Source organism: Mus caroli, chromosome 8, assembly GCF_900094665.2.
Source record: "Mus caroli chromosome 8, CAROLI_EIJ_v1.1, whole genome shotgun sequence".
Classification (NCBI taxonomy): Eukaryota; Metazoa; Chordata; class Mammalia; order Rodentia; family Muridae; genus Mus; species Mus caroli.
Genome location: NC_034577.1, coordinates 75,226,304 through 75,285,103, shown reverse-complemented (window position 1 = coordinate 75,285,103; position 58,800 = coordinate 75,226,304). Strand labels below are relative to the sequence as shown.

The following is a 58,800-nucleotide window of genomic DNA, read 5'->3' as shown; positions in this document are numbered from 1 at the left end:
AGGCAGAGGCAGGCAGATTTCTGAGTTCGAGGCCAGCCTGGTCTACAAAGTGAGTTCCAGGACAGCCAGGGCTATACAGAGAAACCCTGTCTCGAAATCCCCCCCCCCCAAAAAAAAAGCTTATAGGTACTTTAAAAAGGAGAACCTGGACTTTCATCCCAGGGGTTCTGAGTCTACAGACTGGCTCAAGACTGGAAGTTGGTTCACAGGACAAGATTCCTTCTTGCCACTACCCGATGGAGCCTTTCTATGTTTTGTTTGAGAAGGTCTAGAACAGAAAGAGAAAGCAACAACAAATCTTTCCCAGTGTGCTGGTTCCCCTCACCATTTTGAGTCTTATAGGATTAGTGAAGGTCATGTTTCCTGGACCTTCCTATTGTAGAGGATTAGGTCTTATACTGTGTACCCACTTTTGTTTGGTTTTCAAGACAAAGTTTCTCTATGTAGCCCTGGCTGCCCTGGAACTTTCTCCCTAGACCACCTGCTCTGCTTCCTGAGTGCTGGGATTAAAGGTGTGCACCTCTACTGCCTTGCTACACCATTTATTAATTTGTTTCTTTGTTAATACATGTGCAAGCTTCCATATTAAACCAAGACTGTCCACTTAGTGGGCCCATGTCAGTAAACTCAGCCTAATCCAGTTCTATGTTCCTTTCACTGTCATCCCTTACTCCCCCTGCCCCCATTGATTTTTCAAGATAAGGCTTCTCTGTTGTAGCTTTGGCTGTCTTGGAACTCCATGTGTAGACCAGGCTAGACTTGAACTCGCAGAGATCCAGCTGCCGTTGCCTCCTAAGGGCTGGGTGAAAGGCCTTTGCCACCATCTCCCAACCACACCCCATACCCTTAAAATCCATCCCCACAGATATTCCCCAGACTTCTGCCTGAATAAATTAGAGAACGCACTAAGCTCTTTAATGGTGTGGTGTGCCTCCTTGTGGCCTACACTTTCTATCTCCCCTCAAGGAGCCCTAAGTCTAGAGGTAACTGCTGCTGGGCCCTGAAGGATATCTGTATTGTCTTGGCATCTCCTTCAGGAAAAGCCACTGCTAGTTTAGTAGATAAGAGTCAAATTCCTTAGGTGAAGGCTGTCATCCCAGCAGTTGGGATGTATCTTCTAACAACAGTGGAGAGACCTCTTCCTCAGGAAAGGTATTCTTGAGAATATGAAGGTTCAAAATTTTCAGCCTCAATAGGGTCCTCCCATATATCTCCATCCCTCGATGCAGGATTCCATTCTTTATCAATTAATATTCTTTAACTACTGACAGTTGTGAACGGTCATGCTGGGAATTGAGCCTGGGTCCTCTGGAAGAACAGCAAATGCTCTTAACTGCTGACCCATCATCTCTCCACCCCAGGAAATGATGCAGCTAATTGTTTTTTTTTTTCAAGACAGGGTTTCTCTGCTTAGCCCACGCTGTCCTGGAACTCACTCTGTAGACCAGGCTGGCCTCGAACACAGAAATCCGCCTGCCTCTGCCTCCCAAGTGCTGGGATTAAAGGCATGCGCCACCACTGCCCAGTGAATTTCAGCTAATCTTATAATAAGGGTTTGATTTCCCCTAACTTGAGCTTTGTGGCTTTGACACTTAGGGACTTTTATGCTGTTTTTGCCCCCGGCTTTATCAGTTAGTTCATTGTTGTTGTTCATCACCATCTTCTCTGATGCTAGAAGCTGGGTCATTTTATCACAGAGCTCACTATTCTCCTTTGTCAATTTATCCAGAGATGCTAGGAATGGACCAACTAGCATCATTATTTTCCCTCAAATTGTCAAAAATGTTATATAGTCACTAAATTCATTGCTTCTTACAATAGTAAATCAGTATAATCAAATGTATTTCTCTCTACAAGTTTGTGAAATGGTCCACACCATGGATTTTTACTGTTCTTTAAGTTTCCAGAAGAGGCTTCAGTAACTAGGTGTCAGGAAATTGGAAACTGTATTCCAGATACTTAAAAAATTCGGGCTGGTGAGATGGCTCAGTGGGTAAGAGCACCCGACTGCTCTTCCGAAGGTCCAGAGTTCAAATCCCAGCAACCACATGGTGGCTCACAACCATCCGTAACGAGATACTTAAAAAATTCATCCTTATACTTCTGATGCTCTAGAACCACTCCTGGCACCAAAATATGCATTAGGGTTCTCTAGAGAAGCAGAAGTAATAGAATGAATATGAGTATATACTTACATATATGGGGATGAATATATGCATATTATATATACATATAATACCTGTGTGTGTGTAATTTATTGGCTTACAGGCTGTGGTCTGGCTAGTCCAACAATGGCTGTTTCCTAATGGACAAGAATCCTATAGTTGTTCAGTCTACAAGGCTGTCTGTCTCAGCTGGTCTTCAGAATACACTGGAATCCTGAAGAAGTCGGCTCTAATACCAGTGAGAGAATGAACTTACCAGTGATAGTGAGGACAGTGAGACAAAGAGCAAGAGCTTTCTCCATATCCTTTATAGGCTGCCACCAGAGGGTGTGGCTAGGATTTAAAATAGGTCTTCCCACTTCAGATGATCCCATCAGCCTACCCAGTAGTTTGGATTTTAGTTTATTCAGATGTAGTCAAGTTGACAGCCAAGAATATCCATGACAGACCTCATTCTGCATTAGAATCTAGACAAGTGACTGGAATCTGTGTCACATTTCCATACTTGGCTGTAGCTATGTGTTTAGGCTAAGAAGGGCGTGTGACCCAGTGGGCAGGCCAGAGACAGGTTTGTGTGTGTGTCTATGTATGTATGTATCTAGGTATGCATCTCCATCTGTAAAACGAACTATAACTGTAGCTGTGCACCCTGCATTATGGGTGCAGATCAGAGGAAACAGCCCAAGAAACAGCCAGACCAGGAGTGTAAAAGCATTCCACACAAGTTCCTCATGTCTGCTGAGGGTTCTGTCTGTTTCAGCTTTTATCTGAGTGTTCCTTGTATGTAAGGTAAGTTGGATGGGCTATAAGTATGCCTGTGGAGGTCGGAGAATTCAGATCCCTTAGAACTGGAGTCACAGGTGGTTGTGTGCCACTATAGGGGAACAAAAAGAAGCTGGGACTTGTGCAAGAGCAAGTGTTCCTTACCACAGAACCATCTCCCCATCCCCTTAATTTTGTTGAGACAGGGTTTCACTGTGTAGCCCAGGCTGACCTTGACTGATAATCTTGTCTCAGCTTCCCACAGGTTGAAATTATAGGCCTGTAATACCATGCTCATCCAACTTCAGAATGTTATATCTCCGGGACCGAGGGAATTATACTATGCATCTTTTTGTCCACCAATTGATCACACCACTCTATCACTTCAAGAAATCTTAATTTCTTTATTGTTTGACTTTTTTGACTCAACATTTTTTTTTTAAAACTTTTTGTTTTTTTCTGAAACGTTCTTATGAGCCTTTTGTTTTATTCTCGTTAAATGCACTCGACCCAAAATTGGTTTGGCATATCGAAAAGGAGACCAAGGAGGGGAGGGAGTAGGGTGTGGGAGCAGGGAGGAGGCCCAAATGGACTAAGAAATTGAGAATGAGAGGAACACAGAGACAGCAAAAAAGGACACAACGAAAAGTTGGATAGCTAGGAAAACTCAAAAGAAAAAAACCTAGAGAAAAAGAATGAGCAAGATTCAGGAGCAAATGAATTCAGGAGCCCAAGGAAGGGAGGAGGAGACCAAGACCCTTCTCTGTACCGTCCCCGCTGGGGTGGGGGCGCCAAGGCACCAGGTCTGGTTAGGGTAGGGGACACCTGGGCTCTCTGGGTGGCTTTACGCTGGATTGTAGTGGATCCAGCCCCACTTGGGGACCTGCCATGGAGCTCTGAGGCCTGGAAGCAAGTTGCTCCTGTGCTAGTGATTCCAGCTAGGCAGGAACCATGGGCCCTACTACACTACAGCCTGCCCTCCATAGCCCACATTTGGAGAAGGGCTGTATAGGAAGAGAGGACACAGGACTCCTGTGCCTGCCAGTCCCCGAGGAGCTCCTCACCCCACAGCTTCTTCCAGCTTTATTGGTGTCTGATGGCCTCGGGCCTGGGCCGAGTCAAGTCCTCTAGCTCCTAGGCCAGCCACTCCATTACAGCCACAGCAAAGTCCAGATCCAGTGAAGTCAGGCAAGGGCTATGAGCCATTTCATGCTCTCTTCACACCTGCCTGGCAACTGTCCCCATCCTGTCTCTTCTCCCCTATCTAGACTTCACTCTTGGTCTTCTGGCAAGACAAGCTAAAACATTACCAGAAGAAAACCAGAGATGGAATAAACCCTGCCTTTTCACATCTGTTCCCCTCCATGGGGCAAACCATTATCTTTGGTCTGGCCCCTTTCCCCCTCATTGATTGGGGACAAGCCAGTCCCAGCTCCTTAGAAGGGAGAGGGATTTCTAGCAGCAAAAAGGGTCCTTCCAGCCACCCATCCACCTCCTCCTCAGCTCCTACCTAGAGTCCCTCCCCCACAACGCATAGAAGCTCATGGCAGCAGCAAGCTGAGACCCAAGGATGCTTGAAAACTCATGGCACTTGTGAGGAAGGAGGCAGGGAAGAGACAGGATGAAGTCAGCAGAGGTGTGTTGCCACCTCTGGATGATGGCAGCAGGATTATGCTACCCCCCAAAAAAACTGGGGGGAGGGCAGGCTGGGCTGGAGGTGTTTAGAGGACACCCTAAGCCTGACAGAGGGCTTGGGGTAGGGACAGGGTAAGGAAAAGCGACCTCTCACCTTTGTCCCCCACCCCTGAAATGACATCACTACTGCCATCCCACCCTCAGCCCCAGGAACCACATTCTGACCTTGCTTCCCTTGCCCTTCTCAGGATGGGACACCAGCCTCCTCCTGCCTGCTGTGAGTCCTGAAGTGATATACAAGAAGCAGGAACTCAAAGGGGTAGTGCAGCCATCTTGGCAAAAGCATCTTTGGGTGTGAAGATATCTTGTCTCCTGGCCAGTGGGGCAGGGGAGACAGGCCTCTGGCCCTGGGGCAGGCAGTGAGGTACACGCCCCAGGAGGGCTGACTGATGCAGGGTGGACAGAGCAGAGGTGAAAGGACCGGTGCTGGGAAGGACAGGTTCTTTGTTTCGCTGTTGCTTCTAGATTTGTTTTGTCTCTGGAGTGTAAAAAGCTGCTCTGGCGGCTGCCCACCCCGGCTGGGATGTACACATACAGGAAGTCCTGGCTGCCAGGGCTGGCCGCTGCTCTGTTCCGGAGAAAGTCCGGGCTGGCCTGGGCTGCAGGTGCCCGGTGGCTTCAAGTGATGAGATTTTCTTACTTTTTTTTTTTTGTCTTTTTTTTTTTTTCCTTTTCCATTTTGTTGAAATATTTACAGCAATAGGGGAGGAAGAGAGAGGGGTAAGAGGACCCCCTAGAGAAAGATCCAAACCCAGGACCCACTCCTCAGGGAGCCCCAGACCCCAAATCTGCTCCCCAGATAGCCCAGCCCACAGGACTGGGAACGGCCCAAATATGGTCACTCCAGTGGGTTAGGGGCCCTGCGGGGAGTTGTGCTTCATCAGGAGTCACCCCAAGGGAGGGGGTCATTGGGTGCACTCTGGGGGCTGAGGGGCAGGCTTGCTTGGGAGACAGGGACCAATAGCAAAGGAGAAAGGAGCTTCAGAGAAAGTTCCACCATTAACCACCAGCCCCCCTACCTTCCCCCAGCCCCAGCCCCTGGGCCTGGGCTTTCTCGTGGTGTAAGGCCCAGTCTCCAGGAAGCAAGGAACTGTAGCATGGAGGGATCCCGTCCATCTGTCCCACTAACCCACTGTTCTTCTGGTGGATGGAGAAGAGTGAGCAGCAGATAGAGTGGATCCTGCAAGGCTTTGGCCAGCTCAGAAGCGGCAACCCCTACACACCTAGGGAAGCCGTGTCCCTTGCTGTCTCCTTCCACAGGCAGGGAGCTTCAGAAGTTGGTCACACCTACCAGCTTCTCTCTCACTCCCAGGGCCCTGGGGGCTTCTCCTCAATGCACTCACCTAGAGAGGCTGGGGCTTGTGGCTGGTGGAAACCCTGTCTACTAACCCTGGCACCTGGGGTCCAGGTCATAGTCCCCAAGGGGACTGTGGGGCCCACAGGCAGAGGGGCACCTGGAGAGAGTGGCCCACCAGCCACTGCCTCCGTCAGTCTCTGCTCCCACCAGAGCCCCTCCTGGATTCCCTCCCTGGCCAGGCCTCTGGTCCATGAGGCCCCTCAGAGACTAGTGACCAACTGCATTTGCCCGTCCCCATCGGGCCCTGGCCCCTCGAGGCTGGGGGCTGCCAGGTAGCCTTCATGGCTGGGCCGCCGCACCTGGTAGTAGCCCTGTAGGGGATTCCGAGCCACCAGGGCCGGCGGGCGAGAGGTGTAGTAGATTTCTGGGGGCCCAGGGGGAGCAGGTGGGGGCGGGGGCAGGGCCTCATTAGGCCCTTCCGGGCTGCTGTCCGGGTAGGAGGGCGAGTCCCGCAGGTTGGCCCCGCTGGCATAAAGGGAGTCCCGGCCGGGAGGGGAGGAGAGGGGCCGGCTGGTGGCCCCGTCCTCTGCCGTACAGCTCTCCGACTCATCCAGATCACTCTGGTACAGCACCGACTGGGCCCGGGGCAGCAGCAGCGGCTCCTCCAGGGCCTTGTAGAGAAGTTCAATCTCTGCCCGGTCAGCACCCCCCGGTCCACCGGCCTCGTCCTCACTGACCCCTGGCACAGGTGGCACAGGTGGCTCTGGTGGAGGCCCTTTGGCGCCCCCACTGGCCCCTCGCAGGTTGTTGTGCACCAGCTCTGAGATGATCATCTTCTCAAAGGCAGCAGCATCTGCCAGGTTCCGGCCTCGGGGTGGCTCGGGACCCCCATCCCCTGGAGGGAAATCACCGCTTCGCAAGGAGTAGCTGTTGTTGAAGTTGCCGTTAAGTGGCAGGGTGTCCATGCCACAGGCTTCCCGGCCTCCCAAGGGGTGCTCTGCAGGGCAGAGGGAGCAATAAGGATGGGCCTGGTTGGATAGGTAGGCAAAGGAGCTGAGGGGTCTGTCCCAGGGTCTCTGTTCTGTTCCCACTTTCTTCTTCCTCTGTTGCAGTGGCGTCTGCCAAAAGCAATAGGCTGACGGGGGTGTGCATTGGGACCAACACCTCGGGGTTTTTACTTGAGTTCTTAAGTTTCAGAACTTCAGCAAGTGGAGCCCTGTGTATGCAGGTACACTCCCTAGGCTTGAACCCCCCCCCCCCCACTTTCATTCTCTGAGGGTCTCACCTGGCTACTATGTCAGAGCCTGTGGCTAGGGGCACCCCAAATGTACATACAGTCCATATGAGAGGCTACAGAGGGTTACTGCCTTGTTCCAATCCCCCTTTGGAAGTGCTTCCAGGAGTCAGGGGTACTTACTGGGTTCCCTGTAGCTTCCTGTAGACGCCAGCCCACAGAAGAAGAGAAGACAAGACAAGAATGAGCCACGCAGAGGCCCCTTAGGACCTACCCTTGGGGCCTCCCAACCCGGGACTCTGCTCTTCCCTGGCATCCAGGTAGTCTAAGTGTCCTCACCTGGGGAGTTGAAGACTGGGGGCGAGGAGGGATTGAAGCCCACGGACTCTGCAATGAGTGTATTGTATGGGCTAGTGCCCCCACGAGGCTGTAGCACGGGGTTGGTCAGTAGGTGGTTCCCCATGGTACCTGCCCAAGGGAGGAGTAAAAGGTTACAAGGTGGCCCAGAGACCTGGGGCAGGGAGCTTCTGAGAGAGGACGCAGTGCCGGGGGGACCTCACCTCGGTTCAGGGTTGGGGTGCTGTTGATGTCACCTGCCATAAAGGAGGACTCTGTCTGCTTCCTCACGGTGTCATTCCACATCCTCCGGATTCGGCTCTGGGGACACAGCCCAAACATGAGGGGATCTCTAGGGCCACTCTGCCCTCCAGGATCTTTCTGAGATTCTGGCAGAGCACTCCTGCCTCTTGGCCCCAGAGAGACCTGGTGGATATGCCTTCCCTGCCCGGGTACCTGGGTCCCTGTGTAGTATCGGGTGTTACTTCGCATGGCTGAGGTCTTAAGGGAGCCGTGAGTGCCCCCAGGTGGGGAGCGGATGCAGCAGTAGGAGTGACGCAGGCACTTGCTGTACTCCTTGTGCACCTGTGTGAGAGGGGACAGTGTCACTCTCAGAACCTGCTACCTAGACTCATCCCTTATCTACTCCACCACCAACTTTCTTATTCATCCCTTCATCCTCCAACCTAACACATCTTTAAGGAACATATACTCTATGCCAGACACAGGGAACATATGCTTTCCTGCCCCTCCTTTCCCAGTGCTGGGATTCTAGGCATGCACCACTATGCTCAATTCCTGTGATGCTAAGGATGGAACCCAGGCTTCATGTAAGCCAGGCAGGCATTTTACCAACTCAGGCACACCCTCAACCTGTGGATGTTTTTGTCACTATCTTCAGACACACGAAGAGGGCATCAGATCCCATTCCAGATGGTTGTGAGCCACCATGTGGGAACTGAACTCTGGACCTCTGGAAGGGCAGTCTGTGTTCTTCACCACCGAGCCATCTCTCCAGCCTTTCACTTTCTTTTAATTCTCCTTCACATGTGGTTTTGTTTAGAGAGACAGGTTTCTTTCTCTGTGTAGACCTGGCTGTCCTAGAACTTGCTCTGTGGGCCAGGCTGGCTTCAAATTCATAGAGATCTGCCCGCCTCTGCCTCTCAAGTGCTGGGATTAAAGTGATGAGTCACCAGCACATGGCTCCTTGTGTGTATTTTTGAGAAAAGAATGTTCTGAGTATGCATGTTCTGCCTGCATGTATGCGTGTGCATCATCTGTGCAGTGTCCTCCAAGCCAGACGAGGGAGAAGCACTCTCACTGCTAAGGTAGGAATCATATGCTGTGGCTCCCAGTTGTCTGTCACCTAAGGCTGGGCCTCATGACTAACGGCCACAAGAACACCCATGGTGAAATCTGCTCTGTGCCACCACTCTTCAAGAGTCGTCTCTACTGACTGAATACCTGCACCCTGTCCACATTAGGGAGGTGATCAAGGGATACACTAAGGGTCCCAGGGAGCACCTGAGCCTCATCCTGGCCTCCCTCCACTAATAATCCAGAATGTCCCTGAGGAGAGCTCTTCTACCCTCACCTTTTTCTGTAAGGCGCAGTGAAAGACAAAGATGAAGACCCCCTGGAAGGCGTTGAAGGTAGTGAAGAGATAGGCCATGACTACTGACTCTTTGTTGATGAAGAGGAGGCCAAAAGCCCAGGTGAGGCCCAGCAGGAAGAGCAGTGCAATGGCACCCAGTGCCCAGGACCTGGTGGTCAGGGGGACAGGCAGTCACCGTACTCATCAAGGAAGATGGCCCAGCCGCAAGGCCTCCAGTGCCGTCTGAAAGACCTAGCCTAAGGCTGAGGAGGTCTTAGGAAGGCCTGTTGTTCTCTGCCAACTTAATCATTTTGGCTATATTTCCAGCCACCAAAACTCCCCTGTGGCCTGTTTTCCAGGTGTCCTCAAACAGACTCATACTGACTCCACAGGCCAGCAAGCACAGACTGGATGGACTGTGCCCTTCCTGGCTCTGGTGAGTACGGCCATCCCAGGTACAAACGCCCTTGCACTGAAAACCCCAGTGGGTGGTCCCAGTGGTACAGCGTCTCAGGGAAGTCTGTGAGGCTGGCTCCCCGGGTTAGTGACTCACTTGATGTTGTCAAGGCGACTGGAGTCAGGCTTGAGCACTGATGAGCTTCGGATCATCTTGTGCAGGGTCACCATGAGGAACACCAGGTTCACCTGGGCAGGAGCACAGGAAGTGGGCTCAGGCTGGGGTCCAACCCCTTCTCAGTGCTTTCTTAGCAAATAACTCTGCAGTCACTGCTGTGAGGTCAAACGTCATGACTTGGCATGAAACGGGCTTGGACCATAACTGCAGGTTCACTGCCTCGGTGCCAGGGACCACTGACTCAGTCAGGCGCTGTGTGTGTGTATGTTATTAGATAGAACTGAGGGCCCTTTGCATTGTGGGCAAGTATTCATCACTGAGCCATGCCCTGGCCCCTCTGCTTAGTTCTGACAGTTTTTACATGAGTGCCTTGTAAAGCTGGCAAGGGCCCTGGGGCTTAGGGGCAAGGCCAGCGTGAATGAAAGGAGCCCCAGCACTTGGAGTGCCACTCACCACGATGACAAACGAGACGGGCCCAATGAAGCTCCAGATGAAGTAATTATCCACCCTCAGCCAGCAGCTACAAAGAAACACAACCAGAGTGGGAAGATGCCTGAAAGCCCAGCCACCCTGCCCTGGCCCAAAGAAAGCCAGGCACTCAAGAACGAAGAAGATGGAGAGCACAGGGACAACAGGATGACTCACGCCTTTTCAGTGCCGTAGCTTCGGTAGTCAATGGCTGCTGCGATGCCGACCACCAGGGCTGGGAAGCAGTAGCCGCCCAGGTAATAGTACTTGGTGCGTGAATACTCGCTCTCGAACACCTCCACCAGCAGCAGGTAGAGGTGCACGCCCTCCAGGCACAGCCAGGAGAAGGCGGCCAGGAAGAAGTAGTGCAGCAGCCCCGCAAAGATAGGGCAGGCGACCTGCAAGGGCAGCTCAGTCAGCGGCTGCTCCTCGAGCTGCAGCCCTCCCCACTGCTGAGCCTTGGCCCCAAGTATGCCTTACCTCATACTGAGTTTTATCTATTCCAACCAGGAAGAGCAGCTCCGCAAGGAAGAGGTTGATGCACAGGTTCTTGTGGATGGTGTTGCGGTCAGTCTGCAAGCCCCGCAGGAAGCAGAAGGTGGAGATGCAGATAGCCAGACAGACCAGGGAGATGACAATACCAACCCAGGTGATGACTGACAGCAGCAGCTCATTAATACGGCCTTGGTACTGGGGACAGAAAGGGGTGCATTCAGGGCGTGGCCAGGTGCCAGCCAAAGGCAAGGAACAGGCAAGGCTGTGGGCCACAAGGCCCTCTAGTGCTGCCCAACCGGCCACCAAGCTGGCCCCCACCCATGCAGGCAGTGCAGGCTCACTTCCTCATGCTCTGGAAGGCTTGTGATACCAACTTGCTTCTCCAGAGTGCCTTGGGGCAAGAGGGAGCCAGATGCAAGGCCTCATGCCCCAGGTAAGACTGGTGGGCCCCCCATGCCCATGAGCTGGTCTCATAGGCATCGTCCATGCTATGTGTTCTCTAGAATGCCATGCAAAGCCAGGCCAGCAACAAGCAAGCCCGCCCGGACAGCAGAGCACTGGCCAGCTTACGATCTCTCGGTGAGCCATGAGCACTGCGAAGTTGGTGAGGTGGCTGCAGGCACATGTGGTATGGGTCTTATTGGACTCCACCAGTCGGCAGCCCTGGGTTGACCAGTAGCCCAGCATGGAGCGCTCTGAGTAGTTCCAGAAGGAGCAGTTTGCATTGAAGTGGTTCTTGGCCTGTTATATAGTGATGGATAGAGTGTCGAGATTGCAAGTTTTGTTCTTCCCCTCATACCAGCTACAGGGAACAGTGACAAGCTTGAAGGAAGTATCTGGGGGCTCTGAGGTGACCACCAGCTTTATGGTCCAAGCTGAAGCTTACTCTCAGGTGGGTGACACATGGTAAGGATATGTAGTCTAGGGACAGAGGATGCTGGGACTTCAGGTAGGTTGAGGTGTGCACCTGGGCTCACCTCCAAGTGGGCCACAGTAAAGATGACAGGGTCCATGAGGAAGACGCGGCTAGACTCCTTATTGATAGATGCTGCGATGACCTGCGAGTTGACCACCAGGGAGGCACCTCCAGGGCCACCGGTCCCTGCTTCACCTGCCAGCTTCACTGTGGCATTCTCCGTGGACAAGAAGAGGCCCAGGTTGTTGTAGAGAATGAAGACAACCTTCACCACACCTGAGGAAGATGGGCCCAGGGAGAGATACAGTGGCCATCCTTAGCCACAGCCCTCTATCCTGGCTCCATGACTCTCAGATACACTGAAACTGGGCTGTCAAATGCCAAGCGGCTCAGGAGCCACTTCCACAAGGCCATAATCCCTCGGTGGGCAGTTTAAATGACAGCACAGTGGCTGGTTCTCTGACCCACTTTTACGGTCTTTTTTTTTTTTTAATTTGTAAAAATTTATTTATTTACCCTGTCTTGAAAAGCCAAAAAAAGATTTATCCACTTAATGTATATGAGTACACTGTAGCTGTCTTCAGACACACACCAGAAGAGGTCATCAGATCTCATTACAGATGGTTAGGAGCCAGCATGTGGTTGTTGGGATTGAACTCAGGACCTCTGGAGGAGCAGTCAGTGTTCTTAACCACTGAGCCATCTCACCAGCCCCACTTTTACTTTTTGTACGCCCTTGGGCAGATCCCTAGCCTCTCTGTGTTTCCATGTCAAATGGAGCCAGAACCCGGACCTCTGCAGAGCATTGGAACATCCACACTAGTGGCAGATACACCCTGATTAAACACATGACTACTGTGTGTCCCATACAGAGCCGAGATCAAGATGCAAAGTGGCCCGCATGCACACAGAGGAGAGCCTGGGGGACACTGACCGTTGCGGCTGTTCTGCTTGATGGTGTTGGCGGATAGCTGAATGGAGTTCTCACTGGGGTACTCTTGGGGGAACACCAACTCCTGCACTTGGCCTTCCGTGTTCAGCACAGTTACCTCCAGGACTGTGTGGGCAGGGAAGACATGCTGTCAGTGTCTATCCTCAGGCAGGACTCATGCTAAACCCTGAGGCCCGTGGCAGAACCACAGGCCCAGGAACTGGGAACCAACACCCCTGCCAGAGTTTGAGACTGAGCCTGGGGTAGTTGCAGTACGCACCCACGTTCTGCTTGGCAGCCAAGAAGCGAGCAGGTTCTCTGACATTGTCAGCCAGCAGGAAAGCACCCTCCTCCAGGACATCTAGAAGCATGGTGGCTGTATGGACCTGTTCGGTGGCATTCATGTCTTTCCATGACTCAAGCGCCTCCGGCCGAAGCAGGTTGTCCACTGTCTCCACCACAGCCTGTGGGTAGCAAGGACAATAGAATGAGTCTCCCACATCCTCTAGTTCCTTGCGACAGTCTTGATGTCCCTTCCTCTCCCTTCCAGGGCCCCTCATTCCTGGGCTCACCTTGATGTAGTCCTTGCAGGTTCTCTCTCGCTTGTGCATCTAGAGAAAGAAATGGAAGGAGTAATAAATGGAGTCTGCAGGCGATGTTCTCCTCTAGCCTTAACAGACCACTCTTCCAGAGACCTTCCTCAGGAACCCTACCTCATAAGACTACTCGGGACAGTGCAGCAGCCCCTGAGGGCCCACATCCCTCACTGGTCATTGTGGGGTGGCAGCAGGTACTGAAGCACAAGCCAAGCCCTTCCCACAGGCCCACCTTATTGTAGTTCTTGCCGGCTGACTCTCGTTCAATGGGCCGTAGGGCCTGGAGCTGGGCATCCAGGATATCTAGCAGTTGTTCCATCAGCTTCACTGAGGAGGACACGTCCCCAGCATAGATGGAGCCTCGTGTGTGGCGGGCCAGCTCACTGGCAATGTTGGCCGCATTCTCTCCACTCTTGATCTGCATGAGATGGGGAGGAGGGGCCTTCAGGTCTGGTGGGTAGGGGCCTGCACACCTGCACATTCCCTCTTCACATGCCCCGCCCTCCTGCACAGGCCATCCTCTCCAGCTGGCCTTCCCCACACAAGGTCTAGATAGAAAGAGAACCCTTGCCCTGGCTTTCAACTTTTCCCACTCCTGCTAACCCTGGGTTCTGGTTGGCCTGTCTGCAAAGGGCAGCAGTTACTGGTACCTTCTGGGCTACTTGGTTGACCCAGGGAGAAGTGCAGTTGCTGAGGTCAGGGCCCCGAGGATTCCAGAGCCCTAGAGCTGGGAGGCACTGGAATGAGGCAATTCCTGTAGATAGACAAAAAGGCCAAAGAGAAGGAGATGAAGAGGAGCCAAGGAAGGAGGAGACAGAGCAGACACTTGGGAAAAGACACGATGCCCACCCTTGGTCTCCCAGAGTCAGTACCCCTAAGGCAAGATCTGCTATGGAAGGTTTTCTTCACTAAGCCAACCTTGTTGGGAACCCCTAGAACACCTGAGTCATTTATCTGTCCTATGTCTGTCCTGAAACTGGCTCTGCTTAGTGTGCGCTGGGAGCGAACCAAGTGCTAGGCTGCAGGCGGCACCAATGGCGCTAAGCTGTCTCCTAGCCCTTCCAGTTCAGCTGTTGCTCCAGCACTCACCTCGAGTTCCCTTGGGGCAAGGTCTCTCCACCAGCATACCCTGTTGGGTAGCTGGCCACTGGACCCGCCGGACCTCTCTGGGTTCACAGAAGAGCTCAGGGGACACATGCAGATTGGGGGCTGGAGGCCGTCGGGTACTGGGTGCTGGGGCTGTAGCTGGAGGCAGGTCAGGTCCCAGCTGGTTGATGGCACCCACTGGGTGTGTGGTAAGGGGTGCCCGGCGGAGTGGAGTAGTGGCTGCAGGAGAGGCTGTGCTGGTGAGGGGTGTGGGCCGGGCTGTGGTGGTGGTACTGAGAGGCGGGGAAGTGGCTGGGCCTGGAAGGTAGAGGAGACACAGGGCATGGTCACACCCATGCCTAAGGCACACCAATGTGCCCAAACACAGGGTCACGTGGCACCTTGATATCTACCTTACCCACTAAAGTAGAAAAGTGTTCTGCCCCACCCCCACCCCCCAACCTTTTTGTGCTGAGAAGTCCCCTACATTCATAGACACACTCAGAAGACAGTGAGTATGAACTAGTGTGCACTGAGGTGTCTCTCCCAGAGCTGGTACTGGAGATGTGTGCCAAAGCTGCTGGGTGAAATCACCTCTCATCTGTGACACAGCTGACCGGTCTGGTCCCTGCCTACACCTTCTCTCAGGGGTATCATGAGGCTCTTGGCAGCTCTGGGAAGGTGATGGGAAACTGGAGGCAAACGGGGACGTCTCCATCCCCAGCACTCTTACACTTATGTCCCAGGCAGCACAGACCCTGCTTAAAGCCTGGAATCCTGAGGTTCAGTTCTGAAGTAAAACCATTCCTCAGTCACTTAGTCAACAGTACAGTGACCCCACCAAGCCTTGAAGACAGTAGACACATGCAGTGTGAACTCGAAGAAGGGAGGATGTTTGCCACAACCTGTGATTTTCTTTACCTCCTAATCCCCCAGAAGTTACAGCAGCTCCCACATCCTGGTACTGGAGTAATGCATGCAAACAGGCCTACATCCCCTAAAGCCAGTCCTCACCAGCACTGGGATCTGGGGGTCCAAACTCTAGGCTGTAGCGCACCACAAAGTAGTTGTTCCATACATAGAGCTGGTTGTCCCGGGGGTTGTAGTCAACAGAAGATACGAACTGGTAGGGGTTGGGGAAGGCCAGACTGACAGGCTCCTCTCGGTTCGCATTGGTGTTGAAGGCATAGTCCACGCGGTTGCCTGCGGCCTCACTATCATCGTCCACATAGACAGAGCGCAGCACATAGAGGACGCCACACACCATGAAGGCATTGGAGGCTGAGCGCTTGTCGTAGCCTGTTTCCCAAGTGCCCTCAAAACGCAACGTGTAGGGGTTGAGCTGGCTTACCACCAGGCGCCCATTGTTGCCCTCAGTTGCATAGATAACCCACAGTCCATTCTCATCTACTGCCAGGTCAATGTCGGTTTTACCTCCCCAGCGGTAAGGTGAGGTATCGTGGTAGTTGGCTGTGTTTATGACAGTTTCCCCGCTCTTGATGCGGGTCCGCAGGTCATATTTGACAATGTTGCGAGTGCGCTCCTTGTTGTAGAAGACTGCGCCATCGTAGACCACAAAGCCAGTGCCATCTACACGATTGGGCAGTCTGTACGTGGTGGTGTGGCGTGCAGCCACATAGTCCTCCCACGAGGCATATTCAGTCAGTGTGTCCGTGCGGTAGGGGATCCAGGGCATAACGTAGATACGGTCACCTGCCTGCAGCGGGTCCTTGCACCATGCACCAGACTGATGCTCTGACTCGTGTGTGGAGGTGGGCTCCAGCACCTTCTGCAGGGTCCCTGGGCACACGAAGACTGGGCCGGGTGGGTGGGTGGGTAGGCAGGGAGGAGGTGGGGAGGAGCAGAGGCAAGGAGAGAGGGGAGAGAGAGGCAAGTTGGTCACACGGTGGGGGAGGAAACCATGCTGTCCCCTCCTGCTGCTGCAGTCATGGTTGCTTGGTCGGGCTGGTGATGGGAAGGGGGTTTGTGGGCTGGAACTCCCGCCCTGCCCAGCTGCCCCTCTCCCTGGAGCTGTGAACCCTGGAGACCATCAAGAGCAGGGTTAGTGTGGGAAGGTGGCACCTCTTCCCTTCCTTGGCTGCTAGAGACCCTACAGGCTGGGGATAAAGGATTTGGCCGGAGCTCTCCCAGATTGGGTATGAGGGGGTGGGGAGTGGGGTCCTCTGCTGCAATGCCACCTAGCCTTAAGGTTTAGGTATCAGCACCCTGGCCTCTCTTCTCTGCCTCTATGGAAAAACTAGGGGCTGGGATCCCATCCTTCACCAACCATGCAGGGGTAGACTTTCTTTCTTTTCTCTTAAAACAAAAACAAAAACTTCACTTTCTTCCTCCTCCAAAAGCTGCAAGGTAGAGTGATGTTTCCACACCCACTCTGGCAGGGAGGCTTAGGGCTGTCTATCCTTCTCCTCGGGTCCCTGATGCTGTCTGGGCGCCTCTCAGCTGGCAGCCGCCAAGTAGGTAGCTGAGGAAAGGACGGAGGGAAGCAGCTCCTAGGGAGGAGTCCAGTGCTGCCCCAGCCGGCAGGGTCTCTGGTGGCTCAGGGTGGAGTGGGGGCATGGAGAACAACAGGACTCCCGGGACATTTGGGGTGAGGGAGCTGTGCAGAGGGAAGAGAGACAAGGAGGGGTGTGTGTATATCCACAAAGTCCTGGCTCCAAGGGAGACGCTCTGGAGACCACCTGGGAAGAAAAGGTTAGCGCTGGCGAGGAGAGAGGGGGTGAGCAGAGAATTCACTCCAAGGCCCAGGCCCGACTGAGAGTCCCTTCCAGGGGCAGTCCCAGGTCCAGCTCGGAGGGGGCAAGGGAGGGAACCAGGTGCTAGGATAAAGCCCCAGACCACCCCAGCCAACCCCCCACCTCCCCTGCCCCGGACCCCGATTTACCTGTGACCATCCCCGGCTCGGGAGGAGGGACCAAGGCAGCGCTGATGTCAGAAAGGTGGGGGGCCCCGCCCCACCCCCCCATTCCCTGAAAAGAGGAAAACCTCGACTGCATCTCGTTGGCACCGCTGGCCTGCCCACCCTTGCCCCTCGGCCCAGCACCACCTGTTCCTAGCCTACCCTACTGATCCAGCAGGTCAGTGTGGCCAACCCCTCCTCTTCCCTGAGTACTGTGGGCCAGCCCCTTCCCTCAGGAGGGCTGGAACCTCCCCTTCTCTTCATGACAGAACCCACTGGCAGGCCAGGGCTGTAGGGTGTGTGTGTGTGGGTCTATGGTGAATTCTCTGCTCCTGCTTGGTCCATCACCAAACAGTTAGCCCCAGGGGCACAGGGAAGGCTGAGATGACTTGGTACCAGCATGGTGGGCAGCCTCATGTGAGGGACCCCTGGGTAGGAGTCAGGTTTAGTGCCTAGTTAATCAGCAGGCTAGCATGGTTGGGGAATGTGTAATCTGTGTCTCTCCCTTCACAGCACTGGAGTAGCTTGGCACCAGGTCACTAGGCGCAAGGCAGCCAGTAACACAGCCCCTTTAGCCAAGGTTAGCCTGGGTTCTAAGCCCTGGCACTCCTGTCAGCTTTATGTGTACCCTCTGACCAGACTACCTGGCCCCACCCTTTTTTTTCCTGTTCCCCAGGTCTTTCCTCTGTCCCACAGAAACCCCTGCCAGGGTGTGTGTTCATGAAGAGGGCCTGAGCTAGTCAGAGGGTACCAGTGGAGAAAAACACAGTTAGAGGTCATTCCAAGGAAGGGGGGAAGATGAGGAAGGGTCTGCCAGGGGCCTTGGGCAGCAAGGACCCCTCCTCAGCACCCAGCTCCCACACACCTCTTCCCTCCCTCAGCCCAACCGGAGAGGAGATCCAGTGGCGTAGTTCCAAGCCTGCAAGAAGAGTGGCTAGTGCAGGGCCGACTCGACTCAGGAGAGCAAGGGAGGGACGATGCCCAGGCCTCTGAGATGGGCAAGGTGGGAAGGAAGGGGAGGGGAGCAGCTCAGAGGGACCCCGCCCACCTCCCCGGCAGGGGAGCCTCCACAGACCACCTTAATTTCAAGGCTAGAGGGACCCTGAAGGGCATCTCACTGTTCATGGCTTCCTGCCCTACTACTAGCAGGCCACCCTCCACTCCCTGGCGTAATGGACAGCCTCATCCACCGCCGCCATGGGGCTCCCTGCAAGAAATTATGGGGCCTGTGGAAGTCCCCAGAGCAAGCCTGTGACCCCCCACCGCCCCTCCCTGGTCCTCTCAGCCCGGAAGAAACCCTGACTGCAGCTTTGCAAGTGTGCAGAGACAGAACCCACTCCCGCCCTCTCCAGGAGGCCCACCCCAACCCCCATCCCAGGGTTTTGGTAGGCTGCCCCCTCCCAGGGGACTGGGATAGCTGACCACCCTCCCCAGTACTAGACCCGACTGGTCAGGAGGGTAGAGTTTGAGGAGACTGGTTCTCTGTGCTCCACAACAGCTCTGGGCCTTGGAAACGCCAAACCAGAAGAACTTAAGCCACCAGGAGCCAGAGAGAGAGGAGAAATCTGGTCCCTCAAAGGAAAAAGGTCCCCTCCACCCCACCACCCTCTACCAGAAACAGTTTGCAAGAGGTATAAGGGGAGAGGAGAGAGAAGAGAGAGAGGTGGGGAGAGGAAGAGGAAGGGAAGGAAGAGACAGACTGAAGAAGAGAGACCTCTACCGGTGCCTGTGGAGGCTGGGGAGTCCCTCCCTCCCCACCCGCCTGGAAGCTTACACATTTCTCCTAAGGGAGGCAAAAGAAATGAGAGATGAGGTCAGGTACCCTGCAGGGACCAGGGACCAGAGAGGTACAGAGCGGGGTGAGAGGAGAGAGAGAAAGAGAGACGGGTGTAGGAGTGGGGTGAGAATCTTGCCCAGGCTCAGAGAGGAGCTTCCGTGAGTATCTGGAGGGTGGAGAAGCCCGTGGCCATGACCTTGGCCTTGGTGGTGCTGCAGCACCAGGGCCAGCCCAGCTGTGCTGGGAGGACACCCGGGGCAGGGAAATCACTGGACCAAGTAGGGTGGGGGAGAAGAAGGGGGGAGGGGTGGGCCACATGAGTATGGTACGGGTGGAACAAAGTGTGAGTTAGGGGTTAGCATTGGTAACAGTGCGTTTACCTTTCTGCTCCACTTCTACTTTAAGCATCGGAAGAGAGAGAGAAAACAAATTGAAAAAAAATGTGCAAGAAAAAAAAAAAAAGAGAAAAAAAGATTAAATTGCTTTCGTTTCTTTTCTGGCCACACGCCCCCTCTTCCTGTCTTTCCTCCTGCTTTCCCAACCCCTTCCGTAGCATCATTTCAGCCCCCACCCCCAAGTCCCTTCTTTTGGGGTAGGATGGGGTGAGAGGGTGCTGAGGAGAAAGTGAGAAGGGTCAGGGGGACACACAAGAGGGAAGAGACAAAGAGACTGGGTATGGTACAGACAGGCAGGTAGACAGAGCCCTCAGGCAGGAGGGGCCCCAGGTATAAAGAGGAGCCCCAAACAGGAGCTGAACTCTGGCTAGGGGGGCACACACCAGGCAGCAGGGAACCACAGGGCTCCTCTTCACCCTGTGTGCTAAATTATCCTGTTAGAACTAGGGGCGGAGAGAAGGGTGTCTCCGAGGCCTAGGTGCCCCACTCAGCCTCAAGAGCATAGGCTGAGCCCCTTCCCCTTCAAGTAGGCCCCACCTGAATCCAGCTGTGTTCCCCTAAACCCTCCAGACCCCTGAAACGCACAAAGAGAGGCTAGTATAGCCAGACACAGAACAACAGAGGCAGGCAGGCAGGTGCCCCGGCCTCAGACAGAGCCAGGGTAGGGGAGACAAGAGGCACAGAATTGGAGGGGACATAGACTGGGCTGGACAGCACGTGGCAGACAGGCTCCTACACTCCCGGGGGTGGGGGTTGGGGGGTGTCTCAAGGTTCAGCTGTTCTGCCCAGTCCACAAAGGCCCAGGAGCCCTAGCTGCACCCTACCCTGCCCACCGCCCTTGATGACGCACAGGTGGCACCTGGGGAGGAAGGGAGAGTTAGGCTGTGCTCAGCTGCAAAGCAAATCCAGTGTTAGTTCAATGTCTGGGGTTCCCACACTCCAGTGATCCACCTCCCCCAGCTGTGGGACCCCTGCCCCCCACCCCTGCCCCACCTTCACCAGCACTGGGGTCACCCCAGCCTCTGAAGCCCAAGGTCCTGGGGCTGAGCAGTTGGATCCCCTCTGGGCACTGGCTTGGGTTCTGCAGGGACTCTGTCTGGCTCCCCAGCGCCTCGCCCAGGGCCTAGCACTCAGGATATGCTCAGGGAAAGTCATGGAGGTGTGTGCCTGTCAGCTCCCTGGCTTTGGCTATTCCTGGACCCCAACCCCAACGACCGGGGGCGGGGGGACAGGAGCTAACTCATCTGCCTGCCCAGGAGCACTTGTGGTCAGCCCTATCCACGACACCCGCTCTGTCTGTGCACTGTCTTCGAAGGCTCATTTGCATTTTCCTCAGTCTAAACCTGCCATCTCTGCCCTGTGTCACTTTTAACCCCACAGCCCATCTTCCTGGGTTGTGCTCCTGAGACAAATGTGGGGGTGGGTATTGGCTTTAAGTCTCTAAGCTCCACTCAGGACCCATGGCCTCTTCTTTTATTCTTGTACCTTGGCTTGGACTCTGGACTGGACCAGGGACCTTTCCAGTCTTGGGACTGCCTGTCTGGAGAGCTGGGTTCACTAACTGTTGCTATTTTTATTTTGATTACCATGGCAATAACAGTAACTGGTTAGAAGTGAAGTGCAGTCACAGTGACGGCCAGTGCTCATGAGGATGCAGGGACAGTGCAGGCCCTCGAAGTCAGGCTTACTGGCACCCTGATTACAGCTAGGGAAACTGAGGTTCAGAGGAGTGAGGCCACGCAGCTGCCATTCCCTCACAACCTATGGTGGCCTGGGTGGACCACAAAGCAGCCTGGGCCCCGTGCTGTCTATTACCTCAAGTACTCTGGGCACACTTTGACCCCCTCCCCCATCATAGAAGAGTAAGAGGCTCAGGTGGCGGGAAAGAGTGTCCGTACCATCACTGAGCACATCTTGAACCAGGCTCGGGACTGGGCGCTGGGGGGGGAAGTCGCAGCCTCTGCCTTCGGGGCTTTGCTCCTGGGAGCAGACTCTGGCCGCAGGGCCAAGCGCTTGTCACTCCCGATCTCCAGGACTCATGCCTCCGTCTGCAGCACCCGAAGAAATTTTAAGTCATTTGCTGCAGGTCTCAGAGCCAGACAAATCAGGAGCCGCAGCCAAACCTCGCACCACCTACCCAACCCCCTGTCCTAGACTCCCTGCTTTGTCCCACCTCCCTCCCTGCTGCCCCAGCTGCAGGTGGGCAGTGTCCCCAGTGCTGTGGGGAGGCTTCGGGGAGCAGATGGGCATCCCCCTCAGGCGGTGGAGGAAGGCCTCAGGCACTGAAAGGAAAGGGCGAAGACTAAAAGAAGAAAGTTACACGAGCAGTAAGTGAGCCTGGTCACCCATCATCCCGGCTTCACCTGCAAGGAGAAATCAAAGGTTGGAGGGGTTGGGGTGGGAGAGCTGGGTGGGAGGGGAGAGGAGGGAGAGAGATGAGGTCTCCTGCTCCCCTGCCCTCACTGGGACACCCTGATGGTCTTGTCCCCCCTCTTTTGCCTAGAGGGCCTCCCTACCTCCAGGCTGGCTGTGTGAAGCCAGGTGAGAGGACAGAAGGGGCGGAGGGTGGAAGTGGGAGGACAGTGGGCGGGGACACTGGTGGTGCTGGGGCGCTGAGGATGCATGAGCTCTGTCTGCCCCCCTTGGTCAGATGCAGGATAGTTAGGCCCTGGCTCCCAAAGATTATCTTAGGGGGCAGCACTTCCTCTGTGGACAGGAAGTGTTCTCAGGGTAATACGTAAGGAGCGGTGAGTGGAGGAGACGGTGAAGGTGAGGGCCATTCGGGTGTGAACACTGTCAGGCAGAGCCGGTGGAAGGCTGGGCGATGCTAGCAGGTTGTAGGAGTGTGGCTCTGAAGGACTTTAGCAAGCAAAGGGCACGTGAGGAAGCAGGGGAGTGGGCAGGTGACTAGCACTGAAGATGCCCCTACAGGAAGGGGGACAGGGTCTGTGCAGTGCAAGAGCAGCCACCAAATATAGACAAGTGGTTTGTGAAAAGAATGTGTCCAAGTGGGAGCAAGCCTGCTGCCCTGTGCCCAGCCCTATGGATGTGTGCGCGTGTGCGCACAGGTGTACTGGATCAAGGTTCTCCGTCCCTGCTCCACTAGGGGAAGGGCCCAAAACAGCATGAGGAACAAGATGACTCACTGTAAGGGACACAGTCGTACTGCACCTCCAGGTATTTGTAGGTTCCAGGACAGGGGTCAGGAAAGGCGTCAGAGCCGGCCACCACCACACACTGGGTTCGGTTATTACACCTACAGATGGAGAAGGAAAAAGGAGCTGAGAATGGTGGACTCAGGAGGCTCAAGGGTCAGAGGGCAAACGCGGTCCAAAGGGAAGGTGCTACGGAGTGCGGAGACTGGAGTGCTCTTTTGCTTCCTGCCTGCCTTCTGTCCCACAGGTCTCTGCAGCCACGAGGCAGGTCTCCCCAAACCAGTACACTTCTGGCAGGTTTCTTTAACTTGAGTGTGAAGCCCCCGTGCCAGTTAGTAAAAGTACACATATTACCACATGTGATGGGTACCTTTGCAAACTACAGCATCCACAGAAGACTTAGTGACTGTTGTGACACCTTGGCCCTTCTCATGGTCACTGTCACGCTCTGGACAGTGTCTGAGAGGGTCTGCAGCCAGCACAGCCAGAAAAGTCATGAGTATCTACAGGGAGTTCACCAGCCCCAGTCCCTGTCGGACATGGAGGCATGGAAAAGGATGCCTTATTTTACAACTCGAAGATACCATCATAAACGCTTGTCCACATCTGGTGGCTGCTCACCACACAGACCCTGTCCCCTCCTGCAGGGGCGCCTCAAGTCCAGTCACTGCCCACTCCCTGCATCTTCACATTAGTCGTTACCACCATCAGTGCCCAGCTAAGGTTCACCCTTGTTGTTAGCTAGACTGGGTTTAGAACTGCCTACGACATTAGTCAGGTGTGCTTCTAGGCATGTCTGCGAGGGTCTTTCCAGAGAGAAGATTCACCCCAAATGTGGACAACTTGAGGGCCTGGACTGATGCAACAAAGGGGGGAAAGGAGAAAGGCAGAATGGCCACACATCCCCCTGTGTCCTGGAAGCCATGGTTGATGTGAGCAACCTTTGTCTGCCACACACCCCTACTGTGATGTACTGAACTCTGAAACCCAGAGCCAAAACGAGCCCTTCTTTAGGTTGTTTCTGTAAGGTCACAGAGACAAGAAATGCAGCCAGCACCATTCCTGTCCCTGGAGCACCCAGCCAAGGTGTGTGCTTGGGTAGTAAGTAACTTGAGCCAGGAGGTGGCACGCACGCCTTTAGTCCAGCACTTGGGAGGCAGAGGCAGGCGGAGTTTGAGGCCAGCCAGGTCTTCAGAGAGTCGCAAGGATACACAGAGAAACCTTGTCTTGAAATCCAAAAAACGAAAAAACAAAACAAACAAAAAAGTAACCTGAATCTGCCTCTAGTTCTTCCTGGCACCAGGAAGGACATAAGAGGAAATCGGCAGGAGGCTGGGGAGGAAATGAAGAACTAGGCATGGCGAAGTCTGGTGTTATCCACCCACCCAAATCCTTTCTTTAAAGCTCAGCCATGGCCTCAGAGAACACAGCAATCCTGGTCCTCAGCAGTGCGCTCTACAGAATTTATAACAAGTGTGTGAACAAATCCTCAACACGCATGTTCACAGCTGCACTGCCTACTTCCACCAACAGGGGGAGATAACACAAAAGTCTGTCCGTGGAGGAATGTTGAACAAAATGTAGCCTGTTAGAGATCTTGGTGGCATCAGTGGTGTAGTGCCTTGTAAAATGTAGCCTGCCCACATGACAGAACAGTATCTGGCCAGGAAATGGGCTATGGTGCTGACGCATACCAAGGATAATTTTCAACAGTGATTGTGAGGAAAACCTGCATGGGGCAGGATGGTGTGTTTGTGTGTGTGTGTGTGTATGTGTGTGTGTGTGTGTGCGCATGTATGTATGTATGTATGATGTATATAGAGCCAAGGCAAATACCTGGACAGAGAACACAGAGCTGAGGCAACAGAAGACTGGGAAGCAGCTGATAAAAGCTATGTGGTTTCTTTTTGAAGCCATGGAATGCTCTGGAACTAAGCTGAGCTGGTCAATGCACAAAATGTCGCCAAAAGCATTCACTTTAGAGTTTTTAATTTCAAGGGTAAGTGTAGCCCAGTGGCAGATGCTCATCAGGTGTGTACAAGGCCTGGCCCCGAGTCACACCCCAGCTCTGTACCTGAGACTCCCCTGAAGCTGGAGTGAACTACCATGGAGAGTGGGTGTGCATCTGTCATTAAGGGGTGGGACTCAGTCCAGCGGCATCTGTCCAGGCAGCATAGCCATGACCCTGACAGACACAAAGCTGAAGCACGCAGAGGAGAAGCAAGCTCCCAAGGCCCCATCATGCTCCCTGGGCCTTGTAACTCACCGCTCAGCCTCCAGTGTGCAGGAGGACACAGACATGACTCTGCTCTAGCTGTGCAGATATTGTGGAAATATCTTCCAGGGTGCTCAAGGGAGGGGGTAGGGCCTAAGTCATGGTTGGAGGCTGGATGAGGTATCAGGAGAATGGGGCAAAGGTGGCGAGGCAGCCCCAGCCTTGCACACTTTGAAGCAGCCGGTCTTCGAACTCGATCTCGGTGTCTTCCTCTCCTCTGCCAACTATGCTGCTTCCAGCCTTCCTCCCGTTCCTACCGTGCAGACCTTGAACTCTCACCTCTCAAGCATCAAGTGAGCAACTGCTGTGTACCTGGCCATAGCCACAGCAGTAAAGGACAAAAGTCTGTTGTCCCCATATGGCCAGTAACTTAAGAGTTAGGGAGGACATAAGATGAAGTAGCAAGCAAAGACTAACTATCTGATGGCAATATGGGTGGAAGGCGGGCGGGGCCCTGAAGGGGTCAGGAACAGGGTAGGTCCTGAAGCCTCAGCGTGTACACAAGTGTCCAGTTAGGCAGACAGCCACAAGGAAGCAGAGAACAGCCACTTGGAACATACTCATGTTTCTAAAAAATAAAAAATTAAAGGGGGGGGGGCATCGAGATGGCTCAATGGGTAAGAGCACTGACTGACTGCTCTTCCAAAGGTCCTGAGTTCAAATCCCAGCAACCACATGGTAGCTCACAACCACCCCATAATGAGATCTGACACCCTCTTCTGGTGCATCTGAAGACAGTTACAGTATACTTATTTATTTATAATAATAAATAAATCTTTGGGCTGGAGCAAGCAGGGACTGAGCAAATGGGGTTGACCAGAGTGAGCAGAGGTCCTAAATTCAATTTTCAACAACCACATGAAGGCTCACAACCATATCTGTAAGCTACGGTGTACTCATATACATAAGATAAATAAAAAAATCTTTTTAAAAAAATCTTTAAAAAGAAAGAAAGAACAAAGCCCCAAATACAGCAGTTGGCTCTGTCACTTCCCAGCTCACAGGCCAGGTTCCTGTGGCCCACAGATCCCCTTGAAGGATGTGACAGGCCAGAAGAGGAGGCTGGGGGCCTTTGCGCTACAGGGCTGCAAATTCTGACGCATGTTCAAGTACTGAGAACGGACCCAGCAAGCACTGCACAGTCTTGCGCAGGGGGAACTGAGTGAGCTCACAGGGAAGGAGGGTCATCAGTCAGGGCAGCTCACGGATGCATTCTGAGCCTCAAGAAGGCTTGGGCTTTTGGAGAGGAAGGGTGGGGACAGAGAGTTCCAAGCAGAGGCATAAGGTCGGACTCAAGTGTCCACTGTGCCCACTGGCGGCCCAGGGAGAATGGCCTATCACAGATAAGATGGTGGCAAAGAGAGCAGGCGGAGGCTCTGTCCCGGGCACAGGTGCTTGTGGAGAAACCAGGTGGGCCCAACTATTCCAGTAGGTTGTGCATCTTCACATGTGGGCCGCCCCAGCCTGAGACACTTCCTCAGCCACAGTAACACAAGCTGCACATCTGCACACACGTGCTCAGACATGACACCACAACCACACTGTACAGTCATTGCCCCTCACCAAGCTCAGGGCAATTCTGCACAGCAAAGTGCCCTGCCCTGCCCTGCCCTGCCCTGCCCTGCCCTGGTACTGTAAGCTATGTAGGTCTTTCTTTGGAGAGCCTTCTCCCTTTGCATCCATGATACCTTTGCTTTGGTTCTGTGAGCTCCTACCTGAACCCAACATGGGCAAGCATTATGGCACTGGTTACAACCTGTGGGTCACAACCCCTTTGGAGGGGTTGATATCCTGCACCTGAGATAGTTACATAACAATTCAAAACAATAGCATAGTTATAATTATGAAGAAGAAACAAAAATAATTTTATGGTTGGTGGTCACCCCAAAATGAGGAACTATATTAAAGGGCTGGAGTGTTTCTCTGGGGGTGAGTGACTTAGGGGACACTGTCAGTGTGACACAGCTCCAGCTTCTGCACCTGTGCTCAGGGAACTCCTGTGGGACATGAGGTCAGGGAGCAGGCTCACCTCTGTGACATGATTTTGAAGGCGTCAGGCAGGTAGCACTGCACATTCTCCATCTGGAAAGGGTCGGCATCGCAGATCTTGTCATCTGTGCGCCCGTAGTTTGCATTCTCCACCATGATGACGTCACTGCCCGGGCACCGCAGCTCGATGGGGTAGCCCTCACATGCTAGCTCCCGGCGCATCAACCCAAATGGGAGCCCGGCCCGGCTCAGGCCTGCAGAATAGTTGGAGACAGTGTCACAGTCACCAGGAAATAACCCACTGGCTCAGTCGTGTGGGGATACTAGTTATATGAATCTTGGGCCTCTAAGGCTGTAAAATGGCATTGTTTTAACTCCTGTGGAAGAAGGGGGTAATTTGGCCCAGAGAGAGCTCAGTGAACATCATCTTGGAGGTTACGGGTCAGTCACAACTGTGTGTCCCCAAATTCTTTCAAAACAAGAATTGTTTTCATTTATTTTATGTGTATGTATGAGAGCACACACGTGGTGGTCAGAGGGCAACTGTACCTTTTATCAGTGGTTCAGGCTACTCTCGGTAAACACCTCAATCCACCTGAGCCATTTCACTACCTGTCCCCCCAAAATCTTATGGTGAACTGTAGAGCTAAGCCCCTGCACCTTGGAAAATGACTATACTCGGAGACAGTGTCTTTTGGGTTTTTTTTTTCCCCCTCAACTACTAAACTGAGTGAGGCAGGGTCTCATGTGGCCTAGGCTAGACTCAAACTTGCAATACAGCCTTAAATCGACTTTACTGCCTCCACTTCCCAAGCTAGGACTACAGGCATATGTTATCACATGCAACGCGTGTGCACACCCACAATCTCTCTCTGAGAGATAGGGTCTATGCTGACCTTGAACTCACTAAGAAGCTTCAGCCGGCCACGAGCCTACAGTAATCTTCCTTCCTGCCTCAGCCTCACACCATGGGACAAGTGTGCACCACCACGTCTGGCTTGGAGATATTTAACAACAGAAACTAATTTAAGATGAGGCTCTCAGAGAGGGCCCCAGTCCAGTCTGACAAGGGTCCTTACAGAAAGGGAACATGTGGGGCATATCTCACTGTAACTGTTGCAATACCAAGGCTTCACACATCTCAGTCTCACTGACATGCTTAGATTGGCCTTGGAACTGTGATCCTCCTACTTCAGCCTCCCGACTGGCAAGGACATCAGGTCTGCGAGGCCACTCTTGACTCAATGAAGGACTCTCATGCACCCCGGGAAGACTATGTGCAGACATGGAGGGAGGAGTTCCTCCTGCATGCAGCGACCTCAGCAGGAGCGGCTGGGAGGATGCCAGGATGGTAGGCCTTTGTTCTCCTGAGCAGTGGGGTGGGCCGGTGGGTCGCAGGCTGTGGCAGTTTAGCAGACAAGTCTTTTCAGGGCATGAGAGGGCTTAGGGTGGAGTCCTCTGGAGGAGTGGCTGCATGTAGGTTATCACATAAGTCTAGGGATGTGGCATCAGTTAAACAGGGCCAGCAGGACATGCTGTCCCAGCAGAACTGTGCAGGACTTTACTATTCTGTTTCACTAGACTCCGGAGAGTCTGTCTTCCCACTGCAAAAAACTGTCCCTGAGTACAGTGGCTTCTGTGGCTGCTGCTGGCCCTCTGAGCAAATTACAGCTTGTCACCTGTCACAGTGAGAGTGGTCCTAGGGACCTCCCTGCACCACCACACACCATACAAGGAATAGAAGGCACCCAGGCAAGCCTTCTGCCATTGCCTGCCTGCCTGCCTGCTTTGCTTATTATTTATTGTTCTGGGGCTAGGGTCTTGCTGTGTGGCCCACCTGGCTTGAAACTCTCCCAAATTCTCAAATAGCAAGCATGTGCCACCACACCCAACCTTTTGTATGCTTAAGTTCAGAAAGCCACTATTAGTAGCTTTCCCAGGCCTTGTTTTCCCAAACTGTAAAATGGGTACCCACAGGTCAGGATCATACAGTTGAATTTCTAGACCAAAGGGAATTTTTCTGTTTTGGTTGTTTGAAACAGGCTCACATATAGCCGGGTAGCCTCAAAGTCTACGTAGTCAAGGCTAGCCCTGAATTCCTGATCTTTCCCCTCACACACAAATGCTAGCATTACAGGAGGGTGACATGCTGCTTCACACCAGAGAGCTTCACATGAGGGGTCCCTCTGTGACAATCAGAGCCACACAGCACAGCTCTAAGTCCCAACTCTGCTGCTCCCAGGTCCTGGGTCCTGGGTCCCTGATCCCAGGTCCTCCTCCTCCTACCAGAGGTTAATCTACTGTTAATGGGCAGACAAGATGCTCATTGTTTTGGTTTGGTTTGTTATGGGTATTTCTCAAGATCCAGAGTTGCCCTGGCAAGCACCTTGGTCACTTTACACCCAGCCACACGGGGTACAGGAGGGTGGAAGCTACAGATGTGTGTGTGTGTATGTGTGCGCGTGTGTATGTGTGTGTGTGTAACAGCTGGGGCAAGCCAAGTGCTATGAAAGGTGTTTGTACTGGGGCAGCCGGGCCAAGCCGCCCTCTTTAGACACAGGGTCCACTAAATGTTGACAGTCCCCAGGGGTTAGAGCAGCGGGCCCTTGGGTTTTGGGGATGAGCAGAGCCCCAGTTGAGAGAAAGTTTCCCATGTGCGCCTGCCGTGCCATCTGCTTCCTCTAATTTTAGCTTCCCTAGTCAGGGAGGGAGGCTGGGGGTGGAAGACTGGCTCACATGGGGCTGGGGGTGGAGACAGCCCCTTCTGGCCTGGCAGGGGCTGCTCCCGGAACCTGGGTACCAGGGAGACTGGGTCAGTGACCAGCAGGATCCTGCCAAGGCTTCAGAACAAGGCTGACAGTGTCCCTTCATCCCTGTGACTTTCCAGAGGACAGGACTGGATATATGGGGAGGGAGACCTTCTCTGGAGAGGGCAAGGCCAACAGACCCCCATCTTAGCTTCTGTTGCTCTGCACCCAGCTGGTACTCAACTTGCGATGGTAACTAAGTAATCGACAGTGGGCAGCGTGCTCAGGGCACTAATTGTGGCGTGTGCAGGATCCCAGGCCAGAGCCGGGTAATTACTTGTTTTTAAATAAACGTCAGCAGGCATGCTTTAATTAAGCCTTGGTCCCAGTGAGACTCAGAGATGTGATGAATGAGGGGAGGGAAAGACAGAGAAATGGGTGGCCCCCCAGAAGGCATGTCTTGGTCCTCGGGGTCCCCAAGCAAGACAGCACCTGGTACCCTGGCCTGCTGGGAGGTCAACATTCCCCCAGTGGTGCCTGCTAAGAGTGGCATCACCAGGTTCCCTCTGGCCTGGTCCAACTTCATCTGGGGTGGAGGCTGCAACCCATAAAGAATTCATATTACCCACCCTCCCATCTGGGTTTAGAGACCCAGCCCTTCCCAACACCTACCTTGGGTGGCAGAGGTGACAAGGACAGTCGTCACACAGAGACTCCAGAGTGCTGCAGCCAAGCGGGCCATGGCGAAGGCCAGGGTTGGGCACAGGGATCTCAGCGGACTGTGGGGGGGGCCTCGCCCCGCATCACCAGGGTACCACGGCCTGGCCCACCAGCCTGAAGGAGGACAGGGGAATGATACTGGGCAGGAGCTGACCTCAGCAAGCACAGAGGGCATCCATCTTCTGTCAATGGTGAGGCCCCTCCTGGGCCCTCTACACCCTGGGGTGCACACTGCCCTGTCCTAGGTCACTGTCACCAGCTCTGGGGGCAGCTTGATAGGTCAGCATGGCTGCCAAGCACCCACCCACAGCAGAGCTGCTTCCACCTCATCCCTAACTCAGTCCTCTGCACCACCACCCATCTTCATCCCTCCAGGAGGGCAAGGGGTGTCTAACCTGATTTCAGCTTCAGCTTTGGGCAGGAATCCAGCCCCGCCCCTAGCCTCTGCTTCCTGTCTCTCTGCTCTGGCAGCTAATTAGAATCCAGCTGGCTGGCGCCACAGATAGGGGACCAGGGACACCCAAGTCCCCTCTTTCCTATCTAGGGGACTCTCGGGGTGAGTTGGAGACAGGCAGTCGGGGTGGGAGGAGAAGGAATAGGGACCAAGGGTGTACTGATGGCCTCCTTGGTCACAAGCTCCTCCCAGGCCATCACTTGTGACTTGCAGTTTCTTCCCCCCCTCCCCTCTGCTCCTGTGACGTCCAAACCCCAGTCTTCAGGGCTACCTCAGCCTAGGGCCATCAACCTCACCTGCCAACAGCCTAGAAGAACTCACTCTAGGCAGGGTCTCCAAAGGAAGCACCACGGGGTCCCCACTTGTCCCCCAGCCTGCCCCTTCCACTCCATGCCTATAGGTTCCAAGTCTCTTCTTTCCAGTGTGGGATCCCTCAGCTCAGCTCTGCTGCTCCTCCTCCCAAAGTTCTTGAGAAACCACCTACCACTTAGGTCCCTTCCCCATTCTACTCTGCCTCGGCCTGCCTTGGGGCCTTCGCATGTGTCTTTTCCTCTGTGCAGTTACAACTCACAGTTATCCACAGAGCTGGCCATCATTCTGCTCATGAGAAACTGTTTATCTGGGTAGGAAACTGCCATCCAGGGACCTAGATATCTAGTTCATGACCACCACACCCAACTTCTAGAGCAATCTCTACATACTGAGAAATCGTATTTGTTGACTGAATCTCAGACCTCCTGCCATCTCCCTCATAAGTTCCATGCCAAGTCTACCTCTGTGTATAGCCTCCACTCTGCCCCTCACCTTCCAGAGCTAAGGGACATGGTGCATCTCAAAGCTCAACTTCCCTCTACTCCTAAGACAGCAAGTACCCTGTTGTTGTGTCAACCCTACCTCTCCTTTCCTCCCTTCTTGCTCACAAAAGTTTCTAGCCCCCCTCCCCCGCCCCTTTCTGGGATAGTCCCCTGTGACGCCCAGAGCCTATGCTCAGAAACCAGCAGTTCACCAACACCATCAGCTCAGCTTAAATTTAACTCCTGCTCCAGCCACCCCTGACCTCCCTTCCCACGGAGGCAGATCTATCAGTAAACCCATCCAGGGTTGACTGTCCTCTGTCCTTTCAGCACCAGAACCAGCTCTCATCTTATCCGCCAGCCCCCCTGACCATCTAGCTACTTTCCTCCCATTTACTCTGGGATAGACCCTTCGGGCGCTCCCCACCCCTCTCCTTCCCAGCCCATCCGGGTAGGCTTCACCTGTCCTTCCTAGAGCTTTCTTTCCAACTGTGAGAGCCTCAGAGGCAGAAGGAAATGGCTCACAACACTTACAGGAGGCTCTGTGAGCCCCTGCCCCATGCGAGTCCAGGTCCCCAAAGTCAAGTCACCTTGAAACAATCTAGGGCCAGGTCTATCCTCTGACACCCCTCCCCCCTCGGGGAGGTAAAATTATTATTATACTCTTACGAGAGCAACAATCTTCACATGCACGCAGTGGGCTTATCAGACCCTCACCACAGTGAACAGTGATGGATGGACGGACAACAGCATGGGACAAAGTCTTCCACCAAGTCTGCATTCTCGATGCAGAGTCCCATCCAGTTCATGACCTAAGGCCCCATGGACAGCAGAGGTGGCGAAGGTGCAAGTATACTCTCTAGCAGGACCAGACCCCAAGAACCCCTCCTATCCACCAGTGGCAGCCACCTTCCAGGTCCAGATCTCAGAAGCCCTGACCCTTTTCTGTTCTGAGTGAGTCAGGGGTCTGTCCTCATTGTGCTAACACTCTAGGCTTCCTGCAGGCCGAGGGATGTCGTGTTTTTAACACTACAACATAAGATTTAGAGAGATGACTTTGTGGTCAAAACCGTTTGTCCTTGCTGAGGACCCTGGTGCAGTTCCCAGAACCCACATGGTGGCTCATAACCACTTGTAACTCCAATTCCATGGGAATCCAATGCTCTTTTCTAGACTCCCGAGGTCACCAAGCACAGAGGTGGAGTACATACCTAGTAACATACTCATATATGTTATATATAAATCACGACATAATTTAGGTCATCTAAACTATGTGTTTTCTTCTAGAGTGCAGATGAAACCTAGGGCCTCCTGTTTACTAAGAATTTATTCTACTTGTGAGCTGCACCCCCAGCCTCCGAACCACTTAAGCATACAGTACTAAGTGGTATTAACTACAGGGTCATTTTGACTGCTTGGTTTTTGAGTAACCCAAACTGGCCTTTAAATTCTCAGCAGCTCTCCTGTCTTGGTCTCCTGCAAGTTGGGATTACAAGTGCATGCTACGCCTAGCTTCATTTAATTACCTGTTACCTTGCAACAGAGCTTTACCATGCTGCCCAGGCTTTTGTGACCTCCTGGGCTGCAGTGACACTCCTACCTCCTCAGCCTCTCCTCTGGCTGGGACCCCAGATATCAGCACGCCAAGACTCCCCAGGAGCTGTTGGTTCTGCAGTCCCAGGGACTCTGTGAAGCCCACTCTAGGCAAGCGTCCTCCCAAGGCACTTCACCCAGCCCTTCAGTCTAGCTTTCTTAGGGTTGGAATTGTGTCCATTGACGCCAGGCCTGCCTGGTTCTTTCTCCCTTGACATGCTGAGGACAGGACCCCAGGCTCTGGGGGCTAGAAGCCAGCTTCTTGAGCCATGGGTTGTAGCCTCACCACCAACTTCTCATAACTGACCAAAAGTAATTCAAATCAAACACATGGAGAACCAGAGGCATTTCTGCCAGGGCTTGCCTGAACTGCACTGTAAGGGAGAACTGTGGCTTCTTTCCTTTGTTCCTCTTCTAGCAGGGACATGATTTGATTGGCCAGCTGCAGACAGGTTCTGTGAGCATTTGGAATTCTGGGGGCGGGGGTATATAAATTCTCCAGAGGGTATATAAATGCCAGGACCCCAAGAGTCATTTGGTGTGTTGTTGGTTGGTTGCCATTTGTTAAGTAGCAAAGGAGAAACAAGGAGAAATTAGATATCCAGACAGCAAAGATCAAACTTGCCCCAACGAACTTGATGGCCCTAATCAGCAGGAAGTAGTCTAATGATGAGGTCACCCCTTTCTGCCCCACCCCCACCCCCTTTTCAGACCTATCTAGGGTTAGGAGGTTGAAAGGGTGGAAGAAGAGGGTGAAGGAAGAAGAAAAGAGCCCCCACTAAGTAGCCAACACCCGGCTACAGTATACTCTCTGACACCACTAGAGTCTTGATTCTAAGTCCAAGACATTCACAGCGTGTGCCCTAGTCTCCACCGCCTTAGCCTATGGAGTGCACCCGTGTTTCACAGAGTACGCCGCCATAGGTGTGTTCTGCACTCTTGGCTTTTTCCAAAGTTTTCTGCGTTTATAAAAACATGGTGGTTTAATATGGTTTAATTATGGGAAAACAAGAGCTTGTAATATTTTCCTACCATCATTCCTGAGCATGCAAGTTTATCAAATTAGTATGTCTTTGGATTGTATTATGATTTTTAAATTTGTTTAGAGGGAGCTGGGAAGATGGCTTTGTATACTACTGCTGGGTATGGTGGCAAACACCTTTTGCTCCCAGTACTTATGAGGCAGAGGCAGGTGGATCTCTGGGAGTTCAAAGCCAGAACATAGTGTACAGAGTGTACATACTACTGGTGGACATAGTAAAGACTAGAACAGTCAGAGTTGCATACTGAGATCTTGTCTCTAAAAAGCAAACAAACAAAACCCTGAAAGATATCAATCCATCCATGTGCATGTGTGTGTGGGGGGGGGGGGGTGTTAGCGTGCATGCGCATGTTTAGACCTTTTGTGTACAGATGCCCACAGAGGATGTTGGATTCCCTCAGCAATTACTCTTCTATACACTGATGCTGTGTCAGGAATCTGTGCAGTCCCAGGAAGGGTTAAAGCTTCCAGGATGGGGTATGCAGAGTCTTGCAAATGCTACACTACTTCACAGACAGGCTCAAGCACAGACTCTGGTATCTGGGACCCTGGCCAGCAGAAACGGATTTTCTCCTTGCTCTAAGAAATAGGTCTGAGCTGAAGAGGCCTGCAAGCTGGCCTTCTGTCAAGGGCTCCCTGGCCAGCATGCAGACCGTCTTCTCACCTGTCCTCACTCAGCCTTCCTGGTGTGTAGGAGAAGTATCCCTGCGCCTCTTATGTTCTTATAAGGACAGCAGCAGTGCCCCCTAGCTGGAACCCATGATAGGGTCTCACTTAAGCTTAGTTGCCCCGCCCACTAAAAGCTCTCCAAACCTCTCCAGTGAGGTGTATGTGGGGGAGTGCAGAACTGTCTGTCAGTCCAGCTAGTTAGGAGGAAGGGACAAGGGAGTCTTGAATTGAAGGCCACTCAGCTACAGAGTGAGTTCAAGGCCAGCCTGGATAACTTAAGACATTATTTTAAAATAAAATTTAAGCTAAGTGCATACACCTTTAAACGTAGGATGACAAAGCAGGCAGAGCTCTGTGAGCGTGAGGCTAGTCAGTCAACCCAGCAAGTCCCGGGCCAGGGTTACATATTTAATATATTTAATATACATTTCAATTTTAACTATGTGTATGTGGGGTATATACACCTGAGTGAGTGCTGATACCCACGGAGGCCGAAGGCCCTGGATCCCCAACATGAAGGTGGGAAGTGCTGAGAGCAGAGCCTGGGAAAGGCAGGCCACGTGCCTCTAAAAGGTGAACCATCCATCTCGCCAGCCCTCGAGTGAGTATTTATAAAGGGCAGGGTGTGGCAGACTACACTTTGTCTTCTTCACTCACTCTCCATCTTCTGTTTCTGAGGCAGTCTCTTCACCAGAGCGTGTAGAGTACCTGGTTAGCAAGCTCCTCGATGACTCTGTGGCCGTGATCTTTACTGGGGTCACAGATGCACATTGCCACACCTGGGGACTCATCCTCAGGCTGGCCTGAGCTTGTGGCAATCCTCCTGCCTCTGCTTCCCAAGTGCTGGATGACAGGTGGGTGCTATCACACCTGGCCACTATACACCTGATTTAACCCCAACAACAGAGGAAGGGGCTGCAGTGGCCCCTTTATGGAATTTGGTACCTTCTGAGACTCTCCAGGGTGCCGTCTCTGCCCAGCACAGTCCCCTCCCCGCATCCTCACTCTCTACAGCAGTTTTTCCACCGAGGTGAGGGGCACTTCCTAGCACCTGAATCATTTCTGTCCCTCTTTTGCACAGGGCAGTCCACGGCTCCCACCTCCCTCAGCTTAAAGCCCTCACTGAGCTCACCCACCAACACGGTGACAGTGACCTGAAAGGCGACGAAGTCCCTCCCAGGCCCCAGCTCACACCTGTGACCCTGGGGAAACGAGGCTGGCGACTCCACTCTGGTGTGTCCTCCAGGGGCCACACACCTGCCTCTGTGTTTGTGTCTGAGACCTACACTTGCCTTTAGCCTGGAGAAGGCGTGTGCAGCAGGGTCTGTCCTCGAGTGCCCTAGGGTGGGGACAGGAGTGTGACAGGAGGAGAAGCGGCTGCTGGAGGAGAGGGGGCGCCTGGAGCCTGCCCTAGCCTGCAGTTGCCACGGCAACCCTGTATGCTGAGTGGGTGGGAGTCTGGGAGTCTGAGAGTCTGAGGAGGGGTGACAGGCAACAAGATGGGGGCGCTGGGCCCCTCCTGGCCTCACTCACCCGTCCCTGAAACAGCCGTCCTGAGGCAGTTTGTCTCCTGTTCTTGGCTGTGGGCTCACCTGCACCTCCACTTCTAGGAAGCCAAGGCTGGTGGACACTGTGCAGGGACCACAGCCAGTCTGGAGTAGAGGCCTGGGTCTGGATCAACTGATTAGGCTCTTGGTCTTCCTGAAGCCTACATGGGAACTGACAAGGGAGTTTGGCAGAGATAGAGCAGGTGCCTGAGAGTGTCGGGCCTGAGTCCTTTCCCAAGAAGGCTAGGACAAGGACAGGTCCCCAGTGCATACTCAGTGCCGCAGACTCACCAGGCAGCAGCCTGGTCCTTCCCCACAGACAGCTGCAGTGAATCCCTATGACATCTCTGTCATAAAGTCACTTCTTCCCTTACACCCCGGCTCCAGCCCTCACTCTCTGAAGTGAGGTCGGGGTAGCCAGCTAACCCCTGAATCATTCCCTCCGTCTTCTCTGAGAACACCCCATGGCTCCCACCTTCCTTAGACCAAAAGGCAAAGCCTTCACTGAGGCCCCACACAGCCCTTCCCCAGGACCTTTGCATATCCAGCCCACCTCCTTGTCTACTGGACTTTGCTCATGCTTCCTCAGAGCCCAGGAAGGCCTGCCAACTCCAGTATGCTGTGCTCTGCCCTGCCCCTATTTCTTCATCTCCCACGGCTCTGATGCCGAGGGAGGAACCTGGCATTTTCATCATATGCTTTCCTCTCCCATTGGGTGTTGGCTCTGCAGGGCTGTGTATGAGTGTGTCCCAGCGCCCAGCAGAGCAGGAACTGGATATGGAAGCATTCGGTAGAGAAGTGTTGAAGGCTGCCCTGGCTGGAGGCAGAAATGGGACTGTCATAGGGTCAAGATCAGCCTGGTCTACAAACCGAATTCCAGACCAGTCAGGATTTTAAACAGGTTGTGAGATTCTGTCTCAAAATAAATAAATGAATGCATTTTTAAAAATGTAAAGGCTGGGGGTGTGGTTCAGTGACAGCCCCACTCCCCGCCCCTGGAGAGACACTCCCTGATGAGCGCACACACACATATACACACACAAGCCCTGGGTTCATCCCCAGCTGGCCACAAGCTATCCCTGGATTACAGAGAGGCAAGAGCCACCCACAACACCCTGTATCCCTGGATGCCTTTTCTCTAGTCTCCCATCAATCTACACACCCCTCATTCCCCATGTCCTCTCCCACTCTGTCCTTCCTTATAGTTAACTCTCTGGGTTGGTTTTCCCACCAGCTAGAGACCAGAGAAAAAGGTCCTGTCTCCATCTACCATATAGTCAGCCCAGAGCACAGAGTAGGTGCTTATTTGTTGATTAATAAAGACAAAATAGGTGCAAGGGGCCAGACATGCAGGAGGGCCCTCAAAATGTGCAGTCAGGGAATGTTTCTCTGTGAGAAGGTCCTGAGATAGCAATGTGCTACAAGCTGGTAGCCAGCAAACGCAGAGGAGAGTGGAGGGAAGTGAGGGTGTACCTGCGCGCCTCTGCGATGACCCTGGCTTTTCCTGTGAAGGAGGTGGAAGCATTTCTAAGCACGGGACTATTCTACTCTGGACAGTGAATCTTTGTGGATGGTGGTCCCGGGACCAGAGGAGGGGGCACATCACCCTATTCACCCCCTTTCTCCTGCTTCCAAAGCCAGAAACCTGTCCTTCCCAGCTGCTACCTCCCATCCTATCAATGCTGTACTCAACGCTGCCTCAGGAGTACTGTGCCACCTCATCTCCATGTCTCAGGGCCAGGAAGAGCTAGATACTCCTGGACCTTCTGATGCCTTTTGCTATGAGGGTCTTCTCCCACAGGACTGCCTGACTAGGCCACCCCTGCCCCACATCTGCTTAGTCCAGAGACCCTACCAATGCCCCTGGCAGCTTAGCACTTCAGTTCTGCCAGCAGCAGATGTCATGCTGGGCCTCACTACCCTCCACAGGTGAACACAGACCCTTCAAACCCAATGACAGCCCTGAGGTCCAGTCCAGCTTCCTACCTACGCTCAGCCACAAACACTGTCTCTTTCCGTACCCGAGCCCTGCCTCTTCCTCACCTTAGGGATTACTTCCTTCTCAGGCTTTCTAGCCAGTTTCCCTTCTTCTAAGAAGCTCTGACCAACCTGCCTGCTTGCTCTGCTCTCTACTGTGGAACTCTAGTACCAGGGCAGCCATGGTGTGTGTCCACCTCACAGTGCCCCTGTTCACTTCAGCTTCACCTCCCATGCCAGGCAGAGGGCATTCAGGACACTCTTTCCCCCCTCCCCCCATGACTGCATGCTGGCAGGGGAGAGAGTGCGAAGTCCCCCAGAAGGGGAAAAAAAGAAGCAGAATTCTCAGGAAGGCAAAGGGACAAAGCCCCAGAAGAGCATCCTCAGGTCCAAGGTTCAAATCCTGATGAGGTTCACTTCTGGCTAAATGACGAGATATGTATGCAGGTCACAGTTTTGGAACTATGTCTCTGCAGGGGCACATCGAATGGCAAAGTGTGGTTGAGAGGCTCAGAATAACATTGGGTTTGTGGTTGTAGCACCTCATAGTGCAGCACTTGCCCAGCTTGTGGAAATCCCAGGCCCCGTATCTCCACTGCCTCAGGTAGGCAGGTAGACAGACAGATAAACAGACAAAGTAGTCTTTCCACCTGCTCTCCTAAGCAGCTACCATGTGTCAGCCAGCACTCAGGAGCAGGAGCTGGTGCTAAGGAAGTAGTCTGGTCATGTTCTAGTTCAGTGGAAGATAAAGCTAGAAGGGGGGGGGGCTTTCTTTTTTTAATATATATATGGGTGTTTTGCCTACATGTATGTTTGTGTACCACATATGTGCTGTACCCACAGAAGCCAGGTTAGGAACCTGTCCCTAGAGTTGTAGGCTGCTGTCAGGCTGCTGGAAACTGGACCCAGGTCCCCTGGAAGAGCAGCCAGTGTTCTTAACCACTGAACGGCCTCTCGCAGTGACCACAGAAACAGGCATGCTCATCTGGAGACAGCACTTCAGCAAAGACTCTGGGGCTTAGACCACGTTTACAGAACAGCCCAGGGAGAATGAGGGGCTCAAGAGCCGTGGGGAGGCAGCCAGACTATGTCTGAACCTGTAGTGAGAATGTTGGCTTCTTTAAAAAACACAGAAATATTATAAGAATGTATTTTCATTTTAACCCCAGGCGTGGGGTCTGGGGCTGCTTCCGACCGTCCACAGCAGCTGACTGTGATTTGCCTCGTGCTCTAGCAGGGGTGGGATTCCACCAGTGGCAGATAGTTACTGCAATCATGTGGAATGTGGAATTCTGGGGACTTTTCAGATAGTATATAAATGACAGGTTCCTGAGAGCCAGGGTGGGTTGTTGGTTGGTTGTGGTTTGCCAAGCAGTCATATGCAAGGAAATGAGAATTAGGACCCTGATGGTGAAGATCAAACTTACCCCAAGGAACTCAATGCTCTAATCTGCAGGAAGTAGTCTAATAAGAATGTCACTCCCTTCCCCCTCATTTTTTCTCTCTCCTATCTAGAGTTAGGGGTTTGAAAGGGTGGAAGAAAGAAGAACCCACAAAGCCCCAAATGGAGCGGCCCCTAGTTGAGGTGCTCTGTGGCAGGGTCTGGCAACCATGGTTTGGTCACTACCTATTCTGTCTGTCATGAGCTCAGAAGGGCATCTTACATTTCTAGGGTGAAAAGGAGAATGAACTTGAACATAGCCAGTCCAGAGCCCATGGGAACCCCCATGTTGCTTTATTTTGAGTGGGTGTGCCAAGCTTGCACTCATGGCCTTAGAGTATGCTTGTCAGCTGGACAGTTCTGCCTTGGAATTAACTGGCCTGGAGAGACTACTGGGTGCTGCAGTGGTACCTGTGGAGGTCACCGTTGACACTTAGGCAGTGTATCTCTAGGGTGGTGTTGGGCATCCTACAGATTCCAGGGGGTCCCATAAAGAACACCATGAAGAGCCTTGTCCATCATCCCAGCACTCAGGAGGCTGAGGCAAGAGGGTGGAAGCCTGGGACACAGAGAGGAGACAGGGAGAGAGAGAAAGGGCTAGCTAGCATGTACATCAGGCTCCAACATCAGGGATACCATTGGGCCACTAGTAGCTCACAGTCCATGTGTGACTTTTTAAGTCTCTGGGTAAGTGTGGGGACGTTGTTATTTTTAGCTCTGGGGCGTTTCCAGTTTGTTGACTGAACTGTTATGTTCTCCCCACTTTGGAAGGGGAGGCGAACAAGACAAGGTTACTCGCTCCCCAGGGCCCAGAGAAGCCTAAACCATGGAGGATCCCATCCCAGAAAGAGGGTCAGTGTCCATGGGATCTTGGGAGCAACTGCTCACATTTTAATGGCTCCCAGCCTCCTGGTGAGGGTAAGCGTTCCTCAAATTCCCTCTCTAGAACCTAAACCCTGTAGCGCAGTCATTTGGTATCATGTCCCCACATGTCCTCACACGCAAAGGTACCTTTGAGTACTATGAGTCTGTCCCCAGATGTGCACAGAATTACAGAAGAATGTAAGCATAGTTAACCCAGCCCTTGCCTTGCTACTAAAGGGGGGGCCAGGTCAAAGGGTTATCGCACAGGGCCAATTGTGCCAGCCCACCTCCCTCCCTCCTCCCTTTGTCCTACATTGCTTTTATTACCTGTAATCATGTTTATGTGTTGGAGGGGGAGTGCACCAGTGCAGGTGCCAGAGATGTCCGATCCCCAGGAGCTGGGAACTGAATTCTGGTCCTGCCACGAGCACAGCACACTTGTGACTCTTAAGCCACCTCTCCTTCCTTCCTGCCTGCCTGCCTGCCTGCCTGCCTCTTTGTGAGATCTCCCTCTGTAGTCTGTGCTGGCTTCACACTCATGCTCAGCCAACCCTGAGAGTTGGGAACGGCAGACCAACCACAGGCAGTTCAGCAATGAGCTCTTCTAGGGCACCTGTGCTCCTAAACTAACAAGACCCTGAACCTCTGGATCGTACTCAGACAGACAGACAGACAACAGGCACAATCAATCAGGGAACTACAGAGGTGTCACGGGCTCTACAGAAAGTCAGGAGGGCTGCGGGAGCTGAAGTCTGAAGCAGAGTTCACAAGCCATGTCCTGGGTGGAACTGCCTTTGTAAAAGCGGGAGAGGGGGTGAGATGAGACAGCACGTGACGAAACACTCTATCCCCTAAAACTGGAACTCAAGGGGCTGAGGGGCTGTTCAGCCTAGGGCTGCCCTCCCTAGAAGAAACACATACACGCACTCTTTCTCTCCCTCGTCAGGATGTGAGCCTAGGAACTAGAAGTAGCCACTGTCCCAGTGGCACCTCAAGCCTGGAACTTGACAGAAAAAGCACTTGGAAGTGTTTGCAGTTTGCTCACAGAGGGCACCAGCCCTTCAGGGACACACAGCAAGCTCACACTAGTAGGTGTGGGCAAGGTAAAGTCCTCCTGTCAGTGTGCAAACAGACAGCTACCAAAGAGTCATCCCCTTGGCATGGAGGGAGGGATGCAGTCTGGACCCTCTCTGAGCACAGGGACAAGTAGCTACACACATGGGAACCATGGTAGTCACTACCCTAGGCCTGAACCAGAGAGTGTGCTAAAGAGGCCCACACAGACGTAAGAAGTGGAAACCGGCTCGGTTTGGAGACACCAGGTCTTCCCTGACAGTGGAGAGAGAGTCCCACCCCCACCCCAGGACCCCACTTTCTGTCCTCAGTAGCAGACATCTGGTTCTATCACAGGCAGAGAGGCGCGCAAGTCTTGCTGGGCACCTCCAGCTCACAGGGGAACCCCTACCTCAGGCAGCTCCTCCTCCAGTGTCCTCACTGAGGGGCTGGAGGAGGGGAAGTGTCTGGCGACTAGAAATCTGATCCCTGAGAGAAGCCCACACAGAAACTAGAGCTTTCAGTGTCCTTGGCCAGGTCTGGCTGAGGAACCAGCAGAGGGCGGGGACACAGACCAGAAGCTCCCGTCTGCGGTGGGAGTGGGAGGTGGCTCCCGTTCCCACTACTCTTCTTTCAGGGGTGTATGCTCTAGAGGTTTTGGGGCCCACCTGACTGACCCTCTTCCTTCCCCTCTGCTAGATGCCCATGTTGAGGCCGAAGCACCAGAGGGTCTCTTGTCAGCCTGGTGGAATAGTCAACACAGACAAGAAAGACAGCAGGCAGCAGAGTCCCATATGCAGATGGGAGACCAGAGAGGGCTTGATGCAAACAGACTCCTCTAGCAGGGCCAGGCGCTCACAGGCTCCTCCCCCCTCGTGGGGCTTCCAGAGCGCCCCCTAGGAGAAGGGGGTTCCCCAGGGCAGGCTGGGAATAGAAGCCTGGCTCCGCATCTCTGGCCTTCCACCTCCTCCCCCCATGCTCGGTGGCCCAGGTGCACTAGTCCCCAGCTCCTCACACTCCCACAACTCCAGGGACTGTCTCCACGTCCACGGGTGTCCAGCAGCACAGGAGATAGTGGGGTACACCCGTCCCCATGACTGGGAGTAAGCAAGCACATTAGACAGAAAAAGCAACAGGGCGGCCCAAGCCAGCAGGGGAAGATGCTGGGAAGCCAGCGGGAGGGCCGGTACCCACACATCCACATGCATGGCTGTGGCTCAGTGCAAAGGTGCCATGCCGCCAGCCACGGAATTAGTTCTTTTCCGCCTTCCAGATGATTTTTCATCTCTGTAATTAATGGGCAAGTCATATCTGAACGGCATGGCAGGCAAATTGCTAGTTAGGAAAATCACAGATAATTTTCTCGATATGATAATGAAGGTTGTATTCCGTCTCTTATTCTCCCTGTTTTCATCCTACTTTTAAGTAATAAATTTGGCATTAGTGGGCAGGGTGTGGGGAGGAAGGAAGTCACCTGTCCCCAAAGCTAGGACCTGTCTTAGCAGGCGTCCCCCAACACACACACCAAGGTCCCCAGTTCCTAACTGGGCAGATGAAGAAGAGGATGCCAGAGATACTTGTGGGGACCCTTAAAGGAACACCCTGACATTCCATGATTGATGGGGTATTGCCAGGGTCTAGGGAGCGGGGAGAACACGGGTAGCCATCAGGCTGTGGGCCAGATAGAGTTGGGTCTGGGGTAGGATTAAAGACTCATGCCTGCCCTTGGGGTGCAGGAGAGAGAAGCAGGTACCAATGGCCTCTCTCTCAGCAGCACTGGAGGTCAACAGGCCCAGAACAGACATCCACCCTCAGGTGTTCTCCACACCTGTCCCTACACTGTCCAACTCCCTCCCCACGATGACCCTCCCTACTCCACTGGAGGCATGAGGGTAAGCAGAGAGAGGGGGAGACAGACAGAGATAAAGAGGCTGCCAGCCATCTTGGCGGCCATCTTGAACCCCTCCCCCAACTCCCCCAAACGCACCACATGTTTGGATATGGGAAGACAGATCCGGCTCTGGGTCCCAGAGAGGCTGGGAAAGAAGGGGGCTCTCTGGTTCACATTGGGACAGGAGGGACATCCACAAAGATGCCAAAGCTGAGGAGAAGGCGGGGTGGGGAGATGAGGAAGGTACAGTAATAAGATGCTGGGCAAGGATAGAGCTGGAAGCTAACCTAGCGGAGAAGTGTACAGATTGGGATGGGTGAGCTTAGGGGGTGTTTGCCGGCGGGGTGCCGTCTTCACATAGGTGCCTGGGGCGCACTGAAGTGATGCCATTTGAGGGCATTTTCTGGCCACTGCATAAGTACACACTACCCTCCCACCACACACACACACACACACACACACACACACACACACACACACGAACTGGACTTTCATCCCAGGACCCTCAAATGGGACGATGACAACTGAGCCACACAGCTCTATTTCAGGAACACCTGGAAGAGGAGAGAAAGCTCGTTCCGGTAGATCCAACCTGACAGCCTCCATCCGTGCTTAACAGGGTACCACTAACAGAAGATGTCTCACAACTGCACCAGGGTTGCCCAAGGCACCCCTCCGGGCTGAAACTCACTCGACACCCAGACATACCTCTCCCCATCCCACCCCCAACCCCCATTAGCGCCACTGCCTCCCAGAGAAAAACAACCCTAAGCCCAGCATCCTGCGGTGCCAGCCCCCCGACATGGCTTCTCTGGGGAGCCCGGGCCCGCGCGCTGCGCGCACACGCACCCTCTCCACTCACACCCAGACACCTACACAAACAGGGCGCCAAGCACCCGCGCGCACACGCACCGGGGACACGCAGGCACCGCCGCGCCGCTTCCCCACAAAGGCCGGCGCGCGCGCGGGCACACGCAGCCACGCGCGGGCACACTAGCGGTCCCCTCCCCCTGCAGGGCACCCTGCGGCCGCCCATCCGCACCCTCACCAAGCCCCCGGCGGGCGGGGGTAGGGTGCTCCCCGCCCCTCCCGCCGCGCACACCTGGCCCAGGTGCGGCGTGGCCTGAGACTCCCGCACACTCACCTGTCCAGCGGCGCTTCGGGGTCGGCCGTGCGCGCTCCTCCGGCGGCTCCGCGAAGCCGGGCCCCCCGCCCGGCACATCTCCCGGAGCCCGGCCCAGGGGGAAGCGGGGAGGGGGTAGCTGAGCGAGGGAGGACTCCGTGTCCCTTCTTTCCTCCGGCCCAGCACTGCCGCCACCGAGCAAAATTTAAAAGGGAAGGGGGGGGTGGGTAAAAAAAAAAAAAAAAAAAAAAAGGAAAAAAAAGGCGGATCGCGGCGCCCCGGGGGCGGCCCCGGCCCCGGGCGCGCGGGTCTGCGCCCCTCCCGGGGAGCGAGGCGTGGAGGCGGAGGGGCGGGGGCGGCGTCAGAGCTCGGGGGGCTGGGGCAAGGCGGAGCCCCCCGAGGCGGCGCCGGCTGCCCGCATCTCCCCCGCAGCTCCGCGGCCCCGACGGAGGCGGCACGTGTGTGCCCAGGCGACTTCCCAGCGCCCCCGGACGGCAGCGGGCGAAGGGTTAACGCGGCTGCCCGGGCGGCCGCGCAGGCCCCCGCCGCCCGGCGGCGCCGCTCCTGGGCCCGCGCGGCCCCATCCGCCGGGGCGTCTCCGGCAGACGGCGGGGCGGGGGCGTCGCAGCGCCGACTGCTCCCGCGCCGACCGCTCGCGCTGCCCGCAGGGGGCCGGGGCTACGCAGCTGGAAGCAGGCGCGGCGGCGTCGCGCCCCCGGGGTGGCCGGAGCAGGGGGCGCGGGGCTGGGCCCGTGGGCACCGCAGGACTCGCGGAGCGAGCGGGCGCGGGGCACCAGCAATGACAAGCCGCCTGCTCTCGGCGCTGCCGGGCCCGCCGGCTCCGGGAGGGGGGCGGCGGACAAGCGCAAAACCTGGCGTGGACTACCCGCCCGGGACTAGCCTCCGCAGCCCTCCCGTGCGCCCCGAGGAAGGGCCCGGAAACCTGGCCTGGAGTTCCACTCGCCTCCCCCAAGGAAAAGTGGGCAGAGGGAGGCGACGCGCTAGATCCCCCTAGTTGGGCTGGGGGGTGGTGGGGTGCGACGGGCGGCAAGAAAAAACGGAATGGACTCTGCAGCCGTGCTGTGCAGAAAGGCGCCTAGCCGGTGAGGGGTAAATGGAGAGCTGTGCGAGGACTGCGCAAAACCTGGTCCGGATTTGGCAGAGAGGGTAGAGATGGGAGGGGCGCGGTGTGGGGGGGCGGGGGAGGGAGGTAGCTGCGACAGGACCAGATGCACCCGAGGCACGCAAATTTCGGTCCGGATTCTTCCAAGGGAGATGGAGTAATGCGTCAGGCCTGTGCGGTGGCAACAAAAAAGACCTGGACCAGAGCATCTCCCACCCGGGATTGCAGGAGGGTCGGAGGGAGTGCTGCTTAGTGACTGACAACAGCGTAGGCTGTCCCCCATCTTCCTAACAGCGACGTGCGGTGGGGAGGGACAAAATGAGGGCTGGACTGATGTATGGAAGGATCCCGCGCGCTGGCTGCAACAGAGCCGGCAGGTAAAAGCAGTATCTGGATCCTGGGTGATGCGACAGGAAGGGGATGTGGTGTGGATCCCGCTACCCTGGGAGACCAGACCTACAATAAAAAAAAAAATTAAAAATAAAAAAATAAATAAATTAAAAAAAAAAAAACGAGGGAGGGACGCAAAGCCAGGACTGGAGCGTAGGTAGGATGGGATGAGAACAGCCCCCCTCCCCCAAACAGAAGAGAGAGCCTTGGCAACCGGACAGGGTCCTGGAGCTGACCAGGCTGCAGGAGCGGAGGAGAGGTTAGTATCTATAAACGCCTCAAGCGTCTGGCTTTGGAGGGGGTGGGTAGAGAAGAAAAAAAAAAATTGAATTTTAGGTTGATGGCGAGAGCAAAAGCCCGGTGCAGATTTCCACAACGTAAGAACTACACTGCAGGTGATGGACTCGGAGAAGTAGGGCAGCGGATTGGACTTAGATTCCTAGGCTTTGGACTTAGTGAGTGAAGCCAGAGGCTGGGTTCAGCCCCCCAGCTACAGATGAAGCCTAGGACTGCTTCTCTAGATGGGGAAGGGGGTCGACCTGTCCCAAATCTCTGGAGCCAAAGCTACCACTGCCTAGACTTACAGTTTGTTTATTTGTTTGTTTTTTTTTTGGGGGGGGGAGCTATAAAGCTGAACCCCGGGCCAAAACCAGGCACTTAAGCAATATAGACAACTCAGTGCGGGGGTGGGGGTGTGGGTTCGGGGGAGCGGAATCCTGAGAGGTAAGAACAGAGCTTGGAAGCTGCCGCGCTGAGAATCCGTTTAAAGAAGGATGGGTGCAACTCTTAAGATTGATGGCTGAGGAGAAGCAAAAAACTGGGCTTGGATCCTTGGGGAAGGGAATCCACCCAAAAGCAGCCTAAATACCGAATCCGGCAGCTTATTCAAGTTCAACGTCCAGCTGAATGGTAGCACTACCTTAAGAGTGCAGATAAACCCTGATGTGGATTTTCCAGAGAATGTGATGTGCTGAGGTTAGAGCAGGAGGTGTGGGGTGGGGTGGGGGATGGTGTGGGTTAAAAGTCCATCTCAGTGTGCATGGAAGGTGCTGTTCTGCCTGCTGAGTAGGTTAAAGTCAGGAAAGGGTTTGAGAGTGGAAGAACTTGGGTGGGTCTTGAATAGGAACAAAGATTATCCACAAAAGCCTTAATGTATATAGATAGGCCATTAACCTGTTCCCAAGAAACCCTTCTATGTAGCTCCTCCTGGTGGGAGATTGGGCGGGGAGGCACCGATGGATGGACAGGGAAAAGGGGCCACTACCGAAAATTTCATTCCTACTTCTTTAAAAGACACACTTTTCTTCCAAGATTAGGGGGTCCTTGGTTCTTCAAAACCTAGGTCTCCAAACTTCAGGGAGGAGTACTTATGTGAGGTGCTACCCCCACCCAGGGAAGACTCCATGTTTGAAGAGTGTCAGCTATGAACCTAAGTGACCAGGTCCTGGGGACTGAATCCAGGGAGCCAAAGATACACCTCGAGTGCAAGAAAGATCCTATCCTTTTTGTGACTGACTGATAGAGAGGAGGGTCCTGTCTCTCTCTGCGTTTCCTACTTTGACATATCAACGGATCTCTAGAAAGCTCTACTCCCCTAGCAAGTGGTGTGTGTATGTGTGTGTGTGTGTGTCTGTTTTCTGAGGCTGAGGTGTTCAGTGGCCTAGCTGTGGTTGCACAGCATGTGTAAGGGCCTGGATTCTATCTCCAGCCCAAATGGAGAGGGAGGAGACCTTTAGCTACTAGCTTCCTTTCTCCAGCACCCCACCCATCTCTTCTGCAAAAGCAATCCAGGAGGTAGTTTGAACTAGCACGCTCCATTATGAGGAAAAGTCGTGATATGTATTTTTTAAGGACCAAGGCTCAGTTTGGAAAAATCCTGGCAGGATGTCCCCTCCCCCTCCCGCTTTCCAGAACCCTTCTCTCCCCCAATTCTGGTGGCCGGTGGTGCGCCCCTGGTGGCGGCCGAATTGGCTTGCCAGCCTCCATCCTAACCGTGGCTCTTGGGTTCTTGGGCAGAGGGCTCAGAAGGCAAAGGATGCAGGGAGGTTGTGAACACGAAGAGTCACCCGCACACCCCGACTCTGCCTGCGCAGTCGCAGTGGAGGCTGCGCCGGCAGCCGGGCTCCGGGAACCAAAGCGTGCACGCGCGCGCGCAGACTCGCCCGCTGCGGGTACCTCTAACCCTCTACTCCTTAGAGGTACCCTAGGCCTGGATAGGGTGCAGTTCACTCTAGCATCCTGCCTTTCACGTTGGGACCTTATGCAGAGTGACCACATCGTTCCATCCACTACATTCTGTACACCTGGTCCCATTAGATCCTTATGCACAGGCTGTCCCGCGTCTTGGGTTCCCCTAAGTCTATAGGCACGACACCCCATCTTTTGAGCACCGTGTACTTGAGGGCACCGATGTGCAGTGTCTGGGCATGAAGATATCCAATGTTCTGCATCATTGTGATCCCATAGCCTGAGCATCTAGCACGTTGGGCACCTCAGTCCTAGACATAATGGTACCCTTCTGGGCTCTCAGTGTGTGGGGCCTACGGTCTCTGGCTTTATAAACCCTTGTTCCTAGGGTTCCAAATTTGTCTCAGCCCAACTCCTTCCAGGGGACCCTTGCTGCACCTGCAAGATCGATGGGACCTGTCGAGGGAGCTGGATGATTGGGGTTTGTGCGCTCTTGCGGTCCCTGGGGGCTTCCTGTACTGGATCCCTTGAGCAATTTCTGAGCTCCTTCCAGTACCACATTCAGAACCCACTCAAGTGAACAGCGAGATAAAGGCCTCACTGAGCGCTGGACATCGTGAGCTTACCTTTAACTCCAAAACTCAGTTCGATGGCAGTGAACAAATTATCTCCTCTGGGACTGACATTCTAATTGGTGAAACAAACAAATACTACAAGGTCCTGCAAATGCATAAAAGATGCCACCAAGACACAAGTGTCATCAAGGAAAGGAAAGAAAATGAACCCAGAAATGGTGGCGGGGTTTGCAATGTAGGAGCGGGTCGGAAGACTGCATTCACGTTAGACTCTCATAGCTTCAGCGCTACACTTTTTAGTTAGGGGAGGTCCCTGGAGGTCTCCCCAGGAAGATTGGGGTTTGAATAAAGAGCTGAGAAAAGGGAGGAGCCTCAGGGTTGGGGAGGGAATATGAGGAAGGTCCTGCCAGGCAGACTGAACAGCCTTTTCCAGGGTCCGGAGGCAGGAGCATTGAGCAGATCAGTGAAGGCCCCTTCAGATGAGAGGGAGGTGTTACTGAGTATGTTGGCTTAGTGGGCCATGAGACAGAAACTATGGGAAGGAAGGGCGAGAAGGAACTCAAGTGTGCACAGGTCCTAATGGCCACTAGGGGGAGAGATGTGAGGGGCTGAGGTGTGGTTCTGCAGTAGGGCACCTGCCTAAGATCCCTCCGTGAGGGTTGAGGAATGTCAGTCAATCTTAGAGCGCTGGCTCAGAATCTGCTATAGGGAGGAGCTGGTAGGGCTCTTGCCAGGGTCTATCCAAGGCGGTGTTCCAATCCCCAGTACAACAAGGAAGTGGAGCGAGGACAGATGCAGATCACAGGGTAACTGAGCATCAGGAGGAGTGGGGATATTTGGAGGTTAGCTGTAATATTTACATTTGACCCACCAACTAGCAAGCACTAAAGCAAGTCAGCCCTGGGGGCATGGCCCAGGTGTGAGGAGACCCCCTTCTCCATCTCACAGAAGGGCAGTCGAGGTTCCATATCTCACAGAGCAATTACAGAACTGGAGTCAAAGCTGGACAAGGAGGCACATTCTGTAATCTCAGCGCTCTGGAGGCTGAGGTAGAAGTGCCCTGAGTTTGAAGTCATGTAGTATGATAGTATATGACTCCATTGGTGTGAAATATCAAAAGAATAGAGACAGGAAATAGTGGCCTGAGACTGGGAGAGAGGACAGTGGCAGATAATAGGGTTTCCTATGTGCGGGGGTGTGAGACTGGTAGACACGTCGTGGACCTAGACACTTGTGCTGGGCTGTCCATCCTGGAGTGGTGAGCACTTACTTTTACATAATAATATTTAGCCTCGGTTTTTAAAAATAATGTGCGTAGAACAGCAAAAAGGCTCAGCAAGTAAAGGCATTTGCTACCAAACATGATAATCTGAGTTCAATTCCTGGAACTCACATAGCAGAAAGAGAGAACCGACTCCCACACGTTGTCCTCTGAGCTATACCTGCACACATGCACACATGCAGTGTGCACACACACACACACTAAATATATATTTAAAAAGTTAGAGGGGTGACTTGAGAGAGCTGGGGAGTCTGGGAAGCTGACCATCAGACGAGAGGTTGCTGAGTGAAGGCATAGGATGCAAGGGAAGGAAGAGTGGCTGGGTTTAGAGTATGCTGTAGAGACACTCCTTAACCCTTGCACCTCCACGTGCCTAGCACCCCGACCTTCATATTCCTGAGGCCCTCTCCACAGCACTGCCCACCTTAGAGTGTTCTTGTCTGTCGTGCATGTCCTCCGCCAGCACTCGTGTTGAAGGCTTGGTCCCAGCTTGGTACTGTTGGAAGTCGGTACATACACCTTTAGGAGTTGGAGCTTTATAGAGGTCTTTGGATCACAAAGTGTCTTAGTTATTTTCTGTTGCTGTAATACAACATCATGGCTAAGGCACTTAGATAAGAAGGAGTTTATTTGGGGTTTACAGTTTCAGAGGGTCAGAACCCATGACCACCATGGTGGGAAACATGGCAGCCATCGGGCAAGCAAGGTGCTGGAGCAGTAGCTGAGAGCTCACATCTATGACACAGGCTCAAGGCAGAGCCAGCTAACTGGGAATGGTGTAGATTTTAAACCCCAAAGCCCACCCTCGTGACACACCCCCTCCAACAAGACCACGCCTTCTAACCCTTCCCAAAGAGTTCCACTAAGTGTTCAAGACCAACTGTTCAAACATATGAGCTTCTGGGGGCTATTATCATTCAAACCACCACACTGAGGGTGACTGAAGAAAACGGTGAGAGTCTCCTCCCTTCCCGTCTCCCCCTTTTACTTCCTGTTTAGGAACTGAATGGGGTGTTCCCCACATCTCCTACAAAGAAAGATATGTTGCCTTGCTGCAGGCTATATGATTATGGAGGGAACCTCCAAAACTGTGGGCCAAAAATATGTTTTGGGGGCTGATGTGCTACCAGGAACCCAGTCGGTCCCGTTAAAATAAACCGTGGTTCTTTCCCCAGCCACTAGGGGCCGCTGTCCTACTGTTCTGTGACCACAGGTGAGGCAGCGTCCCTTCTCCCCAGGTGTGCAGGAGGCACAGCTATCTCCCCAGCCTGGAGAAGGGGAAAGCTGAGGTGTGATGGGCTGGAGGGAAGGAGAATACAGAGCGTGTCTGAGATGGGAACTGGGGAAAGAAAAAAGTGTGTGGGGACGGGGGTGGGGAGGAGGTGAGACAGGACTGGCAGTGTTGTAGAGACTGGCAGGAGGGAGCAGTGGTATAGGAGTAGAAAGGAGTTTGGAAGATGCCACCCCAGACATACTTAGAGTGAGATCAAGAGATAGATGAGTAGATGAGAAGGAAGAAGGGTCCTTAAGAGATCCTGAATGCTTACTGGTGATGATTTGATTGATGCCTGGAGCAGGCTGAGTTGACTGGGGTGTAGGACTGGTCTGTAAGGTGGTGGGCATCCCCAGGGAAGCTGATAGGAAGAAAGTGGGGGAGGGAGGGAGAAGGGAGGGCAAGAGAAAGCTCGAGCTGGAGCTAGTGAACATTCATTGGATGGTAGGGAACCTTAGAGAACCCCAGGAAGCCAAGGCAAAGGTGGAAGGTGAAGGTCAGGGAGAGCCTTGGAGAGGACACTGGGGCCTCCTTAAGCAGAGGCTGCCTCAGCAGTGTGAGTGATAGGGAGGCTGGCAGGCTGAAGATGGAAGTGGGCAGCAGGGAGTGGTGGGGTCTGAGGCCCTGTGGAAGGGCCAGATGGGACTGAAGGGGTCCTGTGTGTGAGAAAGAGAGATCTGAGGATAGAGAGAGGTTGGGAAAGGACAGAAAAGACAAGAGTGGTTTCCAGGGAAGTGGGGCGGGTATGGGCGGTTCCTAATCTCAAGTAGGCCTGCTGAAGTGACAAAGCCAGTACTGACCCAGGACTGAAGACCCGCAGTGGGGTGGGAGGGAGCCGGTGGGGACAGAGAGCAACAGCTCTGGAGAACTGCAGTCACACCTCTCTCCCTCTCACTGAAGCTCAGTTTCTACAACCCCAACGGGAGCTGCTCTGTAGAGACAGTAGATCCTGCAGAAGCCAGAACCCAGCGTGGCTGTGTGGGTTCTCCTTTCCTTACCAAAGCCCATGTCTGACTTATAGAGAGGGAGACATGTGCCTATGTAAAGCCAACCGTGCCAGGGCTGAGAAGTGAGAACACACTGAAGTGCTTCCCCCCCCACCCCCCAACCCTCTGTTTTCAAGGGTTCTGCCATCTTGTAGCTCTATGAGACTCTGACTGTGAACACACCCCGGTGCCCATGCCTTGTCCACCTGGTGGCATTATGTTGGAAGATTCTGGGAACTTTGGGAGGTGAGGCTTAGCTTGAAAAGTGAGATCACCAACGACTTGTCTTTCCCCAGACCTGGTTTTTCCCTGCTTCCTGTTTGCTCTGCTGAGAGCACTTCTGCCTTAGTCTTCTGCCTCAGTCTCTCATGCTGAGGCATCCTGCTTGGGAGCACACAGCTTAGTAAACACGGAGGGAGTCTTACGAAGCCATGAGCCAAATAGATCTTCCCACCCTTACGTTGTTCTCTCAGGACTTTGGTCATAGTAATGACAGGCTAAGGAAAGCGCCAAGCTTTTAACATGCAGGCCCTTGGTGGGAGCACTCCAGATCTGATCTGTAGTTTGTAAAATAAAAATCCCCCAGCCTCAGATCTACTGAGCAAAATTGCTGTCATGCAACAAACAGCTCCACCACTGGACTAATTCACAGTGGGGACACATTGTGTGCCTCCTTCCCTGGGACATTTCGAAGTCCTCCGCCAGGCCGTGCATGTTGCCAAGGTCCACCTCCAGCTTCTCCTGGTCCAGGGCTTCCAGCTGCCGGCAGAGGTTGTTGATACAGCTCTCAAACATGGTGTCCATGTTGCTCCTCAATGACTTCTGCTGCTGCAACAGGCTCCATTTGGTCTCCAGCATCTTGTTCGGCTGCTCCAGGAAGTGTAAATTGTCAATGAAGGAGGTGAACTTGTTCAGGGATTTAATCTGCTCCTTCTCCTGAGTGCACACAGCCTGGGTGTTGGGGTCCACCTCCAGCTTCAAGGGGCTCAGCAGGCTCTGGTTCACCATGACCACTGTGATGCCCCCGACAGCAGCCCCGCCAAAGCCGCCCAGATCCAGCGCTGGTAGCCAGGCTTCCCCAGAAGCTGCTGCTCCTGTTGCCCACCCGGGAAAAGCTGGAAGAGCTAATGTGGGCACCGGGTCCACTCATGAATGAGCGGCTGCTGAAGGCCTGGGGACTGGAGGTGAACATCTTGTAGGATTTCTGAGTCACCCTGATGGCCATGGTGAAGTCTGGAGGGAAGGCAGTGAGCTGAAGACAGAGGTTTGAGAGCATAACGGACAGAAGCAACCCAGAGATGGTGCTGTCTTCAGGGTTCCATAAACACAGCATTGTGAGTGTTTGTAGCTGATAATTCTAGAGAGAGACCTGCCCAGTGCATTGTGGGGCAGGAGCAGCACCCTTCCTTGCCACCTGCTAGATGCCAGGAGCATAATCCTAGTTGTGACAAAGATCTTTTAGGGGTGGATGCAAAAATACTCTCAGAGGAGAGATTTGGGCAAGTGAGCCTCTTTATAGAATATTCACTACAACACAGACTTCTGGGATTTTAAACAGTACCTATCTTGTGGTAGATGGTGGTGATTTGTGTAGAATACTGGTAAAAAAAATTAGAGGGACTGAGGTCATAGTTTAGTTGTTAAAGTATTTGCCCCATAGTTGTAAGGACCTGAGTTTAATGCCTCGCACCTGTGAGAAGCTAGCCAGCAGTGTGTGCCTGTAATCCCTGCCCTGGAGAGCTACAGCAGTCTCCCTGGGATTGACTGGCTAGCAGCTCTTGCTGCTAAGCCTGAAGAAAGACCTGGGTTCCATACCCAGAACCCACATAGTAGGAGAGAGTCTACTCCGGAAAGTCGTCCTCTGTCTTCCACAGGTGTATATATGTGCGAGTGTGTGCGTGCATGCATGTATGCGTGCAGAGACACATACCTGAAAAATGTAATGACATTCTAAATTAAATGATAAGTGGACAGTAATTGGGGACAGCATATAATATATACTTCTGGTCCCCCAACATAAATAAATTCACACAGGAAACTTACAGACTTGTTTTCTTGCTCATAACCAGAATCTACCTCTGAGGGGCTGGGGGCATGGCTCAGGCCTTGTCTAGAGACCTCCTGAGGGCTGCTTCAGATGCCATCCAGTGGGAGGGTACTTGCCTAAGGTCCTTTGCTCTAGATTCCACTGCTAGGAAAGGGGGCCCAGAGGCAGGGTTCCTCTGTTCTGGGCTGGGACTCTTAATGTCCACTGCTAGGAAAGGGGGCCCAGAGGCAGGGTTCCTCTGTTCTGGGCTGGGACTCTTAATGCTATCAGTGCACTTGCCTGATGCCATGTGGCCTTGGGTTCCATCCCCAACATCAGAAATACAAAAGCAAAATGCATGTGACTCAGATCACAAGAGCCAACCTGCCACAGAGTCACTCCTCAAAATGCCAGAAGTGAGAGAAGCCAGACCCCATGCTGCTGGGTGTTTGGGTCTCTGTGTGAAGTGTCTAGAGCAGATGGACCTCAGAGAGACAAGAGAGTAGAGCAGAGACTGCAAGGGGCTGGAGCAAAAGGAGGGAAGAAATGACTGATTTGAGATAAAGAGTGTTCTGGAATGGAGACAATAGTCACGCAACTCTTGAATGCACTGAGCTGCACTTCTGTTTTCTCTTTGGTACTAGGGCTGCAACCAAGGCTTTGCATTGGTAAGTCCCCCAAATACTGACCCCAGGCTAGCCCAGCCTAGTCCTTGACTTACCTTGCTATTATTTTGCTTATTTATTTTGTCTTTCATGTGTGTGAATATTACATCCCTGCTCCCCTCTCTCCGTACACATCTCTTTGCCAGATTCATGACTTTTGTTTTGTTTTGTTTTGTGAGCCACTGAATTTCAGCAGGCCATCTGTGTGACCCTGGGTTTGGTGCTACCTGTGGGGCCTGGAGTGCTCTCAACAGTGAGTATAGTTTTGTTTTCTTTGTTTCTTTAGATGATACTGTCTCATTCTGCAGCAGTCTGGCCTGGAACTGCAGAACCCAGGCTGGACTCAAACTAATGGCAATTCTCCTGCCTCAGCCTCCTGAATTCTAGGACATCAGGTAACACAAACCTTTACTGCTTGACTAAACAGTACATTTCTACAGTACATAAATTACCAACCTTGGGCATTTTCTTATAGCAACAGGAGCATACAACAGCAGTGACAGCCCACCATAGGTGTCAAGATGTGGTGTTTTTTTCTTTTGTGGGAGAAGTGGCCGCCATCGGCCTGCCCTAGGAGTTCAGGCTCTCTGAAGTTTTACCTGCCTTCTCTCTGCTTCAACACTGAGTTGTGCAGGTGGCCACAGCTGGTCTGACTTAGTGGCTGTCAGGTCTTCCCTTCCAGTCAGCAGTTTGAGCTAGCCTCTGGTCCCCAGCCACTGTCTTTCCAGGGCTAACAGATCTGGGTAAGAGGGAGTGCTCCCTGGAGCCAAGGGAAACTTTTTTGCTTCTTTTTTGTCTCCAGTTTGCCTCAGTCTCTCTTTTCAGGAACACCAAACTTTGGAGGCATGTGAGGCTGCTCTTCTTTTGATTCTCCTGGTTTGTTTGTTTGTTTGTTTGTTTTTCTAGGCAGGGTTTCTCTGTGTAGCCCTGGCTGTCCTGGAACTTGCTCTACAGACTAGGCTGGTCTCGAACTCAGGGATTTGCCTGCCTCTACCTCCCAAGTGCTGGGATTATAAGAGTATGCTACCCCTGACCAGATCCTTTTATTATCTTATATTCATAAAGTCATGGGTCTTATTGTGACATTTTCATAACCATATACTTTGATCACATTTGCCTCTCATGTCTGGCCATGCTTTTAGGGTGTCAGGAGGCCAGAGGCTGAAGGGCATCCACAGGGATAGAGTGAGTTCGAAGCCAGCCTGGAATATATGACACTCTGTGTTCTCAAAAACAATGTCCTCATCATCCCCTCCCTCCCACTGTTCCCATTCACACCACACACACACACACACACACACATACACACATACCCCAGTGTAAATAAAATAAAAAAGGAAAGGAAATATTAAAACTAGACTGGAAAGCCATCAAATCAGGCAGTCCTAGAGGCCTGGGCATGCAGCTCATGGGCGGTGACAGGGTCACTGGGCCCCCAAGTCTCACCAGGCCACCTCTTCAGATGCACCACCCTTGTGTGGCTAGGAGTGAATCTGTGGCTGACATCCGTTCTTCACTCTGAGCCTGAGAAGCGGGAGGGAGGGGAGGAGACATTTTTCCATCTGTTCTTCCTGTGATGAAATGTGGTTTACACTGCGCAGGCCCACTCTCCTCCCATCTTTTCTAGGCTCCAAGGGGACAAATAATATAGATGCCAGCAAATGGCTTTGCTGTGTGCTCACTGGGGTATGTTAATCATGGCTCATTTTATGCCCTGGGGAGGGAAAGTATTCCATGGAGATATTGGGGATATGGGCCTCCCTCTCTCTCTCTCTCTCTCTCTCTGTCTCTGTATGTCTATGACAGAGAGAGAGAGAGAGATTGAGAGATTGTGAGATTGTGTATGCACAATGATGTGTCACCCCCCAAAAAAAAACATTCTAGAACATCCTACTGGGATCCCATCTGACCTTTCTTACATTTATTTATGCATTTATTTATTTTAAGTTAAACTTACATTTCTTTCTTTCTGGGGGAGAGGAGTGTGCACAGCACCCACGTGGAAGTCAGAGAAGAGTGCTTGGCACTGGCGCAGTGGCGCAGTGGCTCTCTCCTTCTAGGGTCTTCACCTTCTGAACAGTGTGCTCCAAGAACTTGAACTCAGAACTCAGGATTGGCAGCAAGTGTTCAACCATTTTGATGACCCTATTGGTTTTTTTTGTTTTTGTTTTTTGTTTTTTGTTTTTTGTTTTTTGTTTTTGTTTTTTTCCAAGACAGGGTTTCTCTGTNTAGCCCTGGCTGTCCTGGAACTCNNTNTGTAGACCAGGCTGGCCTCGAACTCAGAAATCCACCTGCCTCTGCCTCCCAAGTGCTGCGATTAAAGGCATGCGCCACCACGCCCGGCTTGACCCCATTGTTTTTATGTGTTTAATTTTCTTTTTAAACATGGCCTTACTATGTAACCCTGACTAGCTTGAAACTTGCTATGTAGAACAGGCTTGTCTTGAACTCACAGAGATCCACCTGCCTCTGGATGAAGTGGAAAATTCTGGTTTCTTTAGCAACTCACTTGTATCGTGTGATGTTTTCCTGGATGCTGTCTTCTGAGAGGGCGTGTGATGTTTTGCTGCAGACACTTGAGAGGGCTTGTGATATTTAGAAAGAACATAAATGGAACCCCACAAACTGTGGGGAGACGCTCTTGATTTGATACACTGTACAATGCTTCACTGGTCTTCACTTCATAGAGAGAAACGCATCAAAGAACTTCTCCTGGTATTCTGGCTGATGCTGGTCGCTTCTGCTGATGCTTCTGCTGACTCAGGGATGTAGCAGACCCTTGAGGCTTCTGCTGGATTGAGCTGCTACTACTGATTTGTGTTTGGTGTTTGCTGTTGGACTGGACTGCTGGTATCCTGACAACAAAGAGAGGAATCGTCCCAAGAAAACCACTTCTAGTCAGGTCCACCCGTTTCCAATTAACCTTCTCTTCCCCCTTTGTCTGGTTGGTTGATGTCTGGTTGGTTGATGTCTGGTTGGTTGTCTGGTTGGTTGTCTGGTTGGTTGTCTGGCTGGTTGTCTGGCTGGTTGTCTGGTTGGTTGTCTGGTTGGTTGTCTGGTTAGTTGTCTGGTTGGTTGTCTGTCTGGTTGTCTGGTTGGTTGTCTGTCTGGTTGTCTGTCTGGTTCTCTGGTTGGTTGTCTGTCTGGTTGTCTGGTTGGTTGTCTGGCTGGTTGTCTGGCTGGTTGTCTGGTTGGTTGTCTGGTTGGTTGTCTGGTTGTCTGGCTGGCTGGTTGTCTGGTTGGTTGTCTGGTTGGTTGTCTGGTTGGTTGTCTGGCTGGTTGTCTGGCTGGTTGGTTGTCTATCTGGTTGTCTGTCTGGTTGTTTGTCTGGTTGTTTGTCTGGTTGGTTGTCTGTCTGGTTGGTTGTTTGTCTGGCTGGTTGGCTGGTTGGTTGTCTGGTTGGTTGTCTGGCTGGTTGTCTGGCTGGTTGGTTGTCTATCTGGTTGTCTGTCTGGTTGGTTGTCTGGCTGGTTGTCTGGTTGGTTGTCTGTCTGGTTGGTTGGTTGTCTGGCTGGTTGTCTGGTTGGTTGTCTGGTTGGTTGTCTGGCTGGTTGTCTGGTTAGTTGTCTGGTTGGTTGTCTGTCTGGTTGTCTGTCTGGTTGTCTGGTTGGTTGTCTGTCTGGTTGGTTGTCTGGTTAGTTGTCTGGCTGGTTGTCTGGTTGGTTGTCTGGCTGGTTGTCTGGTTAGTTGTCTGGTTGGTTGTCTGGTTGGTTGTCTGGTT

At 53.3% G+C, this 58,800-nt stretch overlaps 1 protein-coding gene and 1 long non-coding RNA gene across 6 annotated transcripts; one reads left to right on the top strand and one right to left on the bottom strand.

The window, feature by feature from the left end:
* Window positions 1–3,305: 3,305 nt before the first annotated feature.
* Window positions 3,306–45,516, bottom strand: Adgrl1 (adhesion G protein-coupled receptor L1). 5 transcript variants are annotated; one of them, XM_029480517.1, is made up of 24 exons: window positions 44,594–45,515; window positions 30,077–30,238; window positions 26,698–26,911; window positions 22,385–22,494; window positions 19,224–19,238; window positions 15,164–15,964; window positions 14,153–14,467; window positions 13,714–13,817; window positions 13,296–13,481; window positions 13,040–13,078; window positions 12,748–12,931; window positions 12,471–12,593; window positions 11,598–11,812; window positions 11,191–11,361; window positions 10,606–10,815; window positions 10,303–10,523; window positions 10,111–10,177; window positions 9,637–9,728; window positions 9,084–9,252; window positions 7,946–8,074; window positions 7,714–7,810; window positions 7,493–7,621; window positions 7,337–7,354; window positions 5,280–6,916 (listed from the first exon to the last, which is right to left on the bottom strand). In XM_029480517.1, exons 2-24 carry the CDS (start codon window positions 30,144–30,146, stop codon window positions 6,180–6,182), a joined length of 4,416 nt encoding a protein of 1,471 aa, XP_029336377.1. In that variant the 5' UTR covers window positions 30,147–30,238; window positions 44,594–45,515; the 3' UTR covers window positions 5,280–6,179. The 5 variants fall into 5 exon arrangements, with proteins under 5 accessions (XP_021025235.1, XP_029336377.1, XP_029336376.1 ...); XM_021169576.2 differs by lacking the exon at window positions 19,224–19,238 and having other exon boundaries at window positions 3,306–6,916; XM_029480516.1 differs by having other exon boundaries at window positions 7,714–8,074; window positions 44,594–45,516.
* On the top strand, window positions 9,146–10,716 carry LOC115031742. Its single transcript, XR_003837400.1, has 3 exons — window positions 9,146–9,204; window positions 9,443–9,519; window positions 10,636–10,716. It is a non-coding gene; the product is annotated as an uncharacterized LOC115031742 (long non-coding RNA).
* Window positions 45,517–58,800: the final 13,284 nt, after the last annotated feature.

Bases quoted from the DNA above. Each gene is read 5' to 3' on its own strand.
- Adgrl1 (XM_029480516.1), bottom strand. From the start codon at position 30,146: ATGGCCCGCTTGGCTGCAGCACTCTGGAGTCTCTGTGTGACGACTGTC. The intron at 12,594-12,747 runs GTGCGTACTGCA...CTGCCCACACAG, and splicing joins GGCTGCCAAGCAGAACGTGG to TCCTGGAGGTAACTGTGCTG. The intron at 8,075-9,083 runs GTGAGGGTAGAA...CCTCTCACACAG, and splicing joins ACTGCGCCTTACAGAAAAAG to GTGCACAAGGAGTACAGCAA.